Source organism: Leucoraja erinacea, chromosome 4, assembly GCF_028641065.1.
Source record: "Leucoraja erinacea ecotype New England chromosome 4, Leri_hhj_1, whole genome shotgun sequence".
NCBI classification, from domain to species: domain Eukaryota; kingdom Metazoa; phylum Chordata; class Chondrichthyes; order Rajiformes; family Rajidae; genus Leucoraja; species Leucoraja erinaceus.
Genome location: NC_073380.1, coordinates 15,415,437 through 15,487,525, shown reverse-complemented (window position 1 = coordinate 15,487,525; position 72,089 = coordinate 15,415,437). Strand labels below are relative to the sequence as shown.

Genomic DNA, 72,089 nt, shown 5'->3' with positions numbered 1-72,089 from the left:
ATTCAATGGTGTTTACACCTCTCATCACACACTTTGCCACCTGAGTGGTCCCAGGGTTGATATCCCTTCCCTTATTCCCTATGCCTGCCTCCTTGTAGGGTACATCGAACAATCACGGTTTCAGGCGTATACTGGCCCCATCCCTGAACTCTACCTCCGCTACATTGACGACTGCATCGGTGCTGCCTCCTGCACCCATGCAGAACTCACTGACTTCATCAACTTCGCCATTAATTCCCATCCTGCACTCAAATTCACTTGGACCATTTCCGACATGTCCCTACCATTTCCAGATCTCACCGTCTCCATCACAGGAGACAGACTATTGACCGACATCTACTACAAACCCACTGACTCCCATAGCTATCTAGACTACACTTCTTCCCACCCTGCTCTGTAAAGACTCTATCCCCTCCTTCCAATTCCTCTGCCCACGCCCGCATCTGCGCCCAGGATGAGGTTTTCCATACTAGATCATCGGAGATGACCTAATTCTTCAGGAAATGGGGGTTTCCCTATTCCATTATAGATGAGGCTCTCACTCGGGTCTCCTCGATATCCCGCAGCTCCGCTCTTGCTCCCCCTCCCCCCATTCGCAACAAGGACAGAGTCCCCCTTGTCCTCACCTTCCACCCCATCAGCCATCGCATACAGCACATAATCCTCTAACACTTTCACCACCTCCAATGAGATCCCACTCCAACTGGATCCCACTACTGGCCACGTCTTCCCATCTCCACCCCTTTCTGTTTTCTGCAGAGACCGTTCCTTCCGCAACTCCCTGGTCAACTCGTCCCTTCCCAGCCAAACCACTTTTTCCTGCAACTGCAGGAAAGGCAACACCTGTCCCTTTACCTTCCCCCCTTGACTCCATCCAAGAACTCCGACAGTCTTCAGGTGAGGCAGAGGTTCACTTGCACCTTCTCCAACCTCATCTACTGTATACACTGGTCCAGGTGTTCCGGATGGCTGCACCAACCACGGGGGAATAAAGAGGGAAGAAGATTAGACTTTATTGCCTTCCATCACAGTGAGGAATCCGCTGTGGTGGACGTTTATGTTAACTTTTATGTAGTTGTGTCTTATTGTTTTTTTTTTTAGTATGGCTGTATGGTAATTCGAATTTCTCTGTACCTTAATTGGTACATGTAACAATAAACTGACCTTGAAACCTTGAAGTTCTCTACATCAACAAGACCAAGCACAGGCTCGGCGATCGTTTCGTCCGCTTAGTCTGTTTTAACCTACCTGATCTCCTGGTTGCTCAGCACTTTAACCCCCTCCCATTCCCTATCTGACCTTTCTGTCCTGGGCCTCCTCCATTGTCAGAGTGAGGTAACAGCACCTCATATTTTGCTTGGGTTGGTTACACCCCAGCGGTGTGAACATTGACTCCTCTAACTACAAGCAGCCCTTACTTTCCCTCTCTCTCCATCACCTCTCCTTCCCAGTTTGCCCGCCAGTCTTACTGTTTCGACTACATTCTATCTCTGTCCCAAACACATCCCTGACATCAGTCTGAAGAAGGGTCTCGACCCGAAATGTCACCCATTCCTTCTCTCCAGAGAAGCTGCCTGTCCCACTGAGTTACTCCAGCATTTTGTGTTTACCTTTGATTTAAACCGGCATCTGCAGTTCTTACCTACACGTTATGTCCCAGCTACCAGTCCCACCTGCCTGCACTGGGTCCGTATGCCATCCAAACTTGTCCTATCCATGTACCTGTTTAACTGTTTCTTGAACTTTGGGATAGTCCCAGCCTCAACTACCTCCTCTGGCAATTTGTTCCATACACTCACCACCCAATGTGTGAAAGGTTACCCTTCAGTCTCCTATTAAATATTTTCCCCTTCACCTTGAACCTATGTCCTCTGGTCCTCGATTCCCTTACTCTGGGCAAGAGATTCTGTTCATCTACCTCATCTATTCCTCTCATGATTTTACACATCTCTATAGGATCACCCCTCACCCTCCTGCGCTCCAAGGAATGCAGTCCCAGCCTACTCAACCTATCCCTATAGCTCACGCCCTCTAGTCCTGTCAATATCCTCGTACATCTTCTCTGAACCCTATCAAGCTTGACAATATCTTTCCTATAACACGGTGCCTAGAAATGAACACAATACTCTAAAAGTTTTTAAAACATCTATGTTATTGACTAGGAGGTTTAACCATACAGATCAATTAAGCGGCAAATACTTTAGGACTTGAGTGAGATCCCCAGGCCCCGGATTGAGTTATTAGAAGAGCCATGGGGTTGACTCCACCATGAGAAGAAAATGCAGACATTTACACTTTGCCGGAGAATAGTGAATGTGCGAGGCATCACATATCCACACACAGCAAATGGTGTCACACTGCTTTGAAAGAGCCTTTGGAAGTAGACCAAGGGTCACACGTTCAAAGGAACAAAAATAAGATGGAGCCTGCTAGCCCTGACGGCATCCCTGGGCGCGTCCTCAGGGTTTGTGCTGCGCAGCTGACAGACGTCTGGACTGACATCTTCAACCTGTCACTTGCCCAAGCAGTTGTCCCCACTTGCCTTAAAACCACCTCCATCGCGCCGGTGCCAAAACACTCCACTGCGGCAAGCCTCAACGACTTCCGCCTAGTTGCACTTACCCCCATCATCACCAAATGCTTCGAGAGGCTGGTCCTGGCACACCTCAAAAGCTGCCTACCCCCCACATTGGATCCCTATCAGTTTGCCTACCGCAAGAACAGGAGTACAGAGGATGCCATCTCAACGGCACTTCACTCCGCCCTCTCCCACCTCGACAACAGAGACACTTACGTAAGAATGCTGTTCATCGATTACAGCTCAGCATTCAACACCATTATTCCATCAAAACTGATCACCAAACTCGGTAACCTGGGCATCGACCCCTCCCTTTGCAACTGGATACTGGACTTTCTAACCAACAGACCCCAGTCTGTTAGGTTAGACAAGCACACCTCTTCAACCCTCACTCTGAACACCGGCGTTCCACAGGGCTGTGTGCTGAGCCCCCTCCTCTACTCCCTCTTCACCTACGACTGCACATCTGTACATGGTACTAACACCATCATCAAGTATGCAGATGATACAACGGTGATTGGCCTCATCAGCAACAATGATGAGTCGGCCTATAGGGAGGAGGTCCAGCTCGAGCAGCATGATGCGCTGACAACAACCTGGCCCTTAACTCCAAGAAGACCAAGGAGCTCATTGTAGACTTCAGGAAGTCCAGAGGCGGCACGCACACCCCCATCCACATCAACGGGATGGAGGTGGAAAGTGTTTCCAGCTTCAGGTTCCTGGGGGTCAACATCTCCGATGACCTCTCTTGGACCCACAATACCTCAACTCTGGTCAAGAAGGCTCACCTTCCTCTTCATGTCTCTTCTTCCTGAGGAGACTAAGGAAGGTCCATCTGTCTCCTCAGATCCTGGTGAATTTCTACCGCTGCACCATCGAGAGCATCCTTACCAACTGTATCACAGTATGGTATGGCAACTGCTCTGTCTCCGACCGGAAAGCACTGCAGTGGGTGGTGAAAATTGCCCAACGCATCACCGGTTCCTCGCTCCCCTCCATTGAGACTGTCCAAAGCAAGCGTTGTCTGCAGAGGGCGCTCAACATCGCCAAGGACTGCTCTCACCCCAACCATGGACTGTTTACCCTCCTACCATCCGGGAGGCGCTACAGGACTCTCCGTTGCCGAACCAGCAGGTCCAGGAACAGCTTCTTCCCTGCGGCTGTCACACTACTCAACACTGTACCTCGGTGACTGCCAATCACCACCCCCCCCCCCCGGACACTCCTCCCACAGGAAAAACACTATGACGGCATGCATGTAAATAGATTTATTTATTGAAATCACATTCTATGTCGCTCTTCCAGGGAGATGCTAAATGCATTTTGTTGTCTCTGTACTGTACATTGACAATGACAATTAAAGTTGAATCTGAATCTGAATCAAAGTCTTCACAAGGGCTGGCACAATGAGACAAGACCAGTGAAATCATTTAGGAAGCTGGTGAAGGTGGCAAAGGTGAAGCTGTTGATGAATGAGTGAGATGGGTCTATAGCTTTGCTGATCTTTACGGAAAACTAAAGGACAGACAGCAGTAATGACCAACAATACATCTGTTTCCCTCACACAATGTCCACAACTCAGTGTCATTTCTCATCATTGCTCTTCATGCTTCTTCATGGTCACTTCAGGATGTGATAAGCTAAAGCAAATATCCATTCACAGTATATATATCAAGCATGTACAATTACTACCAATCTATGGCAATATTGTCTATTGTAAAATATTGGAGGGTTTTCTTCTTAAATTGGCTTGACTTTCAATTGATTTTTTTCCACCTGATAACAAATACCAGTTAACAAGGAACCAAACAGAGTGGAAGCAGCAGAGTTACTGCCTCACAGCGCCAGAGACCCGGTTCGATCCTGATCCCGGGTGCTATCTGTACGAAGTTTGTACATTCTCCCTGTGACCGCATGGGTTTTCTCCAGGGGCCCTGATTTCCTTCCACATTCCAAAGACATACACGTTTGTAGGTAAATTGGCTTCTGCAAATTGTCCCTGGTGTGTAGGATAGAACTAATGTAAGGGGGCGATTGCTGGTTGGCATGGACTCGGTAGGCCGATGGGCTTGTTTCTATGCTGTGTCTCTAAACTAAACTAAACTAAACTAAACTAAACTAAACTAAACTAAATTAAACTGCTCCTGATTTTACTGGAAAGTGACATTTATTTTGGAAGGCATTGACATTGGTGTACATTCAACCAAACCCTTAGAGAAAGAGCATAAATCTCTAAAGCTGGCCAATCTTGCACTGTTCCATTGAAAAAGCTACTTTTATAACAACTAAACCAGGTTCGCTTCTTAATAAACAGACACCACACAAACGGTTTGGTAGACCAGTTCAAAACTTTACTTAGCATCGGCCGATGGAAGGGAGGGAGAACTCCAGTCAAGTGACCAACACAGACACTTGACTGTGCTCAGTCACCTTCCCTGAACAACAGAATTACATTGCTTTAAATAGGTTTTTTGTCCCCTTATCACATTCCACAGACATTAGTCATGGTCAGAAGTACTGGAAAAGGTTTCCACAGAATGCATCACATCAAACCTTTTTTTTACATGGTACAAGATATACTAAAAACATTGTCCATTTGTTTTATCTCCAAATAGACCACCCTTGCTCTGGTCGCTGCTTCCTCTGTCATTTGGTCCCTCATAAACATAGGTCACTTGTTTACAAAGATGCAACTGTTTATTTCTCTCTTCCTTTATTGCCTGCTCCCCCATAAACATTGGTTTATGGCATCTCACTTCAAAGATTTCTTTAGCTCCTTCACTTGGGAGACAATGTTATCTCACACACCCCGCAACCTGAGGAAAGCCTAATTTGACACTAAATATAAGCTGTAAGCTAGCCCAGAAACCAATTTAATATCTTCTTATATTTTTAACTAAAACTCGGCTTCATCACCATCAGGCTCAGTACATGAATTCTCAGAGCAGTATTTCATTCAAAACATAATATCTACACTTTTATCCTGGGAAAGTGAAGATTTATTGTCAATAAATAATTGGTGAAGATTTACAGTAATGATTGTCCTTTCACAGAGTTCATTGGCAATGAGCCTCATCTTCTGCCTCTCACAACCTTGTCAATACATTGGCCAATGTGCTTGCTGTTCAGCAGGGCCAAGGGTAGAACTGACAATGGTAAATTATGCAACCGTGCTGTATACTTATCCAAAGAAATACTGTGTTGCAAATTGGACCATAACTGAGATGGCTGTTAAATAGATTCTGCCTGAGAATAGGGGTTGGTCTGGGGCTGGTTGTCTGTGCCAGTGATGTGTGAGACACACATACTCAGCGTGTAGGTTAGAACAGACCTGGCACAGTTAAACGTGTACTGAAGTCTTTCAAGCAGAAATTCACCAGAATAACTCGATGGAGGATTACAGGGCATTGCAGTGTCGATATGGTTGACGGGGCATTCGGTGACTTGATCAGGGAGCTTGACTTTGGTCAAAGAGATGATCCGGGATCAACGTGACTGGCAGAGTGAGATTGGATGTTGAATTGTTGGGGGGTGGGGAGATTAGAAATGACCATGGAGAATCTACCTGAAAGCTGTGCACTTCCTGGTAGCTGACCAGGTGGGATTAGGCCTATTTTACCAATGGCTAGGTTTGCCAACTGTCCCGCATTAGCCAGGACATCCCGTATAATGGGCTAAATTGGTTTGTCCCATACGGGGCCGCCCTTGTCCCGTATTTGACTGCTATTACTCTGTGATCACCAGAGGGCACGCTTACAGACAGATCCTAGATCTGATACAACAGCGTGCGTGCATGTTGCATGTGCTGTAGACGCCACGCATGAGTGATTCACCTGCCAACCCATCACAGACCCCCTTATGCACCTCAGTTGTACCCTATATTTTGCCCGTCCCTGTAACTCCCTGCTCCCTCCCATCAAGTCCTGCTCCCCCTCAATTTCTCCCCCCCCCACTCAATGTTCCCTCCCCTCAATGTCCCCTCCCCTCCCCTCAATGCCCCCTCCCCTATCCCTCAATGTCCCCTCCCCCTCAATGTCCCCTCCCCCTCAATGTCCCCTCCCCTCCCTCAATGTCCCCTCCCTCTCAATGTCCCCCTCCCCTCCCCTCAATGTCCTCTCCCTCTCAATGTCCCCTCCCCATCCGGCCCCCTCTCCCCGTCTCTGTACCCCCCCCCCCGTCCCCCGTCCCCCTTCCCCTCAATGTCCCTCGTTGTCCCTTACATGCCCCGTCTACCCCACCTTTTTGTTCCTTATTTGGGAGTGAGAAAGTTGGCAACCCTACCAGTGACTAAATCAAACCTCGGTATTTTGGTTAAGGCCATGAATGTGTGCTGTTGAAAATGCTCGAATGCCGACAACAATTGTGTGCGTGACATCAACGCAGGATTTCCACACCATTTTACACACCTGACCAGGGTCCACAATGGTCATACACATCATTCACATGGATCAAAGGAGCTGGAAGTGTTTTGGCCTCTAGAAATAATCCTCATACGTTTCAAGAAGATCTTCTGGTGATACTAAGGATTCAGTGTTAACTCCACAACCCACGCACCATCTTCCTGCCCCTTTGGATGGTAATTTGAAGCGGTGAACAATGGTCAATTGACATTACTCTATTCTCTCCAGCAGCATTCTAGTTAATGGAGGTATCCATTTCGTGTAGGCAAGGGGCCAAAGCACAACTATATTTTCACTGGAACTTGGGAGGAAAATCTCCCAGTGACAAATGCACGAGTTAAAGATGATGGGGGTAGTGGGGTGGCTAGCAGGAAGTGGCAAATACATTATGTGTTGTAATGTTTGGAAGGATCCATTGAAGCTCAGGAGTAGAAAAAGAGTCAGTGTTGCAATTTGTCTGCCTCTACTCTTGCCTCTCCCTCCACTGGCCAATTTTGCTCCCACGACAATTTAAGAGCTTAGAATTCCCAAGTTGCCAGCCTTTGTCCTGCTCCCTCCTCTTTTCTAGCTTTCTTCCCTCTACCCCAATCAGTGTGAAGATGTCAGTCCAAAATGTTGCTTGTCTATTCTTTCCACACATGGTTCCCAACCCACTGAGTTCATCCAGCACTTATTGTTTTAGATTGAAAAGCAGGCTGCATCTGGAATAGGATCATGGCTTCTTCTTGCATATGGCGTGCACAGCCTAAAGTTGTAAGACAGCTTGTTCTGTTTGATCTTCTGTTTGTGCACGCCAGGTCGATTGCATTAGTCAAAACAGGGTGGACCACGTGAAGGTTGCAATCTCCCAGCCTGGATCATGGCTGAGGATAGTGTATGAGGAAAAGCCATGAAAGGTCATTATGTCATTTATGGAGAGAGCTTTCTGAGATGGATTCCCTTGCCGGATGTAGGGGCTGGAGCCACGGTGGTGCAGCTGGTAGAGCTGCTGCCTCACAGCGCTAGAAACCCGGGTTCTGAACCTAATCTCGGTTGCTGTCTGTGTGAAGTTTTCACATTTTCCCTGTGACCACTTGCGTTTCCTTCAGGTGCTACCTTCAGTTTCCTCGCATCTCCTAAATAAGTGCAGGATTGTAGGTTAGACACAAAATGCTGGAGTGACAAGGGGATAGGCAGCAACACAGTATCTGTAGTTCCTTCCTACACGGGAACTGTGTAGGTTAGTTGACCTCCATAAATTGACCCCAGAATGTAGGGAACAAATGAGTAAGTGGAATAACTTTGAACTAGTGTGAACGGGTGATCAATTCTCGATTAGTGGCTCCACCGAGTGTGGATGCCTAGCCTGCAGCTGTCTGTTCTTTCATTCTTTTTGTTATTTTTAAAGTTTGTTTTCGGAGGTCTTTTAGTCATTTTTATGTGGGGGGACGGGGGAACTTTTTCTTAGTGACTTCCTGGTCGAGGATGTGACTATTCTCCAAGCCGCATCTTCGCCCCCTCCTCGCGGCCTACCACCTGGATTGGCGCGGCCTTTCCTGCTGGAGACCGGCCAGTGCCTCAGCTTCAGCAGCGGCGGCGCAGCACTGGATTCCATCGCGCAGCGAGTGATGCCTTACCGGGAATTGCCGTGTTGGAGCTCCGGAGTGCTGGGACTGCCGACTTTGAACACCATGGAGCTGTGGTCTGCGGAGCTTCCAGCCACTGGTGGCGCTGACTTTCCATCCGCTGATGGCGTTGACTTTGACATCGCGGACCCTGGGATCTCTCGCCGAGGTCACCAGCGTTGAATCTCCACCCAGCTCGGCCTGTGCACTTCCGAAGCCGCGGCCTCCGATAGGAAGCAGCCGATTCGGAGGCTCCAGGCCGCTGAGAGTGTTCTTCCGTTCAAGGGCCTGAAACATCGGGCCCGTAGCAGCGACTGCAGAGGTCTCAATAGGCCCCGACCACGGGTGCACAGAGGAAGAGAACTGAACTTTAGTGCCTTCCCTCACAGTGGGAAACATTGATTCCGCTGTGGGGAGGATGTTTTTTTAATGTTTTATGTTAAATTCTAAAGTGTTGTATTATCTTATTTGTGTGCTGCAATGGTTACTCAAATTTCACTGCACCAATTGGTGGATGTGACAATAAATGTTCTTTGTCTTTTGTCAATGGTTAGTGTGTATTTAGTGCGCAAAACGGCCTGGTTCCTTGTGGTACCTTTCAATAAATTAACCAATTGATCAAGATCCCTTTTACCTAAACCTGAAAGGCTTCATGCATGGGTTACCTGGGTCATCAAGCTCTTGGTCTTTTTTTTATGGGACAAAATTTTAAATATTTTTTCCTTGTTACTACGCCAATGAAGTTGCATTGAAGACTTGCTAAGATAGCATGGAAAGATAAAATGTTATTGTTGGAAAGACAATAGTATGGTTGAAGAGATAAAATATTACTTGGAAGAATTAGGTTGAGATCCATAATTTGGAACGGTACGACTAATGCAGTCAAGTTTAGAGATATTGTGGCAACACACCCTTCGGCCCACCGAGACCGCGCTGACCAGCGATCCCCGTACACTAGCACTATCCTACGCACTAGGAACAATTTGTAGTTTTTACTGAAGCCAATTCACCTCCAAACCTGAACAACTTTGGAAGCCAAATACCCGGGGAAAACACACGTGGTCACGGGAGGGAGCGTAGAAACTCCGTACAGACAGCACCTTTAGTCAGGATTAAACCCAAGTCTGTCGCGCTGTATCCCTACCGCTGCGCCACCATGTCACCCAGTTGACCGTGTTTTCCAGTTGACAAAATGTCATTCAAGGGATCTTCAGTAGTTGGCAACTGCCCCATGTTGTGGGGGGGACAATGCAGAGACGCTGCTAAACAGCCCGGCAGACAAAAATTACCCACCCTGTCACTGCCCTGGCTTGTCCCCACAGGAAGTATTATATATCAGTCTCTGGGAGGTTTCATCTAGGATTTTGCCTTATCAGCCATTTCCTTTTGAAAAGCCTCTGGGAATATAAAGAACAAATTATTCAGTGAACCAAACATTGCTAGATGTGGCTGGCTGTTGTGAAAGGAATCTCTAGGGTTTGGCTGTTTCCAGAGTTACACCATTACACGTTATTCATGTTATTCCCTTTATCGTGAATCTGTACACTTTGGATGGTTCACATGTAATCACGTATTGTCTTTCTGCTGACTGGCTAGCACACTACAAAAGCTTTTCACTGTACCTCGGTGCATGTGACAATAAACTAAACTCAATTTTGGAACACGATGTGTGACAGATGCCCACACATCTCTCTCTCTCTCTCTGCTCTGTGTGGAGTCATGTTCAGAGACCAGTCGGGCTGGGATTCCCCAGAATTCCACTCTCAGCTGGATGTAGTGTTGTATCCGAGTCCCCCATTCATTCCGCGCTGCCAAACGGATGGGTTCAATTCAGTTCAGTTTAGTTTATTGCCACATGTACTGAGGTACAGTGAAAAGCTTTTGTTGCATGCTATCCAGCCAGCGGAAAGACAATACATGATTACAATCGAGCCATTCACAGTGTACAGATACATGGTAAGGGAATAACGTTTAGTGCAAGGTAAAGCCAGGATAGTCTGAGGGTCCCCGATGAGGTAGACAAAAGATCAGGACTGCTCTCTGGTTGTGGTAGGATGGTTCAGTTGCCTGATAACAGCTGGGAAGAAACTGTCCCTGAATCTGGAGAAAATGTACGGTGATCTGAAGCTTATTTCCTTCGCTCCATAGATGTTGCCTTACCCGCTGAGTTTCTCCAGCATTTTTGTCTACCTTTGATTTTCCAGCATCTGCAGTTCCTTCTTCAACCTTTTAAAGCGAGTTCTGTTTTACTGCACATTCTCACTGAGAAAAGAATACGAGATGATAAAAGATAAAGGAATGGTGAGGTCACCAATTTGTGGTTTATGCAGAAAAAGTAGCCTGCTAATGGGATGAAGTAGGAGCAGAAATATGAACAGTGGCTAAATAAAACCAAACCGCAGTCCTTTTTGACTGAGAGCCCAAAACCTCAGGGAGAGACAGTGAAACAAAAGGAGTTATTCTAATGGGAGGTTGAAAATAGGCAGCATGTGGAGCGGTGACAATAATTCGTGCTTGGTTGAAAGTCTGGCTTGGGGCTGTAATTTTGGAGCTGATTGATTATTACCAGGAGTTAAATATGCCTGGAGGTACTAACACAGACACCTGTGGATTTAGCACTAAAACACTGATTAGGAACAAGGAGACACAAATGATTGCAGATGCTGGAACCTGGCACAAAATAAATGCATCGGCGAGACCAAACAGACTGAGCGATCATTTCGCTGAACACCTTCACTCAGTTTGCCTGGGCCAATGTGATCTCCCGGTTGCCAAACACTTTAACTGCCCTTCCCATTCCCACACAGACCTTCCTGTCTTGGGCCTCCTCCACTGTCAGAGTGAGGCCCAGCGCAAATTGGAGGAACACAACATCACATAACCTTTCTTACAACCCAGCATTATGAATATTAATTTCTCTAACTTCAAATAACCCTTGCTTTCCCTCCCTCCCATCCTAGTTCTACAACTAGTTTGACTGTCCTCTTAATTAAAATTTCCTGATTGATGAATAAGTTTATTGGCCAGGTATTCACATACAAGGAGTTTGCCTTGGTGCTCTGCCCGCAAGTGACAACATGACATACAGTGACAGTTAGGAATGATACATAAAACATTAAACATTAATAATAAAACATTATTGATTAAACATGTGCATTAAATAAAATACCAGAGCAAAAGGAGGCTACAGATTTTTGGTTATTGAGTAGAGCTACTGCTCGTGGAAAAAAAGCTGTTTTTATGTCTGGCTGTGGCAGCTTTGACAGTCCAGAGTCGCCTTCCAGAGGGAAGTGATTCAAAGAGTTTGTGGCCAGGGTGAGAGGGGTCAGAGATGATCTTGCCCGCTCGCTTCCTGGCCCTTGCAGTGTACAGTTCGTCAATGGAGGGAAGGTTGCAGCCAATAACCTTCTCAGCTGATCAGACGATTCGCTGCAGCCTCCGGATGTCGTGCTTGGTGGTTGTGGGTCTGGTCCCCGAACCCACATTCTGGGACCAGACCCTACTGTACTTGGTCTAGTTATCTATAATTCTTTGTTACCCTCAGTCTAATAACCTTATCACATCTCCTTGATCAATGGCATTGGCCATAAAACAATATTATGAACAATATTATGATATCTGAAGAAGGGTCTTGACCCAAAAGGTTACCTATCCATGTTCTCCAGAGATGCTGCCTGACCTGTTGAGTTACTCCAGCACTGTGTGTGCTTTTGAGTATAATCATCTACTTGGATAACTTCTTTAACACGGAAATAAAACAACTTCATGAGTTGGTCAGGGGCATGATTTTAAAGATAACTGCTGCAGGAACAAAGCACTGTTTTGTGTACCAGGATGTTGTTGCCTTACAGCGTTTGCAACGTCGGAGTCCCAGGTTCGATCATGACTGCGGGTGCTGTCTGTACGGCGTTTGTACGTTCCCCCCGTGACCGGGTGGGTTTTCGCCGAGACCTTGCTACTCTTTGGAAGTCATTTCCCACATTCCAAAGAAAGAGGAAAATGGAAAACCACCAAACACTATTGAAATCTGGAGCTGACAAAGACATTGGTGACTTTCACCCCACTGTAGATGGGCCAACATTTGCATAGGTCTGCTTGACAATCAATCAGAGCAGAATAATCAAAGTCTGTGTTTATTGAGGCAGGGAGCTGAGGCAGACCCCAGGAGGAAACTGGGAGATAAATTATAAAATAAATGGACAAACCCTGTCGGTGTTAACAGACCCCCATCTGTCTGAATGATCAATTGTGTATTCAGGATTCCTGGATTTAGAAAATAATTTTAGAAAGGAAAATTAAATAAAACTGAAAATTGTAAATGGAATTGCAATAAATCACCATTGCATCATCAAAGGATATTTGACTGCAGAATAATTGAAGAGTATGTCAAAAATGTGTTCATTATGGTGTTCTTTATCAAAAGAACAGGGGTGGTGGGTGGGTGGCATGATGAGGGGCAGATGCACAGATTGTTGATGATGCCCCTCTCCCCTGGTGCGTTGGGTGCCAAGGGTGAAGTGTGCCTCACATGCACTGCACCTGTTAAAGCTCTCAAATCTGCTGCCTCGGGCTATTGAAATTGCCTGACAAAAAAAACGAAAACATGTTCGAACAGGCAAAAAAACAACATAAACATACAGATAGTACTCAGGAGTTAATACGGTAAATTCTCGAGTCACTACGGTAAACTTACGGGCTACTACGGTATTACAACGAGTTTAAAAGTATCACATTTTTCCTTCAAGAATATTTGACTCGTGGAAATCTTTCAACATGTTGAAAATTTTCTGAGTACTTGCCGTTAGCGTTACGAGTCGCTAAGTTAAATCCACGAGCTCCGCGTTCCCGCTAAGTTCATTCTATGTGATTACCACGAGTTTGATTTATTTTTAAGATAACTGGCGGGTGGACTCGCACTGTGGGACAGCGGTTTAAGTATGGCTGTATTGTAACTCAAATGGCACTGCACCTTAATTGGCACATGTGACAAAAACTGACCGTGAAACCTTGAAGTGCTGCCAGGGTTGGTGGTGTAAGTCGATATGACAAGTGACATCTGAGAAGCTTTTGAATAGGCCAATGAAAAGGCAGGGCTCACATGTGGATAGAAGGGATTAACTCATTCAACCTTATATTAAAAGGGGTACACTATGCAAGTATGATGGTGAGGGATTACAGAGACATGGCTGCAAGAGGGCCAGGGCTGGGATCTGAATATTCAAGGGTATACATCCTATCAAAAAGACAGACAGGTGGGCAGAGGGGGTGGGGTAGCTCTGTTGGTGAGGAATGAAATTCAGTCCCTTGCAAGGGGTGACATTGAAACAGGAGATGTGGAGTAAGTAATGAATAGAACTAAGCAATTGTAATGGTAAAACGACCCTAATGGGACTTATCTACAGGCCCACAAACAGTAGCCTGGATATAGGGTGCAAGTTGAATCAGGAGTTAAAATTGGCATGTAGTAAAGGTAATGCTGCGGTTGTTATGGGAGATTTCAACATGCACGTAGGCTGGGAAAATCAGGTTGGTACTGGATCCCAAGAAAGGGTGTTTGTGGACTGCCTCCCTGATGGATTCTTAGAGCAGCTTGTATTGCAGCCTACACTGGAGAAGGCAATTCTGGATTTAGTGTTATGTAATGAACAGGATTTGATAAAGGAACTTGAGGTTAAGGAGCCATTAGGAGTTAGTGACCATAATATGGTGAGGTTTAATCTACAATTGGAGAGGGAAAAGGGTAAATCTGAGGTGTCACAGTTGAATAAAGGGGACTATGGGGCCATGAGGGAGGAGCTGGCCAAAGTTGACTGGAAAGATGCCCGAGCAGGGATGACAGCGGAACAACAATGGCAGGTACTTCTGGGAATAATACAGGTTCATTCCAAAGAAGAAGAAAGATTCCAAGGGGATTAAGGGGCCACCGTGGCTGACAAGGGACGTCAGGGACAGTATAAAAATAAAAGAGAAGAAGTTCAACGTAGCAAAGATGAGTAGAAAGCAAGAGGATTGGGTAATGTTTAAAGAGCAACAGAAGATAACCAAAAAGGCAATACGGGGAGAAAAGATGAGGTACGAAGGTAAGCTAGCCAAGAATATAAAGGAGGATAGTAAAAGCATCTTTAGGTATGTGAAGAGGAAAAAATTAGTTAAGACCAAAGTTGGACCCTTTAAGACTGAAAAAGCTAAACAGGTACTTTGGATCCATCTTCACTAAGGAGAACACAAACAATTTTCCTGAAGTGCTAGTGGTCAGAGGATATGGGATGATGGAGGAACTGAAGGAAATCCACATTAGGCAGGAAATGGTGTTGGGTAGACTGATGGGACTGAAGGCTGATAATTCCCCAGGGCCTGATGGTCTGCATCCCAGGGTACTTAATGAAGTGGCTCTAGAAATCATGGACACATTGGTGATAATTTTCCAATATTCTATAAATTCAGGATCAGTTCCTGTGGATTGGAGGGTAGCTAATGTTATTCCACTTTTTAAGAACGGCGGGAGAGAGAAAACAGGGAATTATAGACCAGTTAGCCTGACATAGGTGGTGGGGAAGAAGCTGGAGTCAATCATAAAAAATGAAATAGTGGCACATTTGGGTGGCAGTAACAGGATCGGCCCGAGTCAGCATGGATTTACGAAGGGGAAATCATGCTTGACTAATCTTCTGGAATTTTTTGAGGATGTAACTAGGAAAATGGAGAAGGAAGAGCCAGTGAATGTAATGTACCTGGACTTTCAGAAAGCATTTAATAAGGCATCACATAGGAGATTAGTGGGCAAAATTAGGGCACATGATATTGGGGGTAGAGTGCTGACATGGATAGAGAATTGGTTGGCAGACAGGAAACAAAGAGTAGGGATTAACAGGCCACTTTCGGAATGGCAGGCAGTGACTAGTGGGGTACCGCAAGGCTTGGTGCTGGAATCGCAGCTATTTACAATATACATCAATGATTTAGATGAAGGGATTCAAAGTAACATTAGCAAATTTGCAGATGACACAAAGCTGGGTGGCAGTGTAAACTGTGAGGAGGATGCTATGAGAATGCAGGGTGACTTGGACAGGTTGGGTGAGTGGGCAGATGCATGGCAGATGAAGTTTAATGCGGATACATGTGAGGTTATCCACTTTGGCAACAAAAACAGGAAGGCAGATTATTATCTAAATGGTGTTATGTTGGGAAAAGGGGAAGTGCAACAGGATCTGGGAGTCCTTGTTCATCAGTCAATGAAAGTAAGCATGCAGGTGCAGCAGGCAGTGAAGAAAGTGAATGGCATGTTGGTCTTCATAACAAGAGGAGTTGAGTATAGGAGCAAAGAGGTCTTTCTGCAGTTGTATAGAGCCCTAGTGAGACTACACCTGGAGTATTGTGTGCAGTTTTGGTCCCCTAATTTGAGGAAGGACATTATTGCTATTGAGGGAGTGCAGCGTAGGTTTACAAGGTTAATTCCCAGGATGGCGGGATTGTCACATGCTGAGAGAATGGAGTGGCTGGGCTTGTATACTCTGGAGTTTAGAAGGATGAGAGGGTATCTTATTGAAACATATAAGATTATTAAGGGTATGGACACGCTCGAGGCAGGAAACATGTTCTCAATGTTGGGGGAGTCCAGAACCAGGGGCCACAGTTTAAGGTAAGCCATTTAGAACGGAGATGAGGAAACACTTTTTCACAGAGAGTTGTGAGTCTGTGGAATTCTCTGCCTCAGAGGGCGGTAGAGGCCGGTTCTCTGGATGGTTTCAAGAGAGAGCTAGATAAGGGTTTTAAAGATAGCGGAGTCCGGGGATATGGGGAGAAGGCAGGAACGGGGTACTGATTGGGGAAGGTCAGCCATGATCACATTGAATGGCGGTACTGACTCGATGGGCCGAATGGCCTACTCCTGCACCAATTGTCTATTGTCTATGCCTGCTCCACAGCCTCTGGGCAACAGAATTATCAAATGCAGGGTTGAAACTAGGAAAGTCAATCCCAAAAGGCAGCACTTTGCCCTGTTCTTAGATTTTCAACAAAGGAGGTGAAAATTGTAGGGCCGATTGAGTCTCACTAAAGAAGAGTCTAGAACCAAATCATCACCTACCCATGTTCTCCAGGGATGTTGCCGTATCTGCTGAGTTACTCCAGCACTTTGTACACTTTAGCGTATTAACCAGCATCTATAGTTCTTTGTTTCTATTCTTGAGAAATATGGCTGAAATAAAAACAGAAAACATGCAAGATCAAACTCAGCTTTTTCTCCCCTCTAGAGATGCTATCCAGCCTGCTGAGTGTCTCCAGAATCTTCTGTCTGTACTCTATATTGCCAGGATCAAAAGCAATCTGCTTTCATCAAACAATACTGAACTATGTCTGAAGAAGGGTTTCGGCCCGAAACGTCGCCTATTTCCTTCGCTCCATAGATGCTGCTGCACCCGCTGAGTTTCTCCAGCAATTTTGTGTACCTTCTGAACTATTCAATATTGGTTGTAATTTTACAATATACCACCAGGCGGCACATCAGCAAATCACTTTTAAACTTTGACGTAAAGACACAGGGAGCAAATGTAATGCAGATGTTGTTCAAAAAAAAGAGACACAAGGTGGTGGGGTAACTCAGCAGTCAGGCAGTATATCTAGAGAACATGGAGAGACAATGTTTCAAGTCAGAACCCACCTTCAGATTCAAATCTCCTGACCCAAAAAGTAACTTATCCATTGTGTTTAAGAGGGAACTGCAGATGCTGGAGAATCGAAGGTTACACAGAAAAGCTGGAGAAACTCAGCGGGTGCAGCAGCATCTATGGAGCGAAGGAAATAGGCAATACCACCAGGCGGCCGCAAATCACTTTTCAGAACTTTGGGTGGTAAAGGGTGGGGACAAGAAAGGGAAATGTTGAGGAGTAAAAGAAGGCTGGAGGGTGGGGGGTAACAGCAGGGAGCTGAAGTATAGGGAGAGACAGCAAGGACTAAGACAATGGGGGAGAAATCGAAGTTCAGAACCCCCTTCAGATTCAGACTCCCCTGACGGAATAAAAGGTGCTGTTTCATTAACTTATCCATGTTCTTCAGAGATGCTGTCTGACCTGATGAATTATTCCAGCAATGTGCATCTTGGCTGTTGTGATGTATTTTTTTTTCTATGATTCAAATCCAACTGACAAAATGCAATTGGGGTGTTAAAAAGACAAATGTAAATGCATTGTTTAAAATGGGTGCTGTCTATAAATGACTAAAATATCGCATCGATCTACTTAAGTCAAATCTTGTTCAGAACAGCTCAGTGCCATTGGAAGTTAGTTATGTCTACACTTAAGGGCCTGTCCCACTTGCGTGTCCTTGGCACGCAAATTACGCAACCTCGTGGTCGCGTTGAGCCGCGACGGTCCTGTGAAGGTCGGGCACGATTCTATGCGTACGCACAGCCGTCTGGTGCGCATGACGTCATTTGAAGATGGATACAAAACAAGAGTAACTCAGCGGGACCGGCAGCATCTCTGGAGCGAAGCAATGGGTGATATTTCGTGTCGAGACTCTCCTTCAGTCTGAAAAGTGTCTTGACCCGAAATGTCACCCATTGCTTCTCTCCAAAGATGCTGCCGGTCCCGTAGTTACTTCAGAATTTTGTGTCTCTCTTCAATTTTCTTGGCCCCGCTCTGGGAGTAGAAGTGGGGGCGGATCCGGACCGCAACGGCCGTGAGCCCCAGGCCGAGTTCGGCGATCGTTTGCTTGCTTCTGCTGCTGTTGAAGGTGAGAAGTTTCGTCGCGCCAGAGTCCTGGGCCTGTCCCACTTTGGCCATCAGTTCCGCGACAGGCCGTTGGGCGCGCGAAGATTTTGTTCACTACAAACATTTTGGAGCCCCGCGCGATGTCGCGCACAACTACATACCCCTCCACGCTTCTCAGCGGGACTTGCCCCGCGCGGCCATATGATGCCCATGCGCCTTAACGCGACCACGAGGTCGCGTAATTTGCGTGCCAAGGACAAGTAAGTGGGACAGGCCCTTTATTGGTTCTAAAAGTAGATGAAATAGGATGATGTTAAATATCCGGCCGGGACTAACCTGAGGGCTCCAGTTGCAGAGCCTGCGGAACTGACATCGCAGAGCTGGCCAACTTCGGAGCAGGAAGAGCTGTGGTGGCGTGCGGCTGCGACCCGACTTTTGGAGTTCGGAGGCACCGGCCGCAGACCCGGTGAACGGGAACATTGGGAGCTCGCAGGTCCCTGGTGGGAGACCGCAACGGCGAATTCTCCCGCTGGAATCGCTGGTTTAAGGACATGGAGCCGGGACCTAACATCGCCCGGCGTGGATTAAACGGCCTCAGGACTTACCATCGCCCACCGGGGATTTTAACATCGGAGCCCCAGTTCGCCTCGACACTGCAGTTGAACTGCTGGACCACGGGAGAAGGAACAAAGGGAAGAGATAAAGACTTTGCCTTCCATCACAGTGAGGAGATGTTGGAGACTCACTGTGATGGATGTTTATGTAAACTGTGTTAAGTGTGGGTCTTGGATTGTTTTGTAATGTAAAAAAACTGTAGAAATGACATTTCGTTCAAACCTAGGTTTGAATGACAATAAATAGCATTCTATTCTATTCTAAATGAATTAACTTTGCACTAGCTTGTACATTCAAGTTATAAAACTTGTTGCTGTAATTAAAGTTATCTCAATCTTTTAACCACATACACTAGTACGCTGAAGCTTTTGTATTTTTATTGATGCTAATTGCATTTAGCAGTGTTGTATTTATTTGTTCCTGTACAAATGTATTTAATGAACAAACATTTGTGGTGCTTACGCAGAGACGTGTATTCTAACAGCATGGCATTCCCACCCAGTGTAGGGAAAGCTAGAAAGCTTACATTATTTACCTTAGAGCCATCCACATTAGGAAATATTCTAAATATGTTGCACTCTGATCACAATGCAACTCCTGAAACTCAGCTTATAGATTTATGAAGAAAAAATAAATTGTTCTGTTCAACCCTTCAATTCCTCTCTAATGCTTCACAGACATTAGACTGCAGGCGGCAGGCGCGGGCACACCGCGACGCCCTGTGTCTCCCTTTCAAGGGAGATGCTAAAAATGCATTTCGTTGTCTCTGTACTGTACACTGACAATGACAATAATTTGAATCATTTCATTTTTTTCATTTCATTTCATTTCATTTTTTTCAGGAGGTTAGTTAATGTTTCACCAAGTTTGCACTGCAAGATCTGACCCATTGCAAAATACTGAATGGCAATAAATCCACTTTCTGCCAAGTAGAAACAAAGGACCTCAGCGTCCACCAAAAAAGCAGAGCCAGGATTCGGAGACCCTCAATAGAATACTTCCTTTGAAAGATATATATGCGTGTCGTAACCATGTAATCTAACCATGTCAGTTCAAGACAATCCAAGGACAGTGCTCTTTTCTATGAATGAGTTGCATATTAATTCTCTGAGCCATTATAGCCACGCCTTGCATTTTGCAATAAAGTTTATTTTTTGAATGAACTGATTCAAGACCATGTGACTTTTCATTTAGTCTTTGCTGATGTCGTTATTACAATCAAAGTTTCAGCTTATTCAATATCAAACATCCAAAAAATTCAGCTTATATTTACAATTATATAAAGGTTTACAAATTAAAGGGCATAATTGTCCAGTGCTATCATCCAGTGCAACAAATATCACCAAACCTTATGCATGGTGTGCAAATGTAAAAGTTTCCAGTCAATACATGGGTGAAAATAATCATAATTTAAATAACAATTGTAGAAAAACAAATTAGATCTAATCAAATGCTATAATAAATTTGACTTTTGGACTACAAAGTTTGATGTTTAAGACACATTCGTCAGTGTTGATTTTTGTTTTCGCAGTTGCCTTTTACGTGGAGGGTTAAGTTAAATTCTGTTCTTTGTCCTTCAGCAAAAATGTTGGATTGTAAGGCCGCCTCCGTCTTGGTCGCTGGCAGGGGGTGCTCTCTTCTTTTATATAACCTGAAACATAAAGCATGTTGTTGGCAGTTAACACGGGCATGATCGAGAACTTGATACTGCTGCTATTTCTTTAAAATACCAGTAGTTAGTTCTGTGAAAGAGGAAAGCAACATTTGTAACAGCAGACGTTGAAAGTTTAGGTTTTCAAAACAGGTATGTTCAGTACTTATGCCAGTGTGTGAGTTTCACCATAACTGGCAAGTGCATCGAGTTGGCAAGACTGGCTCTTTAAATCTGTCATAATACTAATACTTGGCTCCACCCCACCCTTAACTAACTTCAGATTCTTAATCACTCTTCTTGAAATAACATTTTTGAAGTGAGTTGCCCCTGGGTCCAGGGCACAAGTGAATGGATTTATTAAATCTCAAATTTATGTCCCGATAGCCCAATTCAAATTACAAAAAAATATGTGGTGTGTGTGTGTGTGTGTTCCTTTCACTTTGACAGTCGCTGTTCCAGTTGCCCGTTTTTCAGCTGACTGAACATTCGCTGGCTGTCGCCTGAAAAATCTCCTAAGTGGGACAGGCCCATAACAGAGTAAAGGGCGAGTGTTAGAAAGAAACATGGAAAATTAGCATATAGAATGGTTTACAAAATATATTAACAGGCAAAGCCAACCTCATGAACTGAACCAAACATGACTTCAGCAATAAATTTACTCAAACTAATTGCAGATTTTTTTTGTTGATCTCTTAATGCAATTTGGCTTTGTGTATCAACACTAGAATACACATTACTCCTTCCCTTTCAGTAGATTGATCAGGACGACAGAACATTGATTCCTAAAGTTCTCTCTACTATGTTCTGTTCCCCTCATACCTCTCTGTTGTTTGACTGCCCCTCCATTCCACAGCTCTCTCTTATAAATAGCTTGATATGAGTGCCAATTGCCTCCTGGCCTTTGACATTGGACAGTCTGACCCTAATGCAGCTCTTGTCAAGTTAAATGAAGAGCTGTAGAGTAACAAAGGTGAATGACCACTGGAACATTAAACTCTGTTTAGTTTAGCATTTACAGCTGCAACATGAAAAGAGGCCCTTTGGCCAACCTAGTCCGCACCGACCAGCGATCCCCACACATTAATGCTATCCTACACACGCTAGGGACAATTTACACTCCTAGTCAATTAACCTACAAACCTGTACGTCTTTGGAGCAAGAGAGGAAACTGAAGATCTTGGAGAAACTCACGCTGTCACGGGGAGAACATACAAACTCCGTACAGACAGCACCCGTAGTCGGGATCAAATTCGAGTCTCTGGCGCTGCAAGCTTTGTAAGGCAGCAACTCTACCGCAGCGCCACCCTCTGCGTTTAAGATGCTGATGTGAGCAGCTGAAGCTGCTTGCAGCCGTCAGTCTCCCAATGCTATGAACGTGACTCCTTGTGACTAGAGTTTTCCCAACTACAATACCTTCAGTTTATATTCCATCAGGGTCTGAAGTTCTAAAATATAGCAAAGCCAAAACGCTCCCAAAATTACTAGTTGACTTTAAGGATTTTCTTACTGTCCTGAAAGCAAATAGGATAATGCCAAAAATAGCAAGCTGTTAAAACTTGACCCATCAAACGTGTCTGTAGATCCTCACCTCTGTCAACACAGGTTTGGGTGGAAGGGAACCCCACCTCCCAGAAATGCTCTGGTGTGTTTGGGGGAATGTAGCGGAATCTGTGCCTGGAGCAATTTGCCAACTTTTTCAGTCTCTCTTCTTCTGGAAGATCTGCATAATACTGAAATAAAGTTAATAAATTATAAAACATTATAGTTTACCATCTGTACTCAGAACTGCAAATGTCAGATGTCCAAGTTTTTCAGTTTTCCAGAAAGCGGGCTCAATTCTGAATTCCATTCCACAGCTAGTCGTTCCATCCTCTCTCTTTCTACACTCTGAATCCAATCCATACTGTTACTGCAACAAACTTTGCTGGAAGAACTCAGCTGGCTGAACTACATCGAAGGGTGGGGGAGTGTGATTTTTGATGTTTCGAGTTAAGACCTGCATCAGGAGTGAGGGCGGAACGGCAAGATATCCAGTATAAAGAGGAGAGGGAGAGAAAGAAGTGAGATCGGGGACAGTGGATGATAGGCACACCGAAAATAACAGGCAGATGGAGCGTGGTAGGGATGGAAGTGGGAGAAAGAGGCAAAGAGGCAGGTGGGTAATAGGTGGAAGCAAACAAGGAGAAAATTACCATTGGGGCCAGGAGAGAGTGAAGGTGGAGAATGCTGCTGGAAAGTGATTAACAGAACCACAAAGACTACCAGTGTTTGTATCTGATGAAGGAGGGGATGATGGAAACCATTAGGTGAGAGGTGACGGGCAGATGGAAACAGAACCAGATGGGGGAAGGGGGCGAATCTGGTGGGTGAAATCATGGACAGTAGGTGGATTAAGCCATGAAGGGAAGGGGTGCGTACTGAGGACAAATTGGAGGACCAGAGATGAATCGTGAGGAGACAGAAAGATGGGCGGGGGAAGCAAACTGGAGGATTACCCGATATTGGAAGATTCAACGGTGATGAAAAGAACAAGCTCTCCTAGACACGAACTGCTTCTCAACCTGAAAGGAACAACCTGGGACGTCATCTATCCATGTTCTCCAGAGATGCTGCCTGACCTGCCGAGTTAACCCGGCAGGTAGATACATACAGGTCTGAAGAAGGGTTTCGGCCCGAAACGTCGCCCATTTCCTTCGCTCCATAGATGCTGCTAAACCCGCTGAGTTTCTCCAGCATTTTTGTGTACCCAGGTAGACACATGATGCAAGAGTAACTCAGCGGCACAGGCAGGCAGCATCTATGGAAAAAAGGAATGGATGATGTTTCGGGCCGAGACCCTTCTTCAGACCAGAGTTCAGAGTTAATCCAGCACAGGTTTGTTTGCATATTAATCAGCATCTGCAGTCCCTGGTTTCTACTACTAACAAGCACCCCTGTGGCTGTAGAGGAAAGTGACAGGATCAGGGGCGCTGGGTGGGTGGGGAGGGATGAGTGGACCAAGGAATCACAGAAGGAGTGGTACATTCAGAAGGTAGAAAGAGGTCAGGTGGAGCACACTACATTCAATCTTGCTGAAATATCTAACCCTACATCTATGTCATCACAATGATCATCTATTTTAAGCCTGGCTTGCCTTGAGTGATACAGTGTGAAAACAGGCCCTTCGGCCCAACTCGCCCACACCGGTCATCAATGTCCCAGCTACCCTAGTCCCTCTTGCCTGCGCTTGGTCCATAACCCTCCAAATCTACCCTATCCATGTACCTGTCCAACTGTTTCTTAAACGATGGGACAGTCACAGGCTTAACTAACCTCTTCTGGCAGCTTGTTCCATACATTCACCACCCTCTGTGTGAAAAGGTTATCCCTCGGATTCCTATTAAATCTTTTCCCCTTCATCTTGAACCTATGGTCCTCAATTCCCCAACTCTGGGTAAAAGACTCTGTGCATCTACCCTATCTATTCCTCTCATGATTTTGTACACCTCTATAAGATCACCCATCCTCCTACTCTCCATGGAATAGAGACCCAGCCGACAACCTCTCCCTATAGCTCACACCCTCTAATCCTGGCAACATCCTTGTAAATTGTTTCTGAACCCTTTCAAGCTTGGCAATATCTTTCCTAACCCAAACAGTCGTCTATGCCTTTGTTATCTCTGGACTTGATTGCTCCCAGAAAATGATTGGTTACCCCTAATCTATTTTCTGTAAACTTGAGATTATCAAAATGCTGCTGGACTTATTCCACTGCTGTTCACTGTCACCTAGTGTTTATTGACCTGCACTGGCCCCTACTTAAAACATAGCTCAACGTTAAAGTTCTCATTCATCTTCTTCTCGCCCCCACTCTCAAATAAAAATCGTTCCATGATCGCATCCCTCCATATCTCCAATTTCTTCCAGCCCTACATTTGTGTGAGATATCTGCATATTTCTAATCCCAGCCTTTTCATCAACCTCAAATATGATCACCCCTCTAATGGTAACTGTACCTTCAGCTGGTACCCAAGCTTCAGGTAGTTTACACCCCAGCGGTATGAACATGTAGAGGCCAAGTCAGTGGATATTTGTAAGGTGGAGATAGATTTTTGATTAGTACAGGTGTCAGAGGTTATGGGGAGAAGACAGGAGAATGTGGTCAGGAGTGAGAGATAGATCAGCCATGATTGAATGGCAGAGTAGACTTGATGGGCTGAATAGCCTAATTCTACTCCGATCACATAACCTTAAAGCACTAATGGATAATTCACAATATTAAAATGCACAAAACAATGCAAGCTACAGTGGTCAACAAAAATGTTGGAATGCTGGGCCTCACTCTGGCCATGGAGGAGGCCCACCAGAGTGAGTCCCACCGCAAATTGGGGGAGCAGCACCTCATATTTCGCTTGGGTAGTTTACACCCCAGTGGTATGAACATTGACTCCAATTTCAGGTAGTCCTTGCTTTCTCCCTCCTTCTCCTCCCAGCTCTCCCACAGCCCACTGTCTCCGCCTCTTCCTTCTCCCCCCCCCCCCCCCCCCCCCCACCCCCCCTACATCAGTCTGAAGAAGGGTCTCAACCCGAAACGTCGCCCATTTCCTTCGCTCCATAGATGCTGCCTCACCCGCTGAGTTTCTCTAGCATTTTTGTCTACCTTCGATTTTCCAGCATCTGCAGTTCCTTCTTTCGCTATAGTGGTCGATTATTTGAAGCACACTGCTGATTTCTGATTTGTAATACAATTTTATTTGTCATTAGAATTTTCAGATTTATAATATCAATTATTAAAAAAATGTAGAATTCAAATAATAAAATTTAAGATCTCTCCTATCTTTCATAAGAGGACAAGTCAAAAGTAATGAAAGTCTCATATTGTGTTTTGAATTGTATTCTGTCTTTACTTTGTGTACTAGTCATGTCTCTACTATTTATTTCATTCCCCTTACATGTTTTTCCTCTACCTGCTACATTTTTGTAAGGTGTCCTTGAGACTCTTGAAAGGCGCCCATAAATAAAATGTATTATTATTAGAAATGTCAGAACTGGGTATCTGATCTTGTGCCAGGACAGAACTTACGACTTCACATTCCTTGCACGTATGCCCATGCAATTTTCTTCTTTCTTGCTTATTACGGACCACCTCAACGTGAGGAAAGTTTAAAACTGTATTTTTCCTAGGAATCAAATAATATTTATCAAGTTAGATTCACTGCTAAATATACTTGTGTATTTACACGGATATAATATCAATATGTAACATGGTTCCGTAGATTATGTACAGTTTAGTGATCATCTGATAGGTCAATACTTTCAAAAATATTAACTACGAGGATTGCATAACTGATATTTCAGACAGAGGACTAAAATGCGTGCAGATTTATTAAGTGCATGGATGAGCACTTCTGCAATGTCTCCAACAATAAATATGAATACTAAGGAGAACTTGGGCCCCCCATGCTTAGAAGCATGACATTTGGTAAAGGATGGCCAAGTACCCACAGACTCTGACAGCACAGTGGTACTGACAACAAATGTCAATGCAAAACTGTCAGAACAACTGACTGGGGCTATCCAAACAACAGTTATATGATCTTCTCAACAGTGCATATTAAATATACAAGTCGGATACATAAGTAAATTAGATTATCTGTGTACTGTGCATTATGTGAATGAATTACAATGCAAAATTAACAAGTTGAATCACATATTACCTTTGTCCAGTGTTTGCATAAGGCTGCACAAAAGATTCATTTTTTACTTTCTCTGGTTCTTCTTGAAAAAAAAAAAAAAAAAAATCACAAATAATCGCGTCTTAAATTCAATCCCATCTGCAGTGATCACAAATCATTTACGCATCAACTTTCTGTTAAGATGATGTTCCACAGGTACTGTTTAAGAAAGAACTGCAGATGCTGGAAAAATCTAAGGTAGACAAAAAGCTGGAGAAACTCAGCGGATGAGGCAGCATCCTCAGAAGGGTCTGAAGAAAGGTCTCGACCCGAAATGTCACCTATTCCTTCGCTCCATAGATGCTGCCTCACCCGCTGAGTTTCTCCAGCTTTTTGTCTACAGGTACTGGTAATCTGAATTTATCCCCATCATCATCATTGTTCATTCATGAGCTGGGACAATGAGCATTGGATGTCCAGTTATCACAGGCATCTGTTTACTTTCCAGCAGATAACTTAGAACTGCAACGAGCAGCAGGAAATTCTGGAAACTTTTTACCTCTATCCGGCTAAGAAATCAATTCTAACACCACTGCAAGCTGAGAATAAAGCAAAGATTTGCAATAAAATTGGTACCTCCTGCTCAGCGTAGCTGAATGCGCCGATACACGCTACAGTTACTAAATCACAATGACAAAAATATCACCTTCGATTAGATTTACCATCGTCATGTTCTTTCTGAGGACTCTCTTGAGGATACGAATCATATTCACCATATGTAGTACGGTCAAACATTTCCGACAGGTTGCCGTTCAAGGTGTGAGGACCTGCTTTAGTCATGAGGAAACAGTAGGAAATAAAAACTCTGATGAGGAGAAAAATTGGCTGGTATTTTACCCTTTCCAAAAAAAACCCATTAAGTGCAACACTGATTCGCTAATCTTTATGTTCACTCCACGACGACCAGTCGGCAGTAAGGAGGACAGACCTTTTCTCCTCAGACCTCCTCACCCTGGGGTGCGGCACAGTGGTACAGTTTCAGCGCCAGAGACCTGGGTTCGATCCTGACTACGGATGCTGTCTGCACAGAGTTTGTACATTCTCCCCGTGACATGCGTGGGTTTTCTCCGGGATCTCCAGTTTCCTCGCATGCTCCAAAGACGTACAGGTTTGTAGGTTACTAGGCTTGGTATAATTGTAAAATTGTCCCTAGTTTGTAGGATAGTGTTAGTGTTGGCGGCGCGACTCACCCGTTGCAGCGGCCCCTACAGCCTGTCTGTCTTTTTTTTATTTTTTGTCTAGTTAAATGTAGTGCTTGGTGTTTTTTAATAGTATTTTTAAATGTGTAAATGAGGGGGGCGGTGGGAAACTGTGTAAGTCTCTTCCCTGTCCGGGAGACCCGACTTTTTCCCTGTCGGGTCTCGGCTGTCGTTGGGGCCTAGCACCGTGGAGCAGCCTCCAACCTGAACGACCCGGGGGCTCCAGTCCCGGAGACTGCGGAGCTGCGGATCTGCGGACTCACCATCGTCGGGGGTGGCCGGCCTCGGAGCGTGGGGAGCGGCGGTGACTCGCTGCTGCGACTCGACTCCTGGGGCTCGGAGGCTCCAGCAACGCAGCCGCAGGTCCAGTGGACTGTGACATCGGGAGCTCGCGGGTCTGGGAGGAGAGAGAGACCGCTTCCCGGAGCTCCCGCAACGCGACTTCTCCAGCCGGTGTCACGGGGTTGGAACAACCCGGACCGGGACAGTACATCACCCGGCGCGGCTTCATGGCCGTGGGACTCACCATCGCCCGTGGGGGTTCCAACCTTGGACTTTCAGACCGGGAGCGGGGCCGTAAATCGCCCCGCGCGGCCTAAAATGGCCGTGGGACTTATCATCGCCCGCCTGGGGCTTGGACATCGGGAGAGACACGGAGAACAGGGGAGAGAAAAGACTTGCCTTCCATCACAGTGGCTTCACGGTGATGGATGTTTGTGTGAATTTAATTATGTGTATGTCTGTAAGACAGTGTCTTTGTTTGTATGGCTGTGGAAACAACATTTCGTTTGAGTCTCACTGGGGCTCAAATGATAATAAATTTGTATTGTATTGTATTGTGTGTGGGGATCATTGGTCGGCGCGAACTCGATGAGCCGAAGGGCCTGTTCCACCCTGCATTTCTAAACTAAACCCACAAAGCTGCCACAGGTAACCAATGACCAATTTTAATACACCAAGCAATTCTTGCTCTAAGTTACAAAAATATTCTGTAGATGCAGAAGATACCACTTCCACCCATCAAAGCAATGCAAGCATCACAGCTGGTCTTCCCCCACTATCCATTAAAACAAAATCAGTCTGTATAAAAAGATTCGCCACTTTTGAAATTTATTATATCCTCTTTGTAATTTATTTAACCTCTTCGGCTTTTATAATGCATTTCCATTTAGTTACATTTTAACTATGCAGTACAATTGTACATAACTATAAATTTAGCCTGCCTTATTTATCATCTTGTATAGTATTAAGATGGTTGACAAAAAAATCACTTTATTTGTTCCTTTCAAGGCCTAGAGTGATTATAAAGTTACTTCAAAATTTACTTTATCGGTCCACCTAAAATATCACGCCAGTTTATAATGTTTCTGCCTAAACCGGAGATCCTGCAAAAAAACCCACACAGGTCATGGGGAGAATGTACAAGCTCCGTTCAGACAGCACCCGGTCAGGATCAAGCCCGGCCTCTGGTGCTGTAAGGCAGCAACTCTATCGTTGCACCACCGTGCCACCCTATTCTTTGTATCCAAATTAGAGACAATAGGTGCAGGAGTAGGCCATTCGGCCCTTCGAACCGGCACCGCCATTCACTGTGATCATGGCTGATCATCCACAATCAGTAGCCCATTCCTGCCTTCTCCCCATATCCCCTGACTCCGCTATCTTTAAGAGCCCTATCTAGCTCTGTCTTGAAAGTATCAAGAGAACCTGCCTCCACCGCCATCTGCGGCAGAGAATTCCACAGACTCACAACTCTGTGTGAAAAAGTGTTTCCTCATCTCTGTTCTAAATGGCTTACCCCTTATTATTAAATTGTGGCCCCTGGTTCTGGACTCTCCCAACATCAGGAACATGTTTCCTGTCTCTAGCGTGTCCAAACTCTTAATAATCTTATGTTTCAATAAGATCCCATCTCATCCTTCTAAACTCCAGAGTGTACAAGCCCAGCTGCTTCATTCTCTCAGCATATTACAGTCTCGCCATCCTGGGAATTAACCTTGTGAACCTACGCTGCACTCCTTCAATAGCAAGAATGTCCTTCCTCAAATTTGGAGACCAAAACTGCACACAATACTCTAGGTGTGGTCTCACTAGGGCCCTGTACAACTGCAGCAGGACCTATTTGCTCCTATACTTGTTATGAAGGCCAACATGCCATTTGCTTTCTTCATTGCCTGCTGTACCTGCATGCTTACTTTCATCGACTGATGAACAAGGACCCCCAGATCCCGTTGTACTTCCCCTTTTCCCAACTTGACACCATTTATATATTCATCCAGTAGGTTACAAAAAAATAGATTTAGGGATAAACTGTAATCTCCAAGTCCTGCAAGTTTACTTGATCACAGGTCTTGCTTCAGTACACCTGATCAAATAAGTGATATACCTGAATGAAATTGTGCAACTTCATTCAGGTATATCAACAACAAAAGGTTAATATTAATGGAACACTGTTCCCAAAAACTGTTGAGACAAGGATAACTGCAAATTTCAAAACTAAAAATCAATCCATGTCAAAGTAGCCATATTACGATTCTCTCAATATTTCAGCCCGCTTGGCTGGAGTTTATCCCAGTTGCTAAGAATTACTACCATGGAAACATAGAAAGTATGTGCAGGAGTGGGCCATTCAGCCCTTCGAGCCAGCACCATTCAATATGATCATGGCTGAGCATCCAAAATCGGTACCCGTTCTTGCTTTTCCCCCCATATCCCTTGATTCCTTTAGCCCCAAGAGTTATATCTAACTATCTCTTGAATACATCCAGTGAATTGGCCTCCACTGCCTTCTGTGGCAGAGAATTACACAGATTCACAACTCTGGGTGAAAACTTTTTTCCACATCTCAGTCCTAAATGCCATAGGATACTTTTTATAATGTCTCCGGTGTACCTAGCAACTGCCTTGGGTAATATTTATCTTTATTGTTGCAATCAGTGCACGCACCATATATGCTCCTTTCACAGTTGATATCAATAATCAAATCACGTTGTATGGTGTTTGAAAGACACAAATGAAAGTTAGAAAATGAAATGTGAAGTTTATATTTCTAATTGCAAACTAAATCATAGCACATTGTGTGTGTTTATAGCAAAGTTAGGCTGGAAATGATCAGACAAAAATAATCACCAATCTTCATTACTTACCAGGCATTGACTGGTCTGTTCTTCGCTTTTTAGTTTTCAACAACATGCTTTCACTCACGAAGGTGCAATCCATGTCTGGTGTATTTGAACCCAGTTGTTTGATGGGCTGTTATAATAATTAATATTCAATCAAAGCCTTATATGATTATGATGAATGAAAATGAATGCAAAACACAGCTATTATCCCATTGTCAAAGAAGATCTTACTCCCATTCATTGATCATCTGATGACCACAAGAAGTACAGACTGGTGCTTTAACTACACTTGTGTTTTCTGGAAAACAAATGGCTGCCACAGATGAAAATCTCATTTAGACCAGTTAATAAGCCTTCTACAAATTCTCCTGGACAATTATGTTACTACCAATACTTGGAAGTATAGGAGCTGGTGGCAGGTCAGTGGTACATTTGTGGAGAGAGATACAGTTAATGTTCCAAGCTGATAATGTTCCCTCAGACCATCAACCATCCGAAATATTGATACCATTTCTCTCTCTATGGATATCAAATAACCAGCCTTTGTTTGTATTTCACATTCCTATTGATTACGGGCAGGGGGGTGAGCTAAATACAATTCTGAATTTGAGAATACTTAAATGTACCACAAAAAATAAAATCAACAGAATTTTATGATCACATAAAAAAAAAAATTGATCACCAACTTTCCTGTCTTAACACAGCGGACCGCTTTCAGTCCTATCTATCCCAGCACTGTTCAGCGACACGTGGCAGGAACAATTTGTGGATAATGTGTTAACTTACCCAAATGAGATTTTCATGCCTGGGAATCATAACTTCCAGAAAAGCATCATCTGATTTTATTTTCGGTCAGAATTATTTGCAAATATCATATGGTTAGCAAAGGGCATGTACTTACTGGCTTTATACACAAAAAGCTGGAGTAACTCAGCGGGTCAGACAGCATCTCTGGAGAAAAGGGATAGGTGATGTTTCAGGTCTTCAGACTGAAGAAGGGTCTCGCTCCGAAACATCACCTATTCCTTTTCTCCAGAGATGCTGTCTGACCTGCTGAGTCACTCCAGCATTTTGTGTGTATCTTTGGTTTAAACCATCATCTGCAGTTCCTATGCACATATACCTACTGGCTTTATTTACCTAATAAAAAGGGGAACAAAAAGTTGTACACCCACTTAAAGTGATATGAAAATCTTAACTGAAAGTCAATTAATCACTGAGACAAGTCATTCTCAGTCCATACAATTCAATGGTTTCCAACATTTTGAACGAAAGTACCATTTCTTCAAACTTTGAAAATTAAGCTCTTCCCTTACTGCCTCACCCACTGTAACAAATTGCTGATGCTGCCAAAGGCCTCATCACTTGAGATTTGGCACTGCTTGTCTTTAAGATTCGAGAAAATGTTGCAACTAATTGACCTCATTATTATTAAAAATTAGGGATCTCCAGTAATCTTTCCATCCAAACCAGAAGCAGGAGCAGGAGCATGGTGGTGGGCTCAAGCCTGATCTACCATTTGGGAAGATCATGGTTAACCTGATTGTAACCTCTACTCTGCATATACCGCTTATACTATCTCCTTTATCAAAAATGTATCTACGTCTTCTTTAAAAATATTTAAAGACTGAACACTGCTTCGACTAGCCTTTGAGGAAGTGTTTCAAATAAACATTACCCAATGGGAAAAGCTGCAATTTGTCTTAAAAATGGGTGATTCCTGGCTCATGATTCTACCACAAGAAAGACTAATGTCCTCTCCACATCCTCTCTGTTAAGACACTTCAGGATCTCATATGTTCAATCAAACCCTTCCTCACATATCTAAATTTTAGGATATACAAGTCTTGTCTGTCCATTGCTTTCTCAAAAGATAATCCACCCATTTGAGATATTAGTCAAGTAAAACATCAATAAATTATTCCAATACATTTTCATTTCTTCCCGATTAAGGAGCCCAAATGTTCTTCGCAGTACATCAGTTGTGGTTTCACCAATGTCCTATATAACTACAACGCAAACTGCCTACATTAGTATTCATTTCCCCCTTGCAGTAAACAACAGCAGTGTGGTAGTCTTCAATGGCACTTTTAGAAATTTGCAAATAATGCACAAGGTCACACAAATCCTTCTGTGTTTCAGAGCTATGTAATCACACAAACAGACCCTTTGGCTTATTGAGAATGCACCAACCATCAAGCATCCAATTAATCCTTAAATACTTCTATTTTCTCCTCTACGAATTCCCATCAACACCACTCCAGCCCAATGGGGCCAAATTCCCTCCAACCCACACATCTTTGTGACATGGGAGGAAACTAGAGCACTTGTAGGTCACCTTTGTGAATGACACACACACAGTTCATCTAGCTAGCAGCACCAACTCACATCCAAATAAGTATGTCCCCCACTTGAGCAATTGAGAGGCAGAAACTCCTGCACTCTAGGTTCCTTTACTTTGTACTCCCTCTCAATCACACACAGGCGTAGAGCCACTTATCTAGGCGATAGTGTGGAAGTAGACGAATCCCATGCTTTCTTGGCTATGAATTGTGTTATTCAGGTGATCAAGAGTAAGCACGAGGAAAAGCTGTCAAACCCTCCTCCACTTAGAAAAGTAAATAACAATATTTGAAATGAAATAGATTGCAAGAGTCTGACGAGAGAACAAGGCTATGGGTTTAGTCTTGGTTTGCCCCAATAAAGAGCTAGCCATCTCCTTCCTGCTTTAAAATTCTATTCTACTAAATAAGAATGAGCCAGCAATCCTAAAATAATAAATAATTTAAAATGATATAAGGTACCTTCAAGTCCAGTTCTAAACTGTCCATCTGACAATCAGAGAGGTCTGCTTCTGGGTCTATGCTCCACTGAATGTTTTCAGTATTTCTCCCTGAAAATTATCAAGAGGCACATCATTTCAAGCACCTAATAAGCATATCTATTGCAAGCGAGAATAGGATGATGTGAGAATTACACGAATGCTGCTGGATCCAAGGAAAACTAACCTATGGCAGATGCACAGGGATTCCGCTGAAGTACTGAGGTAGACTCCTTGGATGCAGTTATGGAATTTTTCATTTTTGGAGTTTCGAATTCAAAATCCTGAGACAAGAATATGGCGTTGTTTTAAGAAAGAGAAAAGAAAGTTGTAAAATACACAAATCAACTCATTTCACACTAAAATTGCAATAAAGCCAAATATTAACTGAAGAGTCTGCTCCTGTACTGTACTGTTCAATGAAAGCGTCATCATAATACGAGATGTAAAATGAACAAAATGCAGAAATATCAGCAGTACAGATACCACCTGTGGATAGAAAAACTGGTTAAATGCTTGCTGTACCTTAATGGCACTCAAAGCAGGCACTTCATCTGGGCAATGAATATATTCCATTTGTAAAACTGTTCAACAATCAATTTTATCCATGTTGGAAAATGCACTAGAGTAATTCAATATGGGAACTTTGCCTCCACATTAGTATAATGAATGGAATCAAATGGACATATGACTGGTAAGAAAGAACACTTACAAAAAGTGTAGAGAGGGGGGAGGGGGAACTAGTACTGACGTCTATGGAAATGAACGTGCGTGGGTCAGGTCATTCATAATCTGGGGAAGGAGAATATTGTATCTTGCAAGGAAGTTTTTATTGCATTGAACATAAATTGCCACCATGGTTCCTTTTATAATGGTACACAACTGTATCATGGTTCATTGAATTTAAAGCACTTTGGAACCTGTCTTCATTGATAGGACAACATAAAGAGTGAAAAGATTCAAGCTCCTGGGCATATATTTCTCTAGATCTGTCTTGGGCCCAGCACTTCGATGCAACCACAATGAAAGATCATCAAGACCTTTACTTCCTTCAGACGATTGAGGAAATTTGGTATGTTGAAAAATACTCTTATTACATTTCCACAGGTGCTGGGTAGGGAACATACTGACCCATCACAGCCTGGTTTGGCAAATTGAATGCCTAGGAACGGAAATTATAGAGTGGTGGACACTGCCTATCCATCACAGGTACTGATCTCCCCACCAAAGGGATCCAACGGAAATGATGTCTCAAAAAAAGCAGCTAATATCATTAAAGACTCACAACACCCTGGCCACTCTCACATTTCACTCTTGCCATCCAGGAGTCTGAAAACCTTATGCATCAGGTACAAGAGCAGGTTCTTCCCAATAATCAGGCTCTTGAAAACTATACACTAACCTCAGCAACTGTGATCTTCTATAGAATGCGTTTTCATAGCACTACAGACTTCTGTTTTGCACCATTCCCTAGCATTATGGTTATTAATTTATTGATTATTATATGTGCTATTGCTCCAGTAAGTAAGTATTTCACTGTTCCACTGTTAGTACATATGACAATTATACACTCGGCTTTTGAAATACAACTTTTTTAGAAGCAGCAAAATACAAATTTACTGAAGCAAACCAAAAATTAAAAAAATAAATCACCATTGTGTGATTTATGGTCCAAAAATGGACTAGATATCACAATTCACGTATTTCTATTTACAATAATGATATTTGGTCAAATTTTATGCTGAATTACAGCTCCTACTATGTGTCCCACTTTGTTTAAGAGGGAACTGCAGATGCTGGAGAATCGAAGGTTACACAAAAAAGCTGGAGAAACTCAGCGGGTGCAGCAGCATCGTTTACCTGCATCTCTTCCAACCTCATCTATTGCGTCCGCTGCTCTAGATGTCAGCCAGATCTATATCGGTGAGACCAAGCAGAGGTTGGGCGATCGTTTCGCCGAACACCTCCGCTCGGTCCCCAATAACCAAGCTGACCTCCCGGTGGCTCAGCACTTCAACTCCCCCTCCCACTCCGTCTCCGACCTCTCTGTCCTGGGTCTCCTCCATGGCCACAGTGAGCAGCACTGGAAATTGGAGGAACAGCACCTCATATTCCGTTTGGGGAGTCTGCACCCCGGGGGCCATGAACATCGAATTCTCCCAATTTTGTTAGTCCTTGCTGTCTCCTCCCCTTCCTCAGCCCCCCTGCTGTCTCCTCCCATCCCCCAGCCTTCGGGCTCCTCCTCCTTTTCCCTTTCTTGTCCCCACCCACCCCCGCCCCCGATCAGTCTGAAGAAGGGTTTCGGCCCGAAACGTTGCCCATTTCCTTCGCTCCATAGATGCTGCTGCAGCCGCTGAGTTTCTCCAGCTTTTTTGTGTAACCATGTGTCCCACTTTCATGTTTTGTGCTGTTGATGGAAGCATTTTTCACCGCTCCTTTCAAATATGTTTTCCTGGAACATCCTCTATCTGGGACTGGGAAGAATAAAGTATTTATACTGTCACCATCTAGACTAACCTGGTTCAATTATCCCTGATCTAATTTGTGTCCTCTAATGGGAAATCACAAGTTCCCTGTCTCCTTGTATCTAGAGTAGGAGCCCAACACAGTCATCCTGTATCTAAATTGGCTGTATTTTTTCACTCCAGGTATGCTTTGTTTGGATTAGAAGATTTAGAGACTTTGTTTAGATTACAGGATTAAGAGACTTTGTTTAGATACATTTTGTTTAGATTAAGGGATTAAGAGACGGAATAAAGGCAGATGATTCCCGTGCCTCTCTCCTTGGTGGCACCAGCAATGGCTGCCTCGCCAGCAGTCTGTCTGTCCCTTCCTTCTTTGGTGTTTTTTTCAGTATGTGTTAAATGTATGTTTTAGTGCTCTTTAGGTGGTGTTATGGCGGGGGGGGGGGGGGGGGGGGGGGGGGGGGGAAACTTAAAAAAAAACTTACCTAGACGGAGTTGAGATTTTTTCCCTTATCGTATCTCCGTCCGCACTGCGGCCTGACATCGTGGAGTTGGCGGCCTTTGCTTGAGACCGACTTTGGGAGCTCCAACCGTGGGAGCTCGCGATCCCTTTGTCAGGGATTGACCTCCGAGCTCCAACCGCGGGAACCTGCGGACTTTAACAACGTGGAGCTTGCGGTCCCTGGTTAGAGACCGACTTCGGGAGCTCCAAGCTGCAGGAGTTTTGACCGCCCCGACGGGGGAGCTTCGATCGCCCCGACGATGGTTCGACTGCCCCGACCGCGGGAGAATAATGAAGGAGAAGATTAGACTTTATTGACTTCCGTCACAGTGAGGAATGTGGTGGATGGTTATGTTAACTTTTATGTAGTTGTGTGTCTTGTTGCTCTTTTCAGTATAGCTGTATGGTAATTCGAATATCACTGTACCTTAATTGGTACACGTGTCAATAAAAGACCTTTGAAACCTTTGGCGGAGAAGGGTCTAGAATGAATAATTAAGTGCGTAACATCACCGTGTTAACAACCACACTAATGTTATATTAATCTGTCATTCTGTATTGCAGGGACGCCAAAGACTGCCAAATTGCTAGAGGGAATGTTACATAAATCACGAACACCATACCTTCAAGTCACTAAAGCATTGTTCATTCTGAGTGAAAATTCTAGAAGGATCTTGGTTATCAGATGAATCTCTGTCGACTCTGTCTTTTGCACTTCCCGCTTGAACATCGTGCAATTTTGCAGAACGTGATCCCCCAAAGTTTTCTTGTAGATAAGCACCACCTTGAGAATCCTTGGTTAATCCATTGCAAGCTCTTCTGAAATTGGTGGTCTTTAAACTTGGTCTTATGGATTCTGGCTGAGAAACTTTAATTGAATTATTTCCCACTGCATCTTTTCCAAGACTTCTTTCTTCCAATCGACTACCAGAGATGTGGTCAGATAAGTCCAAGGGTTTGTCAAGATTATCGTCCAGAGAACCACTTTTCTCTAATGTTGAAGGGAAATTTTCCTTATTAAATGAAGGTTTTTCACCCTCTGTGGCAGAATCATTCTCATCTTCCATTTTTTTCCTTTTTGCCATCTTGTTGGACAGGGTTGCATCAGTCTTCAATTCAATGTGCTTTATTTTTGGTTCCCCCAGTTTAGATTGCTCAAGGAATTGATTCATTTTAGCCTGAGGATCCAAGTGCAAAATAAGAGCCGTCATTAGATTTTGTACATGCATTTATTTGTGTCTTGTGATTGAAAATGCTTTGATTAAGCAAAATTAATCTACTTACTTCAAAATCAGAGGAAGCAGAAGCTCCAAATACAGGAGAAGCGATCCAACTTCGATTTTTTTCTTCTGCATCTGATGCACAAGAAACTCTACAAAAAAATGTAAGTTATTTATCCTCAACAGAAGATTCAATATTAAAAATATTTTAAACATTTGAAGGCCATTGTATTTGGTTTTATGCAACTGTGTTTTTGAACATGCATTGCAGTAAATAAATCTTGACATAACATCTAATTCTCATTTTCTGCAAACCAACATTTTATAGTTAGTTAGCTGTAAATGCACTTCGAGGTTCTTATCAGTCAGCACTATGGTTTAATTTAGTTTAGAAATACAGCGCGGAAACAGGCCCTCTGGCCCACCAAGTCCACGCTGACCAGCGATCCCCGTATAGTAACACTATCCTACACACACTAGGTACAATTTTACTAAACCAATTAGCCCCTACGTCTGTACGTCTTTGGAGTGTGGGAGGAAACCAGAGATAACCCACTCAGGTCACGGGGAGAACGTACAAATTCTGTACAGACAAGCACCCGTAGTTAGGATCGAACCCAGGTCTCAGGCGCTCTAAGGCAGCAACTCTACCGCTGCGCCACCGTGCTGCCCATGAGTTCGGAGATCTCCCATTACAGTCACTATTATCAGTTTCTTTTGTACCCCTAATCACTTTAATGTCAAAATATTGTGTTCTTTATGCAACAATGTGATATAATTGCACCAATTTTCCTTCTTGCCTGTCGACAATCCGGGTGTTGTATTTGGAGGCCAAAGCCTAATATTTACTGGCCGAGCCTGATACATTTTACCTCACCTCCCCTTCTGTCAAGCTTCAGTTCACAACAAAATTCCTCTTTATTTGCTCACAGCTCCAGACAAAATTAACTTCTCCAAATCAGCTCCTTTAAAAACTCACGGTTATGCCAGCTACTAGGCCTGCTGGCCTGTCTCTTACTAAATTGTGACATTTGCCTTCCCTCCAGTTCCCACTGCAAAAATTGATGGGGAAAAAAAGTGCTTTTCTCCTCCTGCCTGGAACTATACAGAGCTCTATAGCTACTCCAAAGAGATAAAAAATCTTACTTGCTCCTGCTGCCAGACCTGATACTCATACATTGCTCTCCTGGAGATGCACACAAAATGCTGGAGTAACTCAGCGGGTCAGGCAGCATTTCTGGGGAGAAGGAACGGGTGACGTTTTGCTTTGAGACGCTTCTTTAGCACGTGTACCTTTGACTTTCTGTGCCCGTTTACTAACTCACTGGTGTGCCCCATGTTCACTGTTTTATTAAGTTCACTTAAGAGCCTGCCCCACTTGGTGATTTTTTCGGCGACTCTCGGCATCATTGACTGAAGTACAAGATCACCAAAAAAGTTGCAGCGTGATGACGTATTGACGCGCGGTGTTTCCTCAAGTGTCGCAACATTTTTTTTAGTAGCCGCTGGATTTTGAAAATTTTGAAAATGATCGACAAGTGGGACAGGCCCTTTAGTCCATTCATTTGTTTCCTGCACAATACATTAATGTATTGTTATATTTATTGATAAGACTGATATACCCATTATTCCAGATAAGTAAAATGTTTTCACCCAGAGAGCTGTGAATCTGTGGAATTCTCTGCCTCAGAAGGCAGTGGATGCCAATTCTCTGGATGATTTCAAGAGAAAGTTACATAGAGCTCTTAAAGATAGCGGAGTCAAGGGATATGGGGAGAAGGCAGGAACGGGGTACTGATTGTGAATGATCAGCCACGATCACAGTGAATGGCAGTGCTAGCTCAAAGGGCCGAATGGCCTACTCCTACTTATTGTCCAGTAACAAATCAAATTACTGATTCCTTTTTTCAAGTAGTCCAGTGGCAAGCAATTCTACAATAATTTAATGATTTGTTAAATTTATGGTCTAGACATCTGTACCAGCATAAATTTGCTAATGCTTGCTGCCCTATTCAGCTGATTCATTCATTGGCCCTGTACCATTGCATTATTATTATCAATGCCTGCTTAATTATACTAATATTCAACAATAGCCCTTTGTTGTGAGCAAGTTATGTGGAAAGTTTTTCTGTGCGATTGGATAGTGTACGATCAAGCAAAACAAAAAGCACTCTGTTTTAATTTATCTTTTGCAATTAATTCTGTTAATGTTTAACTTTCATATTACAGCAGCACTTTCTCTTCTCCATTTTTACAGCAATGTATCATATTGTTAGAAACATCAAAGCAAAATATTCAAAATTCAGAAATTGGACAAAGATAATATTGCTTTGATAAAGATATAATGTAAAAAACATCTGATTTTATTGATGTTATGTTTATATATATTAGCAGACATCTCTGTTTGTTATTTTTTTTAAATGAAGTATTGCTTTGAATATCTAGTCGCACAATTTAGTGGACATTCCGATCTGAAATCTTAATACAGGCAGTCACAAAGTCTTAGTTACACGACAAACATTCAGGTGAACATTCCAAAATTGAGTGTACTGTTGAAAGGTCATCAATCGAAAATATTGAATAAAGCTTCTCTGTCCGTAGATGCTGCCCGACCGGTTGAGTATTTCCAGCATTATAAAATTGATTATAAAATTCTACTGGATTTGGCGGATACAACCTTTTGCAATAATACAAAATTTTAGAGCATTAACACTCAAAAGTATGAGGAAAATAATACTCCATTAAAATTGACATGCAACATACCTGGAGCCATTGTCATTTATATGGCCCAAATCTGCTGAAATGGCATCTTTTTTCAGTGGAAAGTGTGTGGTCTTGGGAAGGTCCCTATATGAATTCAGAAGACTTTGCGAGTGCTTTAGTAGAAAACAAAAACGATTATTTAAATAAAAGCAAATTAAATATTTTCTTCAGATAAACTTTCCAAGCAACTGAAAAAAAAAAACCCTGACATGATTTTGTATTGGCACAACATAAAGTAAATTCAAACCCTGGTTTAACTAAGATAGATCATTCAAAAGGTAGTTAAAATGTTATTAATTTCCACAAAACCATGGACAAACTGCACTTTTTCTGAATAGCATTACACCATTCTTCATAGGTTGTGGTTCAAGGATGAGCTGCTTCCATTCTGGTTTTGTTTTCTGAGTGCTGAGATGATTAAAGAGGCAAAGATTGGAATTGCAAATTCTTTTGTAGAAGAGGCAGGAGATACAGGCAGGCTGGTGAGCAAATTGGATTTTTTGGGGGGAAAAGTCAGTATATCTTGTGTTTTATGCCATTTTGTTTTGACGAATAAATGTTATTACACAATAACTGATTTTATAAAAATCAATCAGCACTGCCTTTAATGTATTTGTTAAAACAGTAAATGCAATGCTGAGTATAGGAACTGCAGATGCTGGTTTAAACTGAAGATCGATACAAAAAGCTGGAGTAACTCAGCGGGACAGGCAGCATCACTGGAGAGAAGGATTGGGTGACGTCACTCATTCTTTCTCGCCAGAGATGCTGCCTGGCCCACTGAGTTGCTCCGGCATTTCGTGCCTAAATGCAATGTTGAAGTACTCACGGGCTCCTCCTGAATTCCAAGGCCTAACGTTTCTGCTACAACCGCAGCCAGATTAATACTATTCTTTTCCATGGTTGACTGTTCTTTAGCTTGTAGTGTGGCTGGAAGTTGAAGATAAAAATAAGTGAGGCATATGATAAATCAAACACAAAATACTTGAGATGCTGAAAATAAAAACAAAATTTGAGCAGGTCGGGTGAATGAAGAGAGAAAGTCACGTTTTCACACTGATGATCTTTTTAGCTTGTGAAAAGTAATTGAAATGCAAAAAAGCAGCTGCATATTTCTAAAATGCTTACAAGTGATTTTTACAGTATCATTACATATATCTTACCAGATAAGGAAGTAAAAGGCCTGCATTTTGTTACAATATCAATTTGAAAATAGCCACACCACTTCCAGCTTCATATTATTCTACTTACATTCACAAAGAAAAAGACCAAATCAATGGTTATTTCATTTTGTGAAGTGAAAACTAGGTTTTTCTAGAATCATATTTTGTTGCAGTATATTGCTGTTGCAGATGGTATGGTTTCCCTGCACATTTCATTCATGTGTTAAGCAACAAATAAATACCATGTCCAGTAGAAACCTCTGGAGGTATTATCCAGCTATAAATAACTAAATTCAATGGGTTGACCAGGTGGACCTAGGTTCACCTTCTCCAAAGCATGGCAGTGAATCAATTTTATTACAATCTAGCCAAGTTCCTTTCCTGTTAACAGCAAATTGCCAGACTTATTTAATTCAACTATTAGTTGGACTGGTGTATATGGGACATGTTGGCCGGTGTGGGCAAGTTGGACCGAAGGACCCGTTTCCACACTGTATCACTCTATGACGCTCTAACTTGTTAATTAAGCTTTCTAATCTTTTTGATGTTATAATTTACTTTCCTTTTAAAATATTAGGATTCAGCTACCACTGCCATTTACAGCAGACTGTTCTTTACCTCAACAATTCTAAACATACAATAAATCAGTTTCACTTCCTGATTAGTTTTGCAGCAATTATATTAAATGTATACACACTAATTATCAAACAGGAGGTCCACAATCATAGAAGCAAATCTATGCAATGGACTACCAATTGGTGACAATAGAAAATCAAAGGATGGCCAAATACAAAACTCCATAAAGCCACAGGTTCACTTTAGGGTACACAAAATAATATAACGGAGTCACTTACTTAGAACTGAACTAACATCTCGTCTGGGTGCATTGGTAGAAGCTGTTTTGAAAGAAGGAGATTACAACCCATGTATTAATTGGCACAAGAGATTAGAGCATACATTTATAATAAGCATTTATTCACGTTATTTAGGAACAGGCATGGTGACAGAGAAAACCAGTGAATATGATCTATTCCCATTTCCACAAGGCTTCAATACCAGAGCACAGAAATTATTTGGTCACAAGGCATGAAATTATGGAAATAGGTCAATCTCTGATAAACTCAGAATTATCCACAGGAAGAAAATATCAACGAATGGCCAAGTACAAAAGTGTACCAACGGGTATGGGATCACTTGAATGAGTATTAGTATACAATGCTGGCGTCACTGCTATTTCTAACTAATTTGAATCTGGGGTCAAAAAAAAAGCTAAATTCAGAGAAAGCTCCAGAGGACCAGAGTTTCAAATTATAGGGAAGAAGCTAGGCAAATACAAAAAATACTTTATTGGTGGAATGATGATCACAGTGAACACCATTTGCTGTGGACAAATGCAGATTGGTGCCACTAAAGAGAGGAATCTGAATGGTTCTAGGCTACAGGACTTGCCTCTGAACACACAAATCCATCCATCTTGAGACATGAGGTAGCACTGAAGGTTAACCAACATTGGGATATACAGGCAGAGAGATGAGAAACAAATCCCATCTTGTGATGTTGAGTCTACCCCATGCATCGGTACAGAACACCTGGAGCACAGCATACATTTCTCTGTCAAGTGTACAATGTATATGGAGAGAGAGGAGACTGCAGGTGTTGGAACCTTGAATACAGCGCATATACAGTGCCCTCCGTAATGTTTGGGACAAAGACCCATCATTTATTTATTTGCCTCTGTACTACACAATTTCAGATTTGTAATAGAAAAAATCTCATGTGGTTAAAGTGCACATTGTCAGATTTTAATAAACGCCATTTTTATACATTTTGGTTTCACCATGTAGAAATTACAGCAGCGTTTATACATAGTCCCCCCATTTCAGGGCACCATAATGTTTGGGACACAGCAATGTCATGTAAATGAAAGTAGTCATGTTTAGTTTATTGTTGCATATCCTTTGCATGCAGTGACTGTTTGAAGTCCGTGATTCATGGACATCACCAGTTGCTGGGTGTCTTCTCTGGTGATGCTCTGCCAGGCCTGTATTGCAGCCATCTTCAGCTTATGCTTGTTTTGGGGGCTAGTCCCTATCAGTTTTCTACTCAGCATATAAAAGTCATGCTCAATTGGGTTCAGATCAGGTGATTGACTTGGCCACTCAAGAATTGACCATTTTTTAGATTTCAAAAACTCCTTTGTTGCTTTTAACAGTATGCTTGGGATCATTGTCTTGTTGCAGAATGAACCACCGGCCAATGAGTTTTGAGGCATTAGTTTGAACTTGAGCAGATCGGATGTGTCTATACACTTCAGAATTCATTATGCTTCATCAATGAAAATAAGTGAGCCAGTACCTTCAGCAGCCATACATGCCCAGGCCATAATAACCCCACCACTGTGTTTCACAGATGAGGTGGTATGCTTTGGATCTTGGGCAGTTCCTTCTCTCCTCCATACTTTGCTCTTGCCATCACTCTGATATAAGTTAATCTTCGTCTCATCTGTCCACACGACCTTTTTCCAGAACTATGGTTGCTCTTTTAAGTATTTCTAGGCAAACGGTTACCTGGCCATCCTATTTTTGCGGCTAACCAGTGGTTTACAACTGCAGTGTAGCCTCTGTATTTCTGTTCATGAAGTCTTTTGCGGACAGTGGTCATTGACAAATCAACTCCTGACTCCTGAAGCGTTTCTGATATGTCGGACAGGTGTTCTGGGGATTTTTCTTTATTATAGAGAAAATTCTTCTGTCATCAGCTGTGGAGGTCAGTCCCTTTGTGATTAGTAAGGTCACCAGTGCTCTCTTTTTTCTTAATGATGTTCCAAACAATTGATTTTGGTAAACCTAAGGTTTGGAACAGTTTTATTCTTGTTTCTCAGTCTCATAATGGCTTCTTTGACTTTCATTGGCACAACGTTGATCCTCATGTTGATAAACGGCACTAAAAGTTTCCAAAGGCGATGGAAAGACTGGAGGAAAGACTAGGTGCTGAGAGCTCTCTTATACCTGCATTTAGGGGGGCAATTAAACACACCTGAGCAATTACAAACACCTGTGCAGCCATGTGTCCCAAACATTATGGTGCCCTGAGATGGGGGGAACTATCTATAAACACAGCTGTAATTTCACAGCTTAAGGATAAGGGGGAAATCCTTTAAAACCGAGATGAGGAGAACTTTTTTTCACACAGAGAGTGGTGAATCTCTGGAACTCTCTGCCACAGAGGGTAGTCGAGGCCAGTTCATTGGCTATATTTAAGAGGGAGTTAGATGTGGCCCTTGTGGCCAAGGGGATCAGGGGGTATGGAGAGAAGGCAGGTACGGGATACTGAGTTGGATGATCAGCCATGATCATAATGAATGGCGGTGCAGGCTTTGAAGGGCCGAATGGCCTTTGGAGCACCTAATTTCTATGTTTCTATGTTTCTACATGGTCCAAAACGTAAAAATGGCGTGTCATTAAATCTGACCATCTGCACTTTAACCACGTGAGTTTTCCTATAACAAATCTCAAATTGTTGAGTACTGAGGCAAATAAATAAATAATGGGTCTTTGCCCCAAACATTTTGGAGGGCACTGTGGTCTGTCCAAACGTAAATCATGTCACATCTCCATCTATTTAAACGAGGCAACTTTCAGCCAGAGTCAAGGTTTCAAAGAGAAAGGGTTGAATACAGCAGTTCAGTACAGCAAAGGATGGAAAATGGACATGTGTTGGAACACCATTATTCCTCAAAATTTGGAAAGCGGAGGGGGTATAAGGTGTGGAAAATTACCACACAGCTTTGGATGTATAGGATGTGAATTTGCCAAATACTCAGTACAATTACAATACAAAATATCAACATATTTTGATGGGGAATCCAGCCTAAGAGAGTTACCAGAGGTACCAATACAATTCACATCTGTCAAATTGTGCACAGAGAGTGTTTGGTACTTGCATTCTATTGACAATGTTCCAAGTTCACAGGTGTCTGCAGCTAGCACTTCCTCATTCCGATTGCATCGGGCCATGCCAGGGAAGCCCGCTAACAGCGTTTTACATTTCTCTACAATATAAACAAAATTGCCACAAAATAATTTAACATTACCGAACACGGTTTATAAGCTATATGGAGAATATGATTATGATTGTGGCAATTATATCTTTGAATATACTCGATACCTTTCAGATAAAGTCAAAATGAATGAATTTTTAACCAGAGGATAGAGTTTCTGATTACAATTTTTATCTAGTTGTTTTAGTTACAGCAGCCGATGAATTTATATCTGCCACTGTATATTGTCCACGTTATGGAACGTTCATATGAATAAGATCTTACATGTAATTATCAAAAGGCAATTAGGAAAATGTATCAAATAAGTTTCCATTTCTAAAGATAAATCATTAACACAATTTAAATAGAATCATTGAATAATTAAAATATGTTACGTCAACCGTTCTTGAATCATACTCATACCATCAATCTGCGTCCGTGAATGTTCTGAACTAGCATGCGCTGTGTAGCCAATGTGGCGATTCTCCTTTCTCCTTCGCATTCTGCTCAGCACAGAGGTGGAAAGGGATACAATCGGAGAACCTGGAATTATTCCATCATCGTGATCTGCTGCTCCGACCACTTCTTGCTGTTGCTCTCTGAATTTGAAATAAAAGTCAGACAGGCTGCCATGTACAAAAATAAACACAAGGTCACAACGGGATAAGAGGCAGGACTTACTTAACCAGATGCTCAAGTGATTCAAGCTGATCACCGAGATTCTTATTTTCATCTTGAAGACTGTGCTTTTCATTCACTGTTAATTAAAGAAAATAGAGAGTGATAATAAAGGTAAGAAAATTTTACTGAAACCAAAACTGTGCCCACAATATAAATCCTCATCATCACTTACTAAGTTCAGTAATAAGCTTTAGATTCTGCTGTCGAATATTCTCAAATTCCAGCTGTTTCTTCTTCATGTGTTCTTCAGTAACTGCACATCTGTCACACAAGCCTGCTCGCAACCTGCTCGCAAAAGGAATTGCAGATCAGAATCTTTTAGTCAAAACTGTAGGATACAATAAGTTGTTCATTTCCCCTGTCATTCAAGTGTTTTCAGAAAACTGTGTAAAAAGTTGTAAAAAGGTAAAGTATGAGATTTATACTTTATCATGAGCAATCTCCCATGTAAACTGTGTTTGTTGAGAATGAACTTCCATTAACAATGTATTGCTCATCTTAGCTGTTATGAAAGAGTTGAGACTTAACCCTAAGACAATTACTATTCTCATACATGTTAGGAAGCTGTTCACATATCAATTCAGATATATAAAATGAGAAGTATATAGGCAGAGTAGAAAATAAAACTAGGACAGATTTAGGGTAAGGGGCAAGAGATTTGAGGGGGTCTTTTTCCCCCCACCCAGAGTGGCGAGTTCCTGGATTACACAGCTGGAGGAGTGGAGACAGACTCGCAACACCATTTAAGAGGCATCAAGATGAGATCACCATGGCATTGAAGGCAATGGGCCAAGTGGCTCTCATTTAAATGATCCAGGACAATGTTTCTGTGTAAACCAGCAAGAATGATGTCAGGGTTGGTGGGCTAGAAATAAAGTAAATGGGTTACAAGCCACAGCAGGGAACTCTTCTGATGGCCTTGCCAGTAAGATATATCATAAAGAAGCAATTTTCAACCCAGCCTGATTCCTTCTGGCCAGTGTTTAATTCCAGGGAAGCACCCAGGACAGTGGAGAAAAAGTCCACTGCATTGTTAATGACAACATTGAGCTGTTATGTTTATATTTAGTCCTCATTAGTCTTCAGTGGTGCCTTTAGCAAAATTCAATGCTGTTGAAGATGCCATGTACAAAATGCAATTTCAGGTCTGATTTTAACATATAGCCGAATCTTAGCTTAGTTAAAATCAAGACTTCCAAGGATAATCAAAACTGACCTCCAATAAAACTATAAAAAAAAAAATATATATATATATATATATATATATATCTTCTAATCTGATTTTATTTAAAAACAATTGAATCATATCTCACCTGTCCTCTAAAACTTTAATATTGTCATGCAAAGCTTTTTGTTGCTCCCTCAACTGTTGGTTTTTATTGTAGTATTCTTCAAGCCTTTGAGCATCTCTGGAGAAAGATGACATATCAGACACCCAAAATATCACATTACAGTTTCTGAATGATTCTTGTAAAAGTCTCATGTATGAACATCAAATTATGTAAATTTCCCTTGTCAATTCTTCCCTTCCCTCTCGTACCACCCCCTCCCCGGGCACTTTCCCTTGCAACCGCAAGAGATGCAACACTTGTCCCTTTACCTCCCCCCTCGACTCCATTCAAGGACCCAAGCAATCGTTCCAGGTGCGACAGAGGTTTACCTGCATCTCTTCCAACCTCATCTATTGCGTCCGCTGCTCTAGATGTCAGCAGATCTATATCGGTGAGACCAAGCGGAGGTTGGGCGATCGTTTCGCCGAACACCTCCGCTCGGTCCGCAATAACCAAGCTGACCTCCCAGTGGCTCAGCACTTCAACTCCCCCTCCCACTCCGTCTCCGACCTCTCTGTCCTGGGTCTCCTCCATGGCCACAGCGAGCAGCACCGGAAATTGGAGGAACAGCACCTCATATTCCGTTTGGGGAGTCTGCATCCCGGGGGCATGAACATCGAATTCTCCCAATTTTGTTAGTCCTTGCTGTCTCCTCCCCCTCCTCAGCCCCCCTGCTGTCTCCTCCCATCCCCCAGCCTTCGGGCTCCTCCTCCTTTTCCCTTTCTTGTCCCCGCCCACCCCCGTCCCCGATCAGTCTGAAGAAGGGTTTCGGCCCGAAACGTTGCCTATTTCCTTCGCTCCATAGATGCTGCTGCACCCGCTGAGTTTCTCCAGCTTTTTTGTGTAACCTATGTAAATTTATCACTGGGTTCCTAGTGGTAAGGTAGCATCAAAGAATATTTGACTGTGTAGATGCTTGGCATGTCATAACAAATGTAAACGTAAATGTCCGTGCTGAAACCAGAGTGAAAATACAAGAAAGCATGTTAAAAATGTTAATCAAAATACACAGAAATTCTTCAAAGCTATATAAGATGTATCCTATTTCTTTTAAATGAATAACTGAGATGAACTAATTAACTGCGATGATACACCCTTCATCCCCTTTTTCTTGTACGGCAGCCATACTTGGTATAATGTAATCAACTATCCAGTAAGAAACACATTTTATTCCAAGAACGATTGTTCACTGGAAAATAAACGTTTCCATCTGCCAGAGGGTGGGTTATCGGTGGAAGGGGTCACGAGGGTGTACAGGAAAGGAGAGGGTGGGCAATATCACTTTAAATTTCCTTCCATTTGGTTTACATTTTACTCCTCTTCTCTCTTTATCATCCTTTTGTCTCCCTTTCATCTATAACCTTTGCCACTTACTTCGCCAATCAAAACCCCCTCACCTGCATCCACCTATCATTTGCCAGGCTTTATCCCACCCCCACCTATTTTCCATCTTTCTCCCCCCCTACTACAATCAGTCTGAAGAAGAGTCCGAACCTGAAACATCAACTATTCATTCCCGCCACAAATGCTGCCTGACCCACTGAGTTACTGCAACGCTTTGTGGTTTGACTAAACTTTCAGCATTACAGTCCAAATGTTCAAAAAATGTTCTGTTAATGATTTGTAAATCAGTTTTTAGCTGCACTTGATACTTTAAAAAGGTTTCAAGCTACACGTTTAATCTCTGCACCCAGTAAAACCTTCTTCATCACATAATACAGACATATTTGTGTATTCAAGGATGAACGGGATGCCATGGTTGTGCATGTATCGCAAGTGAGGCACTACAGACTGGGCACGAGCATGTCGTTTACTTGGGTCGTAACCGCAATTGCGGGGTAGTACCGATGTGTGCATACACAGAGACAAGTGTAGCGCTGGCTGATTAGGCAGCACAATGTCTATGTACAGCGATACCAAGGAACTTCTGTGACAGAAAAGATCCCGAGGGGTGCAGTAACAATATAGGTAAGTTATGACTGAGGCGAAGCGACTGTCTATACTACACATAGATATGAAGGGAAAAGCGGGGGGCCTAGTTAAGAGGTCGTGGGGAGTCACATGGGATCATCCAATAATAGGTGGGACGAGAGTGAATAGTTGTCGGAAGAGGCCAGAGAATTACCGGTTGACCGCTCGGTAACACAGTATCTCAGGGGGCGCTCGCAAGGTGCGTGCAAGGAAGGTTCTGGATCAACAGGTGGTGATAAACGAGACGGCGGCAGACTGAAGCAGGGTGTAGCCAAGAGGCCAAACAAAGGAAAACGAAAGAGGGTGTAGGAGGTCCAGAGGGTGGAAGATATTGGTATGAGGGATGATAGAGGAATAAGATAGAGGATGGCTATAGACCTAGCAGGTACTAGAGAATCAAAGCTGCAGAATCCAAAGGGGAAAATGACAAGGAAGTGGAACAGGGTTAGGAAAGCTGAAGCGTTGCCTGAGTTGGGTCCTTTTAACACACAGGAGCTACCAGCATAACATAGAAAGCGAGAGTCGGGCTCGCATGGCGCACTTGCACCGCTGCTACTGCATCGAGGCATAGACTTAGAGTATATACATATATTTTGTCATTTAGTTGAGGCAAACATCCGGATTGAGACGACCCCTCCACACGAGGGTATAGCAGCTCTTTAGGAAAGCTAGACGCGTCTTCTCCGCAAATGAGCACGTGAACTGGTAGAGAACGAAACTATTAAGGGTGCGGGACAGACGGCAAGCGGAAGAATGGATGATAAAGCAAAGACACGGGATGAGATCCAAAGCACAGAGCATACATGGAGCGGAGTGCGTGTACACTGAGGTAAGGCATGCTTTCCGCAGGCAGTGCTACGTGGCCGGCCTGGGAATGAAAGCTGCGGCCACGATGGCCCCCGTTGATGGCTGGGAGCGGACCCACTGACCATGTTTGGCTCTTCTCATCTGGGTGCCTTATGCTGTTAATCAATGTGTAGGGATACCGAGCTCGGAAATGTGCACCTGTCCATGATTCGCACTCGCAGCAAGATTGTAGCCTGACCACCGTGGTTCCTCCAGCACTTGGTGGATAGTATGCTCTCGCCGCGTACTAATAGAGAGAGTAGGATCACGCCGCAGGAGACGTGGTTGTATGATCACCTAGAATTGCCCGTGTGTAGGGGTGGAAGCAAATGGGGATAATATGGTCTCCCACACATACCATGCTGTTAAGTTACAAGCTTATACACAAAAAATAAAACAGAGAAAATGGGACGAGGGGAAGCGTAATACCTTTAAAATGCGTGTGAGATGAGATCAATTGTAAGAAGCTGGGTCAGTTTGTATGATGATGTGAATCCCTGGTCCCTGGTGCAACAAAAAAAATCTGTGTGTAATGCTAAAACACAACAACAGACAAGGCACCAAGCATTTATAGAGAACATTACCATCACGCTGTCTAGCCCCTGTGCTGAAAGGAACACACTCAAGGGTCGAGATAGACACCTTACATCATCTATCAGTTTCTACTTTAGAAAAGGAGAGTGCAACCAGAGTGTCCTTCAAGTATGCTAGACAGACACAGACTATTGGGAAAACACGAGATGCTCGGGTCGTGCGCGAAGGAACGGCGGGAGGACCGTGCAGTAGGGAATAAGTCCACAGGCAGATTGGGATGTGTACGGAAATTTGAAGATGGTATATTGGTAGACACAGTACGAGTAAAGGAGATTAGCATGTTACGAGGACAGAGCAAAAGCACGTATAGTAATGTGGAGGGGATTTGGTGTAACCCATTACTTGCGGGTGTCGACCCTGGGGACAATGGCGGTGATAGGGAGGGATGTGTGTTACTGGGGTCGGGGAGCGAACAAATGAGGGTGGGAATAAATAGGATATGTTAGACATACCACATCTGGTTCCGGCAAATGTAGTAGCGACATTGCATATTGCAGCACACCCCTACCAACGTGAGAAAAAAAGAAAAACACAAAAAATGATATAGCACCAAATACACGGTCCGGGGGGGCGGGGAGCATATAAAGGACAATGTGTGGCGCGAATGAATCCTTGCTGTATACCATGAAAGATCAAAGTGATAAAGAGTCATACGGGAATTTCTATGGGGTGTCAACAGCATCAATGTGATATTCCTCCTGAAAAGATATACACATGAGAGCAAGACACTGCCCCAGCACATGAGTAAGCTAACCTAGTGCATATCATCCCTCCCCGCTTCATGATATAACACAAAGATCACTTGACCAGCATCTCTCCTTCGGTAGACTGTGGACATTGTACATGGCTCTCGCACTGTATTAAACGAATGTAACTTACACAATCTACGCGAAACACTTATAGTTCATTGTCAGAGACACTAGGAAAACACTAGTCGCAGATCAGTTGCATGTTAGCCTGATCACCGGTGCCAGCGCGCGACTAGCGATCCCCTGGCTCACATATAGCCACTAAGGAAAGATCCACCGCGACGTAGGACAGATGTAACACTCTATAGACGCAAGCCATGTTGATGCCTACAAAAGCTTAGCGGGGAACGTGAGACACCGAAGGGCGTCGAAGAAAACGCCCCGTCACGGGGGAGTACTACAAACTCCGACGAGTCTGCGTCGTGTAACCCTACGCTTCATTGCGCGGGCTAGTAGACATGCAACTCAACGCGCTGTGCCACCATGGCCGTCGCCCACGCGTGGCAGCAGATGAGGAAACAAGATAGCAATTAGGTCATGAGTCAGAAGTGCGCTATAAGACATCCAGAATTCGCACAGTGTCACACTTGTGCATATAACAGTTGAAATATCATCAGTTTGCAGTGGAGCAAACGGTAGTCGAGTATCAGGACATCATTTAATGACGGAGGACGGATACAGAAGAATTCGAGAACCACACAGACTATGCGGATAGAGACACACACCTCTCGACCTGCTAAGTTCACACAGCCAAGAAATTGTGAACGTCTTCAATGAAGCTGCCGAGCGAACTGCCTTAAATGGCCTCGAAGTAGAGTGGGCCAAAGCGTTCAGTTTCCTTGGAATGCACATATCACATGAGTGTTGGTGCGAGGGTCCAGCATAACGTATGGGGTGTAATAGGACCAGAGAAAAGTACACCATGCCTTACCTTCGTATAAGACTATTAGATTCGGCAGAGCCCCAACTCAGCTCACACAACCTATTTAGCATTTGGTCATGGGGAGTGCATCGCAGCACTAGGTTTGATGAAAGCAATATTACATCCAGACCACAGAAAAAGCCTAGACAAAGGTTGGTGGGGGTCGTAAGAGCCCACCATCCAAAGTCGAAGCACTCCCGGTACTCTCGGAGCGCTCACTGCTCCAGAGCACCACGAATCATCTTTTAGAGAGGTGATGCGGAAGCGATCCGGACCGAGTATCCTACCTCCCGCTCGCGCGTTGGCCGCGGCGCGCGCGGTCCAACTGAGACCGGCGTACTTAACTAAACTTGCCTACTATGCCAGATTTTGACTGGGTCGGAATGGGTGGCAATGAAACCCGTTGCGCAGTGTAGAAGATGTGCGTCGTAGTGTAATGGTGAAAGTAAAACGTGCATCACACAGACTAGTCGTGGTCGCGTGACCGGCCATCTACCATCATCGGGAGACCGATTGTCAGCCACTGCAATTATCATCGATACAACCATCTGCACGAGAATTGGTGAATGTGATAGTCCGTTGGTTGCCGTGCAATGTTTAGAGGGACATAATAGATCGTACTCATGTACACAAAAAACGGTTTCCTTTGAGTGTGCTAGAGGTAGGCAGGTGGCAAGTTCAAGGGTAGTTGATAGCGAGCGTCGCGCAGTACCAGGATAGTGTAAATAACATCCGCTCTCTCTCCTTCTTCGGTTAAGGAAGAGGAAAAAGACTGTGTATGATGTGAAATCAAATGCGGTGAAAGAGCGGAAAAGCAATGTGTAATAGAGAAATCTGACAAAAACCACAAAGCGTGTGGTGTAAAGAAGTAGTGGCCGTCAGATCATTCATGAGCAGACAGACAAGTTAATGCTTTGTCTCGATGACAAGGGGCGAGTGATCTTACAAGGTAGGATACCGAAAAAGCATTAATTTGTCTTGAATATCTCGCAATTATACTGGGCGGTTGCCTGATTAGTACGGTATTCCAGAACTGAGAGTCATTGAGTTTGAGTTAGAGATACTGTGTGTCACAGTAGACACTGACCCCTGTCTGGCCCATGCTGGGTGCCGCACTCGACCGGACGATCCCTATCAAATAATAAACACGTACCGAAAACAACGCACTAGGCCATATATTACCATTTGATTAGCCAAGTGTGCACACTGAGCAAAGTCGCTGGGACGTACCTGTATAGAGTGTGGGAGGTAACGCGAGCATGGTCGCAAAAATAAGAATGCGCAACGCATGTCACGGGGGTGAATAATTCAGAGTAGCAAACTCCGCCAGTACAGCACCTGGTCTGTGCATCGAATCCCCATGATGTCTGCCGAGACATAGCATGAGACTATAGGCTGTAAGATACATTCGGGGTCTGCACCTAGGGTCCAATCTCCGCTGTGCGGAAGGCACAGCATGCGCCCAAGGTGATTTAGGGCTTATTGGATTGCGTCATTCGTTTACTTTAATATTAGTATCGTGTACATCAGGCGTTTAGATACGGATGGTTCAGCACGTAAACCCACCTCATCAATCATCGTGTATCCGATGCAATAATGATACATGGGATGTAAGGCCTGGTGTCGAAAGCAAGCTTCGACCCAGGCGTACAGGCAGCCATTTATATCTAAGTAGACATACAACCTGAAAACTAGTTACAGAAGCAGATAGTATTGCACAAAGTGAGCTGCTGTGTTTAATGATCCTAGGTTTGACACAGGGGATGGCATGTTGAGTAGCGATGTCAGTTCAATCGAGTGATTATAACTCACGCCAGTGTCACCATGCAGAACCAAAGGGGTATTTTATCACCTTTCTACTTAGAGAAGGGAAAAGCAAACAGGGCTCCTGGGGTGACCCAAAACTAAACCGAAGTGTGTCGGCGGATCACCGTTGAAGTTCAGGGGGGGAGATGGGTGCGTGGGTGTGTGAGGTGTGTGGCGGGGGGAGCGGGGGGATGGGTAAAGAAGAAGGCGGAGTGTCTTAGAGATACATAATGCACCACACTTTGGCCGGAGCGCGGGAACACACGACAGAATCACAGGCAATGTGCCATAAATCACCACGCTGCTGCCTAGCACGGCCGTAGTCAGGCTAGGAGATACAGCACGGTGGCCACCCATACTCGCGCGTACTATCAAGCAGTGTGCGACGTAAAAGCAGTGGGGAATGGCGGAATAGAGAGATACATACATGGTTGGAACATCTGTCGTACTCCTAGACCTCAAAGGAATGACAGAGACGTATGGTGTGATTTAAGTCCGGGACCACTGCATGAACAACGTTGGCCTGCCCCTAACAGAGTGGCAATCTAGCATATCACAACGGGTGGTGTCTTGGCAACCCGACCACATCAATAACCAGGAAGAGTGCACCGGACCTTCCCCCTCTTACTCCAGTGGCGGCCCATGCATGCTAGGGAGTCTAAGTGGATGACGACATAACTCCTGAGAATTACACAAAAGGAATAACAGGGATTACCCAGGTGCAGCAAGTCAAATGCCACTCTCAGGCTTGTAAGATACGTACACACATAGGCGCGATATCAAAATAAGCAGAATAAAACGAAGACAGATGACATACATGGGACTGATTGTGTGTACCAAAGAGCAAAAAAAACAAACAACGACCAAACACATAATGGCATGGATTGCTTGTGTTCATCAATAATAATAAGTATGTGAAAGTGATAGGGCGGGAAAGGCACAAGAGGAGCGTCTAAAACAGCATAGGTAAAGAAAAGAGGGCAGTTAGAGGTGAGATAGACATATAAAAAAGAGTTAGGTCCTGGTGAGAATATGTTATCGTACATGTCCTAATGGCCGCGTGGGAAAAGCTCCTATCAACGTTTAACACCTCGTCCCGTGTTCGTCACCGGCATTGAGACACACGAAAGGAGGGGGTTTGCCTGAAACAATAGCAGCTGGACATCCGGTTGCGAGGGTGATAGTGAAAGCATCTCCCAGCATCACATTCTACGTGAGTTTGCGACCTCCGTGACTGGTATATTTCCGTGTGCAGAGGGCGAAGTGAAGGTATCCCATGAAAGGTGTACGATTCGAGGGGGACCAGGGGACGCACTACGCCGCTGCAGGAGCACGCTGTGGCCTGGGCAGACAGCAAGTTCCTGAGGACTGAACCACACCTATCACCATTAAGGCATGACTACGCATCTACAGCAGGGGGACCCTGCTGGACAATATCTTTTAGTCGGGAGCAAATGTCACTTAGCTCGGTGAACGTGGGAAATTAGCCCGGTTGTACTCCAGTTGGTATGCTAGTTTCACAAGTGTGACACTACATCGGTGAGTGGCTCACAATTAGTGGTGGTCTATATTAACGAATGTGCGGTGAATACATGAGCGAGCACAAATAAGTGCTAGTTATGATTAACAGTACCGATAATGGCATAACGTACAATAAATAAACGAAAGTAAAGAATGTACACCGTTTGGGTGGAGCATGTAATAGTACGAAGGATTAAATAACATTTGGTAGAGCATAACTGTGCAACTAGCCGATTAGGCAGGGGAAACGATGAGGGGGTAGACGTAAGTCAGAAATCATACTCTGGTTGGAGCTGGAGAAGAGGTAAGCAGTGAAGGAAAATCAATGGCCGGTGGGATCGGGCAGGTGCTCCATTATGTCATACCGAAACCTAACTGTATAACCATCTACTAGGATACAGCCCATTCATTGCGTATAATATGGACATTGGGTCCATCGTGTGTAGCAGCACTAGACGTGGGGAGAACGTATAACAACATGAAGAGAGATTGGAGTCAAGCAAACAAGGACAGATCCAGAAGCGTAAAGAGCCCATCCCGAGAGTGCTCACATACTTGAAGATGCTAACAATCGTGTGGGGTAGTCAACAGTCTCTGCATCGCGATCGTTAATAACACAGGACGTTCATAATCTTCTCATAGGCCATAACCGTTGTCCAACTTTAGTGGTATGGGGATATTACTCAGGGTGAGTAAGGTGTGGACCGGACAACTCACAGAAAGTCAAGGCTGCAGGTCTGGTATGTAATGTGGTCTCGGTAGATCTAGATAGAAGCTTGAGAGTGTGTTGGAGGAAAACTAGTAGTAAATCAGTGGAGGATTGTGCACGTTGCGCAGCTAGCTTCAGCGGACGCTTGACACACCCTACGTCTTGCCGATGCTGCACTCTAATAACCAAAGAGAACAGTTCTGATGAATCGACGGGTAGACAAAAACTTGTGAATGTGCGCGGAAAACCAGAGTCGCTCCTTACGCAGTCGTGTTCCAAACGGAAAGCCGCTCCACCGGCACGCTCGAGACTTATGCACCAAAGGAGGTAGGTGCTTATTGACTATCAACCTACTAACACATCAGTTTCAACCTCGGAACACAAGACCGTGTACTTGTTCCAGCATAGCGTGAAAACAGCGACAAACAATCTACAACAGCAATGATGCAGGCGGTTAATGATAATAATAACACACACAACAGTCATCAGGGGAACATAGAGAAAGGAACAAATAAAAGTCCAACACAAATTCCATTGCACACGACCGTTGCGTATCTGGTCAGTATATATTCGCACCGGGCTAAATCTCAGGTTTACTGTGTTTATGATGGCGGTTCATTCGCAAGTGGCTTGGAAGGCACTGCTACATTTTGAATAGGACAGGGGGAAGATCATGCGCGACGCCCTGGTGTGGGCGCGACTTTTGCGTGTAATGGGGTGTGCAGTGTAAGTGCGTAGTCTGTAGTGACTCTTTCCATACACAGTGTCACCACTATATAGTCCACACGTTAGGAAACCAGTAGAATCATGGAACAACCTTCTGGTGCCGCCGCGGCGGCACGACCCCACGATTAAGTACACATGAGTATACTACCGAGTATATGTGTGTCCATCGCACCATAGAAGACGCTACGCTCAGTACACTCGTTCCGTCAAGAGTCCTAATCACGGATCCAAGGAGCGGTCACTTCATAAGGTGATCCTGTGCTATACTATACGGATCAAAAGACATCAATCAGATGCGAGCCGTGGACAGGCTACATGAAGGCGGGATGAGGCGCTGCTCATATAGCAATGGATAGAAGAGCGAGGTACAGCCAGCGAGATTAAACAAAAAAGGACACAGGCGACGGGTAAGTCCTTTAGAAGCGGGCGGGGGGGGGGGGGAGAGAGAGTATGGAGTGGAGAGAGTAGGGGGGGGGGGGGGTAGAAAGTGGTAAGGTTGTGAGCTAGTTGTGATAAATAGATTTCCACGTGAAAGGGCTCTTTTACTATTGCCTACGAGACAGGGGAGGGATCACGCGTGTCTGTAGCGTGGCTGAAACTCCCTGGAGTCACAGATCAACAAACTGATGACCAGTCACAGGGCTGAAGAAAGGGGATGGCCTTCTGGACGGGAGTAGCCGGTCAGATAAGTAAAAACATTGCGACACTCCACTTCACAACCTTGTGGCCGAACAGCCAGAGCTGCGACCATATGTATTTAAATGTGCTCAAGAAGTGCACGGATGTCGTGTGCATCAATTGTGGATTTTTGAAGCAATGTGTGTGGCAACATAGAAGTCATGTCCACACGCACGACCGAACGCAAGCAAAGAATCTCACTGTGCCTTGTCACATGTGACAATAAAGTATTCTATTCCATTACTATAGAAACCAGTTCGCAACCAATTCAAATTTACTGCCAGTGGTCAAGCATACTGGATATAAAGGTTCTAGTTTCTGACAACATCGCCATTACAGCACTGCAGACTTCTGCTCCACAATCAGACAATTCTCTTGCCAAAGTAGACACAAAATGCTGGAGTAACTCAGCGGGACAGGCAGCATCTCTGGAGAGGAGGAATGTGTGACGTTTCAAGTCGAGACCGTTCTTCAAACGGAACGTACAGCCCTCTGCTCACTCTGCAGCAACCCCGACTAATTGAAGAAATCCTCTTGCTAGGTTGGCCTATGCAATGATAATTCTGACATTCCAATCAACAGGCAGGAAAAAAACACACAAATCACCTGACCAACAAAATCAAGATAAATATTACCTGGCCAATTACCAAGAGCTTTGGTATGCATCTAGAAGACATCTTTAATAATACCCATCAAGCAGTACTTTCTAACAACCTGCTCATCAATGCTCAATTTAAATTCCAACAAGCCCACCCTCTCTTTCCAGCCCGATTTCAATAACAAATGAAATAACTTAATTGCACAGGAGGTGAAAGTGACCATTTTTGACACCAAAACAACCCTTGACCTAGATTGACAAGAAGCCTTGGCAGATTGAAGTTAATAGAGATTAATAAGAAAATACTCTACTGGCTGAAGTTAGGCCTAAGAGAAGGCACTAACTGTGGTTATTAGAAGATAACCAATTAAGCCCCAGTATAACTCCACAGGAATTTCTCAGCTGTAGTATCAATCTCCATCAGAAGATTCATGCCTATGTGTAAAAGTGGGAACATTTGTTGACCGCTGTGCTAAATGTACTTTCAAGATTCCTCAGATAATGAAGCAAGTGAAGCAAGATCTAAATAACCCTGTTACTTTATGTAAGCCTTGCCAGAGACATCCACATCTCATGAATGAAACAATGCACTTTAACAGTTGCACAAGTGGGTGGTTTGTTTATATCATGAGTGTTGGGATTTATTTTTAAGATATAATGTCATGGTGGTGGTTTATATCAGTGGGTCCTGCCCACACTCTCAAATGAATAGCTCCCCTGCAGCATCTCTCTGCACAAGTGCAAACACAGATCTTTCTTGGCAGTGCCTTTTGTAGCCTCTGGCAGGACCTATTTGGCTGTTCAAAGCTTCTGGAAAATATTAAAATTTCAAACATGTGATCTTGAAAATTATTTATGAAGTTTGTGTAATGGTGTTTACTCAGCTGCATCCATTTTGCTTTAGGGTAAATCATGCAAATAAAATGATTTAAGCTGCAACGACAGATTCATGTATGAAAAGCAGTAACACTATCGAATATGTTAATTAATCCATGTAAAGAAGCATAGTTAATCCTGAGATGCACTTTTTCTGCACAACTTCTTAAAGGGCCTGTTCCACTGACGTGACCTTTCAGGGACTGTCTTCGACCTTCAAGCTCGAGGGCACTCACCTGAAAAACCTTAGAGAGCGCGGAATATAATAAAATTTAGCGGCCATTTTACTTACCGGTCGCTTTATCTTGGTCCTGAAAACTCTTATACAGCGGGGAAACAAGCCCTTCAGTCCACCTAATCGCCACCCACCAACACTATTTCTATCCTACACTCTGTGGACAATTGACGGAAGTCAATTTACCTTCAAACCTGCACGAGTGTGGGAGGAAACCAGAGCACCCAGAGAACAGACGCTGTCACAGGGAGAGCGTACAATCTCCGTACAGACAGCACCCATATTCAGGATCAAACCTGGGTTTCTGGCGCTGTACGGCAGCCACTCTTTCGCTGCACCACTTTGTTGCCCTAAATTGCTAAATTATACAAGTTTTCAATCAAAACAGATGTGTTTCTACTTGGTAAAAATGTACATTGTCAGCTGAGTTGGGAAAACCTGAATTGGAATACACACCTTTGATATAGCCCAGTGACTGGCACAAGTTCGCAGTATTGTGTATGTTCTCTCAAAGTAAAATCTAGGGTTGAATCAATACTTCAGTGTGGGAAAAAAAAACTTCTACTAGCAAAGACTAGTTGTTCAATTTAAAATACAAGTAAATTTTATTAAGTAATCCCAAGTTTATTCTCTCTTGAAAAATGTGTGTGTGTCCGTGTGTCTGTTCCATCTTGTGGATTAATAATAACATAGAAGGGAAAAAGTCCCTTGTATTGCTCTGTCAAATAGGTGACTGCAATTAAAACCCTTTGATATGAACTTTAATCCTGATCCACACCCACCTAAAGGTATGAGACTGCCCAACAATACAGCTCCTGTATGAACAGGCATTCAGCTTAACAAAACATTCCAAATTGAAACAACTGCAACCTGAGCCTCCAACAAGAGGAGTAACTCAAGCAGTCAAGTACTGCACTACATGTAATTCAAATCCCAAAATCCTGCTGAATGCAAACAAATTAAATAATTAAAAATGAAAACAATTTCCCCAGCTTAAATATAGGGACCATTCTAAATATTGTCTGTAAAGTGCAGTAGCTTTATAAACTTTAAAGTCCAAGCAATTCTGGGGACAAAAATGTTTCCCCACAAAACCTTGAATTCATGGTAAATGAAACCAACTTTCTAGCAAAAAAGCAGCAATATTTGTTTCTCATCAGAAGCTACTCAGGAGTTAATGTTCCCTACCATGGAGCTTATCAGTCTGAAATAGGGTTTCGACCCTAAACATCACCCATTCCTTCTCTCCAGAGATGCTGCCTGTCCCGCTGAGTTATTCCAGCATTTTGTGTCTCTCTTCGATTTAAACCAGCATCTGCATATCTTTCCTACACAGGGAGCTAATGTTTCTCATCGAGCATAACACGAGCGATAAGTGTATACAGGAGGTGTAATCTCTAACCAAAATTGTAGTGTCCAAGCTGAAACAAAGGCAGTCAGTAGTGGCATAAATAGACATGTCTGAGTGCATTCTATATCACAAGAGCAGTCTTCCATTAAAAATCCTTCCATAGCAATTTCAAGGTAGACTACCCATCTTCCTTAATGGGGTGAATCGCAAGATCATAAGATCATAACAGAATTAGGCAGAATTAGGCCATTCGGCCAATTGAGTATAGTAGTAAGCTTGCAGTTTAAGGTAGTACTGATTAGTAATAGTGGTGCTAGCATAAGAAAGATATATTTGGCTAGAAGACCAATGGTAAAGCAATGGGAGCCAGTAAGATCATGGAGGGGAGATATTCTTGTACTGTTGCATAAAGAAAAATGTTACTCTTGGGGAAAGAGAACAGAAGAAAGTAACAGAAGTCAGCAAACTCCAGAAAGATATATTAACACAAGTTGCATCAGTGTTCCTTACATGAAAACAAGAGGTTGCAAATAATTGGGGACGCAGATAATATTGAGAATTAGTCACCATCATATTTCAATTTTTCAGCTGTTATTTGGAGCACACACACTGCATCAAACAGCCCCTCCCATTCCAAAACAGGAAAAACTGTTAAAGGAGGCATCTTTTGCCCCGCACATTTATGCTGCATGTTTGGCATTGTACTTGCTCAATCTCATATTGCAGCAACAGGTTTAACAAGAACAAGGTCACCTCAGCAAAGGTAATTTATGCAACACTCCTTCCTTATTTACATATTTTAACAGAGGCCAGCAAAGTTAAACAATGTACTTTAGTGTGAAAGTAGAAAATTCCACCTTACTGAATGCACAAGGTCTGTGATGGAAAACACTAAACGTTGCCCATTCTCAGTAACCAAAATTAATAGATTCATTTACAAATGATTTAAATCATCAATGTTGGTAAGTAAAAAAAAAATTACACTTAGTTCCATTTATACAAAATACACCTAAAGACAGACCACTATTGGTAACTAGATCTCGTATATCAGCATCAGAAATTAGTTCATCAAAACAAGTTTAATAATTATCTGAATCTGGATGTAGTACGCCGAAAAGCTCATCACTCAGCACTGGAAGTTGGACAATTTTATACTGGACATTTGTTTACATTTTATCAAGCCAATTAATCAAGCCAATTAACCTACAAACCTGTACGTCTTTGGAGTGTGGGAGGAAACCGAAGATCTCAGAGAAAACCCACACAGATCACGGGGAGAACGTACAAACTCAATACAGGCAGCACCCGTAGTCGGGATCGAACCCGGGTCTCTGGCGCTGCATGTTTGCTGTAAGGCAGCAACTCTACCGCTGCGCCACCATGACTGCCCAGTCAGTGATTATTTTAAATAATTAGGCAGAAAATGTGTACCAGAAGGTAACAGAAAAAAGCTATAGTGGGAACAGAAAAGTAGAAATATCAGCAGTAAGCTTACCAAAAACTACAAAATCTGCAGTCTAAATTGAGGAAAATAGCAAAGGTTACAAGGGAAGTATTAAATTGCATATGCATTAATAGCAGTATAATAATTAACAAAGTTTAGGAATCACAGGCACTAAATGCTCTATTCGGGACAGGAATAAATTCTTAAAATTCCAGGGTTACCAATATTTCAGCTTTGAAAGAGGTAGAGAGGTCAAAGTGGACGAGGAAGTGGTGATTTAGCTCCAAAGACAAGAGATATTGTAGTTCATCCATTACTAATCTATTTCTTTTGGAACTGAAGGCACGTGTATGTGCTAGAAATTTCTTTACGGAACTCCAAGCCGCAGGAATACATTGTGCATTTGTTACTTAACTTGAAAGTGTAAGACAGAGTAGTAATACCAGGAGATTCTCATTTCCTCAATATATAAACTGGAGATTTACAATGCAAGGTGAGGGAAAGGGGAACCATTTTGATGTGTGCACATCATGGACTCCAGTCTGCAGTCCAACACAGATTTAGTTCTGGGAAATCTAATAGGATAAATGCAGGGTGTCATAATCATTGATTTCACAAGATAATTTGATTTGGAATAAAATAGGAGACCAAAAGATGGAAAAGCTCAACTGAAAAGCTAATTTGATTTTAAGATGATAGACTAGAAAAGATAATTCCATTGTAACAAAGTTAGACAACCATGAAAGAGAATTCAGGAACCAGCTACCCACATTCTTTTCAAGGAAAGGCAGAGACTAAAGGTTTACTACTAATGAATGTGGAGGGGGTAACTTCAGAAATTACAGACGTCAATCCAATGTCAGAGAAGGTGTCATCGTCAGAGATACAATAACTAATATTTGAAGCCATGGGGCAAACATGAAAATGACCTCTGCTGCAGTTATCAATAAGCAGAAATTAAATATAAAATCATAAAATATTAAATAGGATGGGACAAAACTTGACTAGTGATAGTGGATGCAGGGGAGGGGTGTTTGATTGGAAGATGGGTGGAGTAAGTGACAAAGTTGAGGGATGCAAAGGAGACAAGAATCAGATAAGAAGAAGAGTGAATACATAAGAATGAGGGAATGGAGAGGGATGGAGGGGGTGGGGAAAAGAGGGCGGGAGTGGGAGAAATAGGTGTGCCTGAGGTGGGAGAGCACAGGAAAGAGAGAGGGGAAAGGAAGAATGTCACATAAAATTGTAGAATTTAATAATAAGCCACCCAAGCAGAATATGAGGTTGGGTGCGTGACTTCACTCTGGCAATGCAGGAGGCCCAGGCCTTAAAGATCAGTCTGGGAATGGGAAGGGGTGTTAAAACAGTTAGCAACCGGGAGGGAGATCCAGCAGGCCTTGGCTGACCGAAGGCAAGTGTTTGACAAAACGATCGCCTAGTCTAAGCTTACTCTCGCTGATATAAAGGAGGCCACCTCTGGAAAACCCAATGCAGTTGTTGTGATTTGAAGTGCAAGTGAACTTTTCTCACCTGGAATGGCTGCTGGGGTTCCTGGATAGAGTAGAGGGAGGAGGGCAGTTTGGAAAGGTGAGAGTGAACCAGTTGCGGAGGTAGTGGCCTTTGCAGAAAGTGGATAGGGGTGGGGATGGGAAGGTGTGACTGGTGTGGGTCACATTGAGGAAACTGATATTTACAATGTCGTAGCATTGATCCAAGCAGGTTTATCTGCTGCAAATATTACATAAATAAGAATTACATCACCATATCCAGATCTCAAAGGAAATGTAGTTAATCATAATTTCACAACAGTCTACATGGAATACAGGTTAGATCATTGCCAGTACAGCCAAAGAGCTTGCAGCACATTTAAACACCCCATTATTTATACCTTACACCTGCACAACTACATTTTTATGCACCGACTTACGATAGAGATATTCAAAAGAAACAGAACTAACATCAATACTCAAAGAAACAGAACTAACATCTGACTTGCTAAGTGCTTTCAACTTTTTCTATTTTTATATTTAAAATGTCTACAGTTTTTTGGCTTTCAATACACAACTTGATGTTATATTACGATAGATACCAAAAGCTGGAGTAACTCAGCGGGACAGGCAGCATATTATGTTGTTTAGCTACACCCAAATCTGATATTAACAATGGGAAAATTCTAAGCTTTGGCACAGAGTTTAAGCACTGTTTAAGATTTTAAAAATGCCTGCCCGTCGGCTGAATAAGTATCTGCCCTGCCACCACACCCTTAAAATATATACTGGATGAATGAGAATTGATTGTTTTTACAAATGCCTAGCATTTAATTTTTTTCACTCCACCTCATTAAACAAATGCAGCAGACGACAAACTGTTTTTTACCTTCTGCAGTAACATTAAGATGCATGGAATTCAGCCATTTCATGTCTTGTTCTGTCACCAGACATTGAATAGGCAAAATATTTAATGCAATTACATTCCCATATAACTTTGCATTGAACCACTCCTTCGGAGAGGGAAATGAGTAATGATGGAGGTGGAAACAAACTTCAGAAGAAATGGAAAAGAAGGAGAAAGCACATATTTTCCTTTAAAGTTTAAAAACGGAATTAATTGAAGAAATCAAGTTTCATAGCTTAAATGTTCTCTCCCGATTGGCAATGGCGGAACAAATGAATCACCTTGTTCAAAATAAATCCTGCACAACATGTGGCATTTTTATTTTTTATAGCTGATTTACTTAAAAATTAATATGAAAGTGCAGTAATTTCATGAAACATACATGTAAATTGAAAGTGGTTTACACAGAATCCTATGGTGGTTAAAAGAAATATGGTGTGGAAAGGGATTTTTGTAAAACTTAAGGAATTCGACTCGAGTGGAAAGGTTCTGGAATGCAGACAATCAAATTGCAAATTAACCAAGAGAATAATTAATGGAAGGTTCTCCCTTTTGAAACGGATCAGATTTCTGTTTCAGAAGAATCCTCATTTCATTTAGACAATTTTGCACAGACTCCATGATGACACAGCCAGGGTCTGTCCTATTGAAGATAACAAAGCACTTAAAAAAAAAAAAAACGCTTGAAGGGTCAAATCTCTAAAAACTTTGACTGCATAGATGCAGCTGCAAAGGAGCAGTCACACTTATTCCATCATTACCAATCTCGGAATTGAAACAACTTCGACTTACAGGATTCCGGTAGACCCAGGTTATTTTCCCTTAAATTTCGGAGCAGAAAATGTTCAAGAGATGTCTAGATCTCTTTTGAAATCAGCAGTAAATTCCATCCTCAGCAGCTGGCCGAGTCATGCTTGGATAATAGATGGCAAGAATGTGTTACAGACACAGTGAATGCTCTCTGCGTCCCATATATTGAGCCTCTTTGTTGGCGTAATGGGTACGCTACAGAGTTTGCCTCATTGGGTTTCGATCAAATCAGTGAGGTTGAGATAGGTACATCAATAAGTTGGTGTGAACAGTTAAAAGCAACAGCAGAAGGAAAGCAGAGTTCCATATCGTACACAATTTCATATCTCGGTGATGCATGGTTTCACCATAATTGTGCCATTGGCCTAAACAGCCATGTACAAAGCAAGCTGAGGTAGAAATACACTAGCTCATGCCACAATGACAAATAAAGCTGCTCCAAGATATTGGATTTGATTACAATTAATTCAAGATAACAGAATCTCTATCACTGCAAACCACCTTATTTATTTAGAGGCAATGTTTGACGTGAATGATTACCATAGACAAACTATATATTTTTTGATTTACGTTTGCGTTCTCCCATTCATTTGGGGAACTGCATCAGAAAACTGGACGAAATACTAGAATATGTACATGGCACTATTTTTACAACATTCCTACATGGTTATAACACGGAGCAAAATTATTTAAAAATTCACCCCCATTATCAACTCCACCCCCATTCCTACTCAGACTGTAAAGGAAGGAGCAGATAGTTTCATGCAATACATCTACCAGCATCTAGGGATATGAAAAGGACATTGAAAATTAGTGATCAATTTGTGTAACATGAAATACTAGCTAGTCTTTTAAAAATTGTAGCAAAGGTCTAACTGTATTCTTGGGACATTTGTTTTAAGTATTAAAAACAGACCTAGTCAGAGAAATACTCGATTTTATTGAAAAGGTGCAATCCTTAAAAACATTTCACAATCAAAATTTCAAAAATTGAAAGCAGGATAAAATGTATCATGCATGCTGCACTAGAGCATGTCCCCACATGCACAGAGGGTGCGATATTTGTGATAACAAAATATCATTTCATAAATTGAAGCCAGGCACCCAAAAAAAGTTGTTTTTTAATTTAACGATGATTCAGAACATATGAATTACTAACATTAACTGGGGTTGCTTCTCTATTGTGGGAGGTGGGGGACAGCGAGAGAGAGGAGGGGGGAGACAGAGAGAGATAAGGGGGAGCGAGAGAGAGAAGACAGAGAGAGAGAAGGGGGAAGAGCGAGAGAGAGAAGGGAAGTAGCGAGGAGAGAGAAGGGGGAAGCGAGAGAGAGAAGCGAGGGGGTACGGCAGAGAGAAGGGGGAAGGGGGGGAGCGACGGCAGAGAAGGGGAGGAGAGAGAGAAGGGGGAGCGAGAGAGAGAGGCGGGAGAGAGAGAAGGGGGGGCGCGAGAGCGAGAGAGAGAAGGGGGGGAGAGAGAGAAGAGAGAGCGAGAGAGAGGAGGGGGAGAGAGAAGGGGGGGCGAGAGAGAGAAGAGGGGGAAGGGCGAGAGAGAGAGAGGGGGGAGCGAGAGAGAGAAAGGGGAAGGAGGGAGAAGGGGGAGAGAGAGAGGGGGGGGAGCGAGAGAGAGAAGGGGGGGAAGAGAGAGAGAGAGAAGGGGGGAGCGAGAGAGAGAAGGGGGGGAGCGAGAGAGAGAGAAGGGGGGAGCGAGAGAGAGAAGGGGGGAAGCGAGAGAGAGAGAGAAGAGAGGGGGGGAGCGAGAGAGAGAAGGGGGGGAGCGAGAGAGAGAGGGGGGAAGGGAGGGGAGGGGAGGAGAGAGAGAGAGGGGGAGGGAGAGAGAGAGAGGGGGGGGAAGAGAGAGAAGAGAGGAGGGGGAGAGGAAGAGAGGAGGAGAGAGAGAGAGAAGGGGAGAGAGAGAGAGAAGGGGGGGAGCGAGAGAGGGAGAGAGAGAGAGAGAGGGGGGTGGAGAGAGAGAGAGAAGAGGGGGGAGCGAGAGAGAGAGGGGAAGCGAGAGAGAAGGAGGAGAGAGAGAAGAGAAGAGAGAGAGAGAAGGAGAAGGAAGGGGGAAGCGAGAGAAGGAAGGGGGAGTGAGAGAGGGGGGGGGGAGAAGGAAGAGGAAGGAAGGGGGTGAGAGAGAAAGGGGGAGCGAGAGGGGGGGGAGCGAGAGGAAAACGGGGAGCGAGGAAATGGGAATGCGAGAGTGGGAAAACAAAAGAGAGGGAGAGGGAAAAAAACAGAAAAAAGGAGAAACACCAGCTCGTTTTCTCCTGCTATTTTCATACCTTCTCATGAATTGAACACAGTGACCAAAACACTTACAGCGACTATCTTATGCATGCAATTTTAAAGTGATAAATGATGCTAGCCAATTGATGTAGTCACCTTGCACTTCGTTGTCATGGCACTCTCTCAGTTTGGTCCAAATATCCTTAAATGGATCTGCAGCAGCTTCAGCTGTGCTTCCAGCACCTGGACTCCCACAGCCCACACTGGAGCCACTCATGGTACAGCTTGTACGTGGGTTTTTAAAGCTACATGCTGCAGTTAAAACAAAATCCTCCTCAGTCAATCTTCACCTGCAAAACAGATTAGGTAAAAATTGGTTTAGAGATTAAAAGAGAACATTTCGCAACTCCCCCTTCTCCAGCAGGTAAACAGATGGAGCCAAATAAAGAAACAATCGACGATTTCAATGAAACAAACCGTAAACAATTTTTAATTTTTTTTTAATAATACTCGAATTCTCAGGCAGCAAACCTTCTCCACAAGCCACACAGTCACCTTATTGATTGTTTTTGTAAACAAATACTTCTGGGGAAGATACTGGATTAATTTTTATTATCTTTTAAAGGGCGTGGCAGTGGTCAGATACAAAAGTGGCGTTTAAGAGGTGTTTAGACACACACATGGATATGCTGGGAATGGAGAGGTATGCACTTTGTGTCGGCTGATGAGATTAGTTTATATTGGCATTATGGTCTGCATGGACATTGTGGGCCGAAGGGCTAGTTCCCGTGCTGTACTGTTCTATGTTATAAGTGAGATGAGACAAAAGGCTTCAGGAGCAAGACGAGTCCCCAGGGTTGAGGATTAAGGCAAAGATAGATAGATTCTTGATTAGTACGGGTGTCAGGGGTTATGGGGAGAAGGCAGGAGAATGGGGTTAGGAGGGAGAGATAGATCAGCCATGATTAAATGGCGGATTAGACTTGATGGGCCGAATGGTCTAACTCTGCTCCTATCACATGACATTATGAAAGCGCTATCATCCGAAGTGTACTGCAATCTACTGTCATTCCAGTAAAGAGAATGTTAGTGGTGATAATGTCCTGAGAGATGATTCTGCTGAATGTAGGAATGAGGCAGGGGTAAAATAAAATGTTGCATAGGCAGGTTCGGTGATCAACCAGTGTCATCTTCTTTAACCTAAAGATCTTGTTAGGTTCAGACAAATATTAGTTGTTTAGGTAGACAAAAGTGCTGGAGAAACTCAGCGGGTGCAGCAGCATCCAGTAGCGGCAATCCTGGGGGAGCCAGGGGGACACACATGATGATTCAGCGCGATCATTGGAGGAGGGAGGGTGTCGGTCAGAGGCGGAAGTAGGGGGGGGGGTGGGACTGAGGATAGAGCGCAGTGATTGGAGGAGGGAGACGTGGCACAGACCTGCGCCTCATCCGCAGCCAGGTTCGATCCCGGCTCTCCGGGGCTGTCCCGTCCCCACCTGAGTGCCCCCCTACGGGTGGCCAGAGAAGTTGGGAGTCAGACGGGAGCTGTACCCCCAGGCCCACAGCCAGTGCAGAGAAGCAGCGCTAAACCCAGCTCAACTCTGCCTCTCCCGCCAGGTTAACCTACAGCCCTGCCTGGGCTTGCAGGAAATATGGGCCCAGGTTTACACCCAGCGCGGAGAAGCAGCGCTGGTGTCCTGTCAGTCCAGGCAGGGCTGTAGGTTAACCCGGCGAGACAGGCAGAGTTGAGCTGCATTTAGCGCTGGATTGAGCCTCCAAAGCCGCCCGAAGAAAGGAGAAAGGAAGAGGAGGAGCCCGAGGGCTGAGGAAGAGCTGAGAAGGGGAGGAGTTGTTTAGTTTAGTTTGGAGATACAGCGCGGAAACAGGCCCTTCAGCCCACCGAGTCCGTGCTGGTCAACGATCCCCGCACACTAGCACAATCCTACACGAGGGACAATTTACAATTTTACTGAATCCAATTAACCTAGATATCTGTACGTCTTTGGACTGTGGAAGCACCCAGAGAAATCGCACGCAAGTCACGGGGAGAACATACAAACACTGTACAGACAGCACCGGTAGTCAGGATCGAACTCGGGTCTCTGGCGCTGTAAGGCAGCAGCTCTACCGCTCCACCATGCTGCCACTGACAGTGTATCCCGAGGGGGATAAATGTTGTGGTGAATGCACTTGCCAATAAATTTCAATCAATATGGAGTGACATAGACCAGTTCAAATAATGCAAATTAAATAAATCTCTTTCAAGACCTAATTTTATATATAACCGGAGAGACGACGTCGGTAGGTGCAGTGTGTTTGCATTAACCAGGTGGGTTTTGAGCAACAATTTCCTGCACTTATCCTTGGTTTCCTCAACATATTCTTCTACTGGAAACTAGTTAATAGTAATTTCAGGTTATAATTAGTAAAAAAAATTATCGTGCAATGTAGTAAAATGTGAACAGGTTGGATCTTAAGTCCTTTTCTCAGCCATTCTCACCATATTATGCTCAATTCTATTGAACCAACCAAAATTCCTGAAGACCTGGTCTAATGAATGCAGTCATTGCCATCTCCTTAACTGTGGATTGCAATGGTGTCTTAAGTGAATTACAACCCAAGAGACTATGGTTACTGCATGGAATAGAATTGAAGCTCAGTGAGGTATAAAAGACTATCTCTGCTTAAAATACTGAGGTTTCCAGTATTGTTAGACATGACAAAACATGCCCCCATTCCTTTCTGTTCAGCTCCTCACATACTATTGGACAACTGGTTAAATCAATTACCAAAAGAAAGCCAGAAGCACTCGTTTGCTCAATTTTAGAAATATGTCACACGTACACACTTTCAACAAAAAATCATATACAGCAAATTTGACAAATTAAATTATGATGGTAAAGTAGAAAATGAACAGATCACCTTTTCTTTACAGAAACAAAAATCTTTACACAATTAAGCAACGTCCCTTTGAAAGCTTACAATCAACCCTTCCTCCTACATTATGAAGACTATTTAAATATCAGACTACAAATACATTTAAATTTGAAACTGAACTGGAAATACATTAAATAGTATATACTACATACCTTTAAGTGTAAATTCTGAGGTGACGTTTTATTCATGAACATTTAATGTTGGTACCCTCTGAAGTTACGATCCTTACATGTGAATTGCAGGAGGCAACACATGGACCACACTTGGTCACTGTGAATGCTGCTTCTCAGCTCTGCCTGTCCGATTCCGCAGAGGCATATGTGCAAATGAAATGGATAACCTAATATGCTTTACACAACTGGTTGAGCAGGTCTGAACATTCTCTGGGACTGGGAATCATACCAGAATTTGTTGGCACAACAAGCTAGTCAAACGGGTTTTACAGTCAACTGGAAACTGGTTCAACCAGTCTCCATCAAAGGAGAGTTCAACCTGAAGAGGCGATAGAGGAATAAAAGCGTCTGCAAAAACAGGCCACACTGTAGTCAATCCCAGCACATTGGTATGATTATGGTTCCCGTTTTTCAAATCAACTGTACAACAGAACTTGTGTACAATAAAACATGTTGCATTGAATATGGAAGAACCAGAGACATTTATGAAAAAGTCACAGAATAAAAGTGCAGGTTTTGGATGGGAAGGTAGGATTTAAAATCGCTAACTTGATGGCAGTTCCGGTTGTGGTGCTTACATGCTCAAAATAGAGAATAAAGTGATCTTGCATGCTTAACCAGTTATGCTGAAGAAATGAATGACATCAACATCAACCACCAAATGAACTACAACAGGGAGGGACAATCCCCAACAATACCGCTAATGGATAAGAAATCTAAAATAAATCGTAGATCTAGCTAGATGGAGAAAAGTAGAAGGCAACATTGGAACATGCAGAGTTGTGATCCCATTGCATTCTGTAGGCCTGTTGAGGGTTGAAAAATCTGCATTCACAAGTAAGATAGGCATGCACACACTGCAATAAAGAAACTGCTGCCAAAATTTCAGCTATTCACCTCCACCACTTGTCAGATGCTGTGCATTGGGACCCAGATACTGTCAAG

At 43.5% G+C, this 72,089-nt stretch overlaps 1 protein-coding gene across 1 annotated transcript; it reads right to left on the bottom strand.

Moving 5' to 3' along the window:
- Window positions 1-20,035: 20,035 nt before the first annotated feature.
- Window positions 20,036-47,676, bottom strand: rbbp8 (retinoblastoma binding protein 8). Its single transcript, XM_055633436.1, has 18 exons — window positions 47,564-47,676; window positions 46,423-46,535; window positions 46,251-46,326; window positions 45,993-46,168; window positions 45,474-45,581; window positions 42,385-42,426; window positions 41,197-41,297; window positions 40,368-40,480; window positions 37,669-37,756; window positions 37,008-37,562; window positions 33,605-33,701; window positions 33,401-33,489; window positions 30,621-30,726; window positions 26,938-27,042; window positions 26,258-26,327; window positions 25,624-25,720; window positions 22,150-22,291; window positions 20,036-20,558 (listed from the first exon to the last, which is right to left on the bottom strand). Exons 1-18 carry the CDS (start codon window positions 47,674-47,676, stop codon window positions 20,458-20,460), a joined length of 2,292 nt encoding a protein of 763 aa, XP_055489411.1. The 3' UTR covers window positions 20,036-20,457.
- Between the last annotated feature and the right edge of the window lie 24,413 nt (window positions 47,677-72,089).

Coding starts and splice junctions, on each gene's coding strand:
- rbbp8 (XM_055633436.1), bottom strand. CDS start 47,676: ATGTCATCTTTCTCCAGAGATGCTCAAAGGCTTGAAGAATACTACAAT. Junction 37,757..40,367: donor ATAAATGACAATGGCTCCAG/GTATGTTGCATG, acceptor ATTTTTTTGTAG/AGTTTCTTGTGCATCAGATG. Junction 33,702..37,007: donor AATGCTTTAGTGACTTGAAG/GTATGGTGTTCG, acceptor TTCTTGTCTCAG/GATTTTGAATTCGAAACTCC.